The sequence below is a fragment of the Abrus precatorius genome, unplaced genomic scaffold (genome assembly GCF_003935025.1).
Source record: "Abrus precatorius isolate BTA unplaced genomic scaffold, Abrus_2018 Scaffold8, whole genome shotgun sequence".
NCBI classification, from domain to species: Eukaryota; Viridiplantae; Streptophyta; class Magnoliopsida; order Fabales; family Fabaceae; genus Abrus; species Abrus precatorius.
Window position 1 is genome coordinate 38,256,343 of NW_020874428.1, and position 54,366 is coordinate 38,310,708.

Here is a 54,366-nt window from a genome sequence, read left to right on the forward strand (position 1 = left end):
GAAAGGAGAGTGAAAAGATAAGTAAGGTTAGGTGTTATGTTACCTGGCGTAGGAATGAATGTAATTGGAGAAGAGACATGGATAAGAAAAATCCGGGCACCGGGAGAAACAGCATGATCAAGAGCCCATTTCACAACATCAAAGTCATCTTTGCCAACAGCCACATAAAGGTCATCAACTCTTCTATCTTTGTTGCTTGTTATGCTTATGCCATCCTCAACTATTTCCACAATTTCTGTTGTTAATTTAAGTCTAGAAAGGCCATACTCCCTGTATTCTTCACCACTAGCCTCAGAGATATCATGAACTCCATTACCTGTCCTATTTAAACCTTTGTTTTCTCCAAATGTTTCAGAAATTTCAGGAGTCACTATTTCTTGTGAGTTATAGCTGTAGCAATCTCTGCCAGCAGTAAAAATCCCATTAACTCCATTTATGTCACTTCTCTTGAGATCCTCAAATGCCTGTGCAGTTTGTGACCACCATATTGATCCAGAATAATAGTCCTTTGCTTGTGTTGGGGTGCGATCTTTATCTTCCATATCTCTGCCACTTTGTGTCTCCTTCCTCACATTACCAATGAAGGTAGGGATAGAAAGAGAATGAATTGGTTGATTCTATTGGAGTTACATGAAGGCTTCGTTGCCATCGAAGCCTTAAACTAAGTAAAGAAAAAGAGATTCTCTTTTGTCAGTTTACGTGCATATTTTCTGTGGGAACTCTTTTGTCAGTATGAGCAGCTCATTGGATGTGTCACTCTATGCTCACCCCCTCTTTTGCCTTCAATTTTTGGTAGCAAAGAGTGTCGTTTTGGTATTTATCATTTTTGGCTATGGATCTCTCAATTCTAAAAGGGAAGTATTGATTTCCTTGTATTCAGGAAATCAAGCCTAGTTTCTTCAAACCTTTGGGTATCAAAGGAATCAAAGCCTTGCATTCAATATCAGTAAAACAATCTTTTTGATCAATCTTAATTATTATTAAAATTTATTAAAAATCATAAAATTTATGGGTTACAATTTTAATTTAATAATTCACACTCCTAATTTAATGATTCTCTGTACTTTAATAATTTTTAATTAATAATTAAAAATATATTAAAAGAGTACATTAGAAAATTTGTCACTCTAATTTTTTATACTATGATCATGTGGGTGCTTGGTTTAATGCCTGCTTTCCTGAAGTTTGACATTGTTTTTTACGTACCCTTTATGACCAGAATTTTTGCAGAAAAAGACAACATACCAAATTGTCTAGCAGAACTTTCCAGCATGTTATTTGAAAAGAAGAAACTAAATGGGGAATTGTTTATACTGCCAGCAATGTAATAACCTTTCGTTGATGTCAATGCTAAAATCCCTAAGCGCCTTAAGCTGTCTGTTTGACAGTTAGAGGATATATAATAATGACATTGTTTTCTTTTAATTAGGTGTTTTCATTCCAGCAACAACGACTCTTAGCACATCATCTGAAATAACAACCTTTGGATGTATTTGAAAAGACCTGTGGAGATGCAACAAATTTGAAATGTTGTGAATAAATAGGACTAAGTTTAAATTTAGTAGAGTAAAACACAAATGTGGTGCTTAAAATTGGTATTACTGGAAGAACATTTTTCTTCGCACACCACACCAGTTCAACATATCTTGGAACAGTTTCAACCTTTTACAAATTTGCCGATGTTTGCTAAAGTTGATGTTATTCTGTACATTGGTTTCTTTGCATAACAAATTATAACCTCTCCTAATTGAGTACTCACCATTAGTTATGCCATGACACACCAATGTACCAGCTGAAGCAAACACGCAGAGAAAAATATCTAAAATTTTTATAACTTCATTATGTAAAACGAGTAATAATTCCTCATATTTTCATCCATTAAAGTCCAGTCGAAGTAAACTTATCTACGAGTACTTATAAAAGTAATATATATATATATATATATATATATTAAATAAATTAAAATTAGTTTATACTTTTTTTATTTTTTTAAAGTTATTTTTATGTAATTTATCTTAAACTTAAAAAGATAAATTTTTTAACTTATTAAAGAAGTTTTACTCATTTTTATATTTTTTTTTCTTTTATAAAAAAAATATTTATAAACTCGCTCAAACTTACCTAAATCATGAATTAAGTGTATTTTTCACAAAACTTGATAAAATATAACACATTTGGTAAAATTGATAAAAATAAAGTTAATTTTTATTTAGAAATACACAAAAATTATTGATAAAATAAAAATACTAAAGTTAAATGGATAAGTTTCCTCTTTAAAATCGATGCGGCGAAATAGATGAATTACCCTAAATTATCTTATTCAATTACTCCTTGTAGTTCCACTGTTTGCTAAATACATGTTAGTTTCCGAGTTTAGATCAGCCCAAAAGGATTTGAATTCTAATTAAAAAATAGAAATTATGAATAATATTTTTTATTTTTAAAAAAGAGAGAAACATATTAAGTCACTCTGAACATAATATATTTTAATTTAATATATATGAGCAAAATAGCTGAAATTTGATAAAAAGAATAATTTTTAATAAAATGATTTTTTTATTGAGTAAGTTAAAATTATAAGCATATGTAATTTAGAAAAAAATTAAAATATAAACAGTTGAGATAAAAAAAAACAAATAATGTGGCAAAGATTATTTGTATGCTGATTAGGAGGAGCAGTCTGTCGTACGAGAAAAATACGATAATGTGAATAACTTTGTTACTGTGAATAACACGATTTGTATAAGAAGTTTAATGTAAATTATGTAATATAGTCACAATTAGCCCAAAAATGATAAAATTCAAACCTTCGTCATTAAACTAATCGTTAAATTTATAATTATAATTTTTGTAAGTAACTATTCTAAGAATATTGATTAAAAATAACAAATAATTTTTTTTTTAAAATTATATTAAAAAGTCACATAATCTAAATAATTATATAATTCTTAAAATCTAGTAATCATAAATAATTACTAAATAATTTTAACCACCATGATGAAATATAATTATTGTTATTATAACAATTTCAGATATATTAATATAATAATAATTAAGAGTATTAAAAAATACCCATAAAGCAACGTCTTATACAAATACCACACGATGCTGTAATTATTTTGATCTTGGAAGTATTATGCTTCAAGCTAACATGGCTTGGGGGTTTCATTACTTGATGGATGCTGTATTGAATGGGATAGAGGCAAAGCATTCGTGGGAGGGACCAGAATCCCACTATCTGATTCGGATGGAGGGACCTTTCAAAGAAGAAAAATGGATGATTGTAACATAGAGCTGCCACCTCACTTTGTTAAGGTAACACAATTAGGTGAAAAAGTATGATGTAAATAATGGTCTACCACAGTGTCGTCATGTCCTAAATGCTTAATCACACCATACCCCAAAACATCAACCGCTAATTGGGAATTAAATTAATCTGAAAATGATGAAAACATTGAAACAAATTGTGGACATACTCGTTCAACCATCGTTTCAGTTTGCTAAATTACTATAGAAAATGCTTTATAAATGACAGACTGACAAGCACAAAGGAAGTGGCGGGACTAAATTTAACATTCTTACCTCCAAAATGGCAACCAATCTGTACATTAATATTCCTTTATATATGGACTCTATGGCATATCATATCATATCATATGTAGTGAAAAAGAAAAGCCTGTGGCCGTGGAAAACCAAGTGAGGCATGGCAAGCACCACTTTACTTGCTACTCTAAAACTGCTGATTATTGTTATATGCGCAGGTTGGATTTCTCTTTGGCTTCTGAAGCCAACCCAAATATGGACTAGAAAATGGAAGCATGCAGAAGATAGCGCCAATACTACAATTTTTGGATACTATGGTACACACCTGGAATCTCAACTTCAATGGGTCATACCATTAATTATCCATTCTTGTTTCTCTTGAATGAATCTGTTACTGTAAAACAACTCTTCAAATTCAAAGAATTTCAGTCAGATGTTAATTAGAAGTAAAACGATGGGTGATACTGTAGAAGGTTTTTTGCAGGTCTTAGCTTTGCTGTGTATACGTTTCCTATAGTTGCTATTGCAATAATTGGACTTCTTTTCTTGGATTTGAAAGCTAGATATCAAAGAAGCAGGTAATATCAAGTGTTGTTCAATTACTTTAATGGAGGTTTCACTTCAGAATTTGTTTCCTTGATATTACAGAAATGCAAGGAGTTCATCAAATATCTTCTACAATCCACATGTGGTGAACAGTATATTAGGAATCTTATCCAGTATTGAAATACTGGTAACTTCACTTTTTCTCATCTTCTTAGCATGGACCTATTACTCTCGTATTTCTTATGACTTCAAAAAGTTGATCCCAGACAAATCCCTGAAGTTGAACATGTGAGTGTTCTTGATACTCTTAAGTTGGATTAGTAGAAAAAGCTGTTGTTTCACCAAATGAATAACTTGATTTCAGATGGCAACTGAAGTATCTGAGAATAGCAACCCGGTTTGGCTTGCTAGCAGAAGCTTGCCTGGCTTTGCTGCTCCTTCCTATATTAAGAGGACTGGCTGTGTTTCGCATACTTGGCATTCAATTTGAAGCTTCAGTTAGATATCATACATGGGTCGGAACTGCAATGATACTTTTTGCTACAATACATGGCGCAAGCACTTTGTTGGTCTGGGGGGTCAGCCACCATATACAGCATGAGGTTTCAGTTTGTTTTAATTTGGAAGCACTTTCTTTATAAGCCAAATTTTTCAATATTTATTGAATATAAATACTTGTAGTAGTAGTATGTGATTGTTCTCTCCATATTTTTCAAACAGATTTGGAAATGGCAAAATACAGGACGTATATACCTTGCTGGGGAGATTACACTTACTGTCGGGCTAGTTATATGGGTCACTTCACTTCCCCAAATTAGGAGGAGAAAGTTTGAAATCTTCTACTACACACATCATTTGTATACAGTTTTTCTAGTATTTTTCTTGTTTCATGCTGGGGATAGGCACTTCTATACAGTCTTCCCAGGAATATTCCTTTTTAGCCTCGACAAACTGCTCCGAATCATACAATCAAATCCAAAAACTTGCATGGTTTCGGCTAGAATTTTCCCCTGCAAAGCCGTGGAGTTAATTCTTCCCAAAGATCCAAGTATTTAGTTTATTTACAGCAATCTGAAATTGATTCTTAGAATTGAGAAGATAGGGTTGAAATTGCAATTTAAATGGTTTGTTTTTAACCATTTGCAGGGCTGACATATACCCCTACAAGTGTTGTATTTCTGAAGATACCAACCATATCTCATCTTCAATGGCATTCTTTCAGCATAATATCTAGTTCCAGGGCTGATGAGCACATTATGTCTGTGATAATTAAATGTGAAGGGTGGTGGACAAATTCTCTTTATGACCTGATACATGATGAATTGGATAAAGGTGAAGATAAAAGGAAGGGAATACATGTTGCAATCGAAGGACCTTATGGACCTGCTTCATTAGACTTCTTAAGGTGAGCAAAAACTTTGTACCTAATATATTTAATTGAGTTGTTATCATAATTCCTAATTTGTCACCTGTCATTGGTTGGTTTTTCACGGTCTATATAAGATCATCCGGAATAATAAAGAAAAAAAAAATTTCTTGCAGATATGACACTCTACTTCTGGTTGCCGGAGGAAGTGGAATAACCCCATTTCTGAGCATTTTGGTAGAAGTCGATTCAGCTACCAGCAAAAGTAGATTTCCGTCGAGAATACAACTTGTATATGTCGTTAAGAAGACACAAGACTTTTGTCTGTTACATTCAATCTCACATCTATTACTCAAGCAATCAGAAAATTTTAATTTGAATCTAAAGTTATTTGTAACCCAAGAAACACAGGCAGGGGTGGGAATTAGGGAGCTACTAAACGAGTTCTTTGCAGTAAGAACCCTACAAGTGAAAAGTGTGTGTTCAAACTATGCAGCATACGGGCCCGAAAGTTCAACTTGGATGGCCGCCATTGCAGGGTTTTGTTCCATCATTTTCCTTATTTTTCTTATTTGTTTCAACCATATTGTAATTCCGTCTGGAAAGCGCTCCAAACTGTCCAAAGAAAAGACCCCCTCTTGGGTTATGAATCTTCTTCTGATAGCTGCTTTTGTTCTAGCTTTAGGATGCAGCACCTTGATGGCAGCTATGTTGAGATGGAGAAGGCTGAAGAAAGGTATTTCACCAATATCGTATAAAGATATTAAACCCCTTGATCTAAATTCAGCTGAAGCTAGGAATGCTCTTGAAGAACATGAAGTCCATTTTGGGGGAAGGCCTAACTTTAAAGGTAGTGATCTCATCGTTTATTTCCTAATGTTTCTAATACATATTGACTAACCTGTTGACACCTTCGAATTGAACAGATATATTTGGAAAGGTCCGGATTGAAAGCTGTGGATCTAATATTGGAGTTTTGGTTTGTGGACCTGAAAGCATGAAGGAATCTGTGGCGTCCGCATGCCATCAAGAATCCGAGTGTTTCAAGTTTGGTGCAAAGAGAACAGAACCCTCCTTCACTTTCCATACTCTCAACTTCACGCTATAGTAGTCTAAGCATGGTTATGCTTTGTGTGGTCTATCAAGTCAAGGATTTCAGCAAGCTTTCCGAGTGTCCATGGATATATATATCATTTGATATTAGAATGTAATAATCAAAAGGAGAAGACTTGGAACAGTTCTACTTCTATAAAAATACAGTAAGTATAACGGTTCATCAATGAGAAGATAAAACGTGTAATAGTTTGCTACACGTGTATTTTCATTAGAAAACATCACCTGTAGTTTTGATGTTGTCTCTTACAAATGTTCACATGTGAATGTACATAAAGACTGCAATCAAAATACCTTCCACTTTTTAGCTTTGGATGTGGTTTTCAAGTTTACCATCTACAAATAATCTCCTTTTAGGGATCGGAAATTTCCCAGCATGCGTGCAGATCACGACACCAGTGCAATGCGCACATGCGTATCGTCATTTTCATATCTACTTCAAGCTACTTCCACGCATGCAGAACACAGATCCATTCATCTAGACAAAGCCATAAAGGCAATGACCCATAGAGGAAAGCAAGCAAGTCATGCTTTTATACGCAAGTGGCGTGTCTAAGAACATGAAAGTCACTTGTTGACTAAAATTATTAACTAATTTTGCTTTCATCAGTTAGAATACAATGCACCCTAGAGAGTAGAGTTACATGGGACTTTGATTGAAGTGGAATTAATCCAATAATATAAAACGAAACAAAGAAAAAAATACAGGTCAATCTCTTCACAAACAAACCACTATCTAGCAAATTCCAATCACACAAAAAAAAAAGAAAAAAAAAAAAAACAGTCCACTTATGCACAGTGAAACTCAAACCAGAGTGGAGGGTTGCAAAGGCGCCGCCTCATCCAAGTCCCCGCCGCCGGGGGTGTCATCTCCGTCGCGAACCAAATCAGAAAGCACCTTCCGGGGTGCCTCCGGGAGGTCCTCTCCGAGGAGAAGAGCAACAACTTCCTTCATGGTGGGTCTCCTCTGAGGGTCAGGGTGGCAACAAGCCAACCCAAGCTTCAACACCATCTCCATGTCCCCCACATCATACTCACCCATAATCCTAGCATCCGCAGCCTCACACGCACACCCCTTCGCGTACAACTCCCTCACCCAATCAATAAGCACCACCTCCTCCTCCGGCACCGACGTCTCTATGGGCCTCCTCCCGCACGCCACCTCCAACAACACCACCCCAAAACTGTACACGTCACTCGCCGACGTAGGCGCGGCAACCGTAGCCAACTCCGGCGCCAAATACCCCAACGTGCCAACTACGCGCGTGGTGTTGGGAACCTCCCCGTGTTGGTAAAGCTTGGCCAAACCAAAGTCCCCTAGTCTTCCTCGCATGTCGGCGTCCAACAATATGTTACTAGATTTCACATCCCTATGAATAACAACCTGGTCCCAACCGTGATGAAGGTAGTTAAGCCCCTCTGCCACGTCGACAAGGATACGACGCCGTTGCTCCCACCCCAGAAGCTTCTCCGGTTTATCGAACACCCATTTGTTGAGGCTTCCATTAGGCATGTAATCATAAACCAACATAAGCTCGTTACCTTTTCTACACCACCCTCGCATTTGAACCAAGTTCTTGTGCTGCAACCTCCCCATGCTCGATATCTCCGCCATGAACTCTCGCAACCCTTGTTTCGAATCGTGGTTCACGCACTTCACCGCAACTTGCGCGTTCTTCGATAGTGTTCCTCTGTAAACTCTTCCGAACCCTCCAGAACCTAACAACTGCTCCTTCCCAAACTCCCCTGTTGCCACGCTCAGTTCCTCGTATGAAAACCTGTGTGGCCAGTACTCTAGCTCCCAATCTTCGATCTCGTCGTCTTCTTCCTCTTTAGCTTTTTTGTTTCTCCACCATAAGTAAACCCCACATGTACAAATCACCACAAACGCAAAACAACCCACCACAATCCCTGCTATTGCCCCAGCAGAAAGCGAGGAAGAAGATGATTCTGGTTCGAAAACTGGCAAATTCGTGGTGTTAAGGTCCCTTGCTGGCCCTGAATCGCTGAAGCTCCATGCCAGAACTCTCTGTGCCTCGATCCAGTTCGTTTTAGAAGCGGAGAACCCAACGTACATATCAGCAGAAACGTAGTTAGCTATGGTGGGATCTCTATATGAAAGCGTGGGCTTCGTGGGGCGCGGAACGCCGATCGGCGCGACGGTGACGTTAATCTGGAAACTCTCGCTGTTGAAATCGATCCAAGCGTGGATGTTTTGACCAGTGCGCATGCGAAGGGGGACAAAGGCGGCGCTGGAATTGTAGTATCCTGCAGGGGTTGAGAACACGGAAACGATGTTGTTGAGATCGATGCCGATGTGATTGTCGTCGATGTCGTTGAACTCGGGATTCTGTCCGGTGTCGAATTCGACGGCGATGAGAGGGAAAGGGGAGGGAGAGGTTTCGTTGGTGAACAGGCCAAAGTACTGGCTGGCGAGAGCACCGGGAGGGGAAGTGGTGTTGCAGAGGAGAAAGGCGAGACCGAAGCCTGGGCTGGTGGGGATCTGTGGCAAGATGGAGAAGACGAAGGAGGTGGAGAATGAGGAAATGGTTGAGGAATTGGGGAAGGGTTTCATGGGAATCTTTGTCGGGTAGAAGGCTCGGCCATAAGAGTATTGGTTGGAGTCGTTGGTGATGCGTATGACAGAGGCGTCGATGCGTGCGTCTTTGATGAGAGTGAGGTTAGTGATGGCGGTGAATGAGTTGAATATGAAGTCCAGCGAAAGCGTGGGAGGGACTAAGAGAAAGAGACACAGTTGGAGGATAGTGAGAATCTTTATCGTACCCATCATCGCTGAAATAAGGTTTCACCGACGGCGACGGTGGGAAGAGGGTGTGGAAGAAGAAGACATAAATGGTTGGATTTTGTTTCAACGGGTATTGTTCCAATATTCAATTGGATTGTCTGCAGCCAATAATATAAAACTTTTCCGCTGTCAACTTTTCCTCGTCCGTACGTTACTTTTTCTTAAAAAAATATTTACTTGCATTTTAATTAAAAAATTAACTTTTAATCTTTAAAAAATACTTTGGTATTTTAGTGAATTTTAATTGCCTTTAAATGTTCAATAAAATAATTTTGTTTGACTCTTACTTATTTGTTATTTCTTTTACGTTTATTTCCCTTTTAAACCTATTTTTATATAATGGAAAACCATTCTTTTACACTCTATTTTCCTTTTTCTATTATGTAAGATTAGATATTAATTACATGTTTTGCCTAAATAATTTAAGTCTAATTTTTGTCGGGTCATTTGTTTTAAATATGTCATTTTTACCGTGAAAGTATTAGAATATGAATTCTTAATTAATATTATATATATATATATATATATGAAATTTTAAAAAATCTTAAGTAATAATTTTTTAAGAAAGAAAAATTCTCTTCATAGTAAAAAACAAGGATTCGGATCCTCTCATATTGTGGAAGGAACATGACCCTTATGTTCAAATTCGCTTAAGCAAATTTTGAATTGCTTAAGCGAATTAAAAATGGCTTAAGTAAATTATGCAAAAAAAAAAATTATATAGAAACTAACAGCATGTTATCAAAGGATAAAATTTATACAAAATTTATTATCAAATTTAATTTTACTGATCCAGAAACATTTAACTGTAACAGCAAAATATGAATAAAAGCTCTATTTTATTCCATTTCATTAATGGTACACAATTATTCACAATGAAATTTACCAAAAAAAAATTCATTAATACATAGACAAGTCAAAAATAAAATAAGCTGAGACATCTTATTTCATTTCATTCATATCAAATATCATCCGAGAATAAATGAGAGAGGATGAAAATAACGAAAAAGTTGAAACATTTTATTCTATTCCATTCATATCAAATATCATCCGGGAATAAATGGGAGAGGATATCCTCTCTCATTTATTCCCGGATGATATTTTATATGAATGGAATGAAATATAATGCCTCAACTTCTTTTATTTTTTACTTGTCTATGTATTGATGAATTTTTTTTGATAAATTTTATTATGAATAATTGTGTATCATTAATGGAATGGAATAAAATGAAGTTTTTATTCATGTTTTGCTGTTACAATTAAATGTTTCTAGATGAGTAGAATTAACTTTGATAATAAATTTTATAAAATTTTATCCTTTGATACCATGCTATTAGTTTCTACATAATTTATTTTTTTTTGCATAATTCGCTTAAGCCATTTTAAATTCGCTTAAGCTATTTTGAATTCGCTTAAGTCACTCAAAATTCGCTTAAGCAAATTTGAACATGAGATTCATGTTCCCTCCACAACATGAGAGGATCCGAATCCAAAAAATAAATACCACTGACGACTCTTAGAACAGAAAAAAAAATTATGTAGTTAAAATTTACTGTTTGGGTCTTTAGAGTAAAAAATAATAATTTTATATATTCAAAAATTATCACTGGCAACTTTAAAAAAAATTACCATTAAATTTGTAGTGAATTGTATCTTAAAACTTTTTTATTCTTCATTTCTAAAAAATTTTATAGCAAATTATATACATTTTATATTTTTATTTAAATATTTGTATATACATTTTTCATTTACTTATATAAATTAATAATATATTATACTTTTCTTAGTTATTAAATAAAATTTTAGTGTAAATAATTTAATTTAAACATTTATAAAATCTAAAAGACTAAATATAAGTATTTAAAATTAAGAAGACCAAATTTGTAGATATATTAAAGTATAAAAAACAAAAGTATAATTAAACCTACAAAATATTTAAAATAAAAAAATAATTATTTTATCCAAACAAAATATTTTAAATAACAAAAAATTAAATAATGCAATTTAAATTTTTTAAAATTCTTAATTGTCTCGTCCAAAACCATTGCACTGGGGATATTAATCTTGAACGCTTTCTTTTTGTTTTTTGTGAACGCTTGAAACACTTGGGTCGTAATGGCCGTTCTATGGCCCTATTATACCAACCCACACACACAACATTCTTTGTTGATATTGGTGCAACGTGGAACATTCAGTTTTCAAACTATAAGTTCCTACTGCTGTTGGTGTTCTTTATTTTGAAAAAGGGTAAAAGAGCCCAAAAACTACTAGTAGCTGCATAGCTTCAATTAATGACTTTCCTCACATATCAAAATAAATTATAATAAACTTCTCACAGACACCTTACACACCAAAATCGATTATAGTCATATTTTCATATCGCTAGTAATAATGGTAACTAAAATCAAATTAATAAATGGATGACAGTAATATTTTACCAATAAAGTCTAATCTAGTTGTCGAATACTTTGTTCCTTTAAGTATATTGATCATGCTTAACTTCTTTTCATGTGTGTGTGAGATATATTTTGTTAAAATAATCAGTTTATTTAGTTATTTTTCCATTTCCAATGTATTAATTATTAATTGTTAGCTAAGATATACTGAATTCATTCAGAAAAGTAATTAGCACTTTCTTTCCTAAATATACTTGTCTGTATTACTTTAAATTATACATACAAACAATGTTTGAGATATTAATTATTTTGATATAATTGACTATTTTATTAATTGTAATTATTAATATATAAAAAATATTTATTCTTTGCTTGAATAGATATGATCGATGCTTCTATTAAATAGTTAGCATTATCAAATTCATACATGTAACGTAACCTTCAAATTCAAATCTAGGTTTATGAAAAAAGAGAATAAGAAACTTAAATTATATCAGTAATATGCAATGAACATGAATAATCGATAGTTTGTTATTTTTTTTTATTTTTGTGTACCAAATATATTTTTTCATTGACAATCGGATATTATCCTTTCATAAATTAAAAACACATCATAACGAGTCTCTGGTTAGTTATAATTATGAATTATTATAGTGATCAAATCTCAAGCATGGATTATCACAATTAAACAAAATATAATTATGAACAAAATTGTTAATTATATTAAAATTATAAATATATATAATGTTAAAATAATAATAAAAAAATGAGATATTAAGACATTACAAATGATTTTAATAAAAAAAAGTAATGTTTTAGTTTATCTAGTATAATTTTAAACTGCAAATAAGATAAAATACTAAAAAATAGATGTTAATATAAGTAAAATTAATTTAATAAGAAAATTATATATAATTAAGTTTGTGAATAAATTGATTTAAATAATATATTTTAATCAAGTATGTAATTATTAGGTTTATTAATTTAAATACGGGATATAAAGGTTATAATTACCTTAATATGTCATTTGTGGCAATTTTATGGAAGTATGAGTTTTGAAAAATCATTGGTGGTAATTTTTAGAGAGTTTGTAATATTTAATTATGTTATTTGCCATGAGTAATAGAGTTGAAGCTTTCACGAGAATGTGGTCTTCTGAAAAACTGCTAGTGACGAGTTTTGAGATATCTATCATATTTAGCCTTACTATTTGTTATGAACAGTGAAGCAAGAATGTTAAATAGGAACCTTATAGAGTAAAAAATTAATAGTGACGATTTTTGGAGGAATCTCTATTATTGTCAGCTGCAATAGAGTGAGGAAGAAGTTTTTTTAAAGCAAAAAAATAGTCATTGACGATTTTTGGAGCTATATAGTAACCCTTTTAACCATAAACTTATGTGCGGAGAGAACGTAGATGAGAGAAACTAGGGTGGAAGAGAAAAGAGGGAACCTGCTAAGAAGAAGAAGAAAAAGAGTGAAAATAAAAGAAAAAATACTAAAAAAATAGAAAAATCATAAAAATATATTAATTAACAAATTTCTTCAATATGATTCGTGATATAACTATGGATTCACATAAATACATATCAAAATTAGTACGAGCTCAAAATGTAAATAATTTTTATGATTTATGTTATTAAAAATATAATTTTGTAATTATGACTAGCTATTAAATATTAGTATTTAGTGATTAAATATCTAATATGATAAAATAATATTTTAAATTGATGATAATTTAAATAATGTATTTAATGATTAATTATTTTTTTATGTCAGGTAATGAGAGTACTACAATCTTGTCACTTAGACATTTTACATAATACTAGACTTTATCGTTTTGTACAAATATGTCAAATGCATATAAATGGTAGTATTATACATAATACTACCATCTTCCTTGTGGAGAATGAACACCAACATTAGAAGATATTGCTATATTGCTTGGATTGCGAATCAATGATCTACCCGTTAGTGGTTTTACTAATCTCAATACTATAGCATTGTAGGATATGTGTGAACAATTACTAGATAGTTGGCGTGGATCTAACAATGTTGAAGGTTCATAAATAAGATTGAAGTAGATCACACAACATTTTGGTTAGCTTCCTACTAATTTTGACTATTGGATAATACAACATGCTCGTTGATACATACTTTCTTTGTTGAGACATGTTCTAATGTTGAATAAAAGTAATTCAATAGTCCATAGAAAATTCTTACAATTGTTGGTGAATATTGATGTAATTGGAATATATAGGTGGGGTTTAACATGCCTTGCCTTTTTGTATAGAGATCTAGATCATGTTTCACAAAAAAATGCTAAAGAAATTTGTTGATGCCTAATACTGGTGCAGGTATGGGCATGCACTGGCTCCCGTGGTTTACTCCAATACTTAGTGTATAACACATTGAATTTAATTTCAATAAATAAGGAGTTTCGTAAATTTTTAAAGTAATAAAATAATAAATTTCTATTTTCAATCCAAGTTTCATCAAACATTTCAAATAAAGAAAATGGGTTACAAATTACATCCTACAGGACTTATTCAAATACAAAAGTTTTCAAAACATATCGTAAGTCCTATAGCAGTTTCATCCACCCCTTCATTGAGTCCGGTGCTGATCATCTTGATTACCTGAAAAATGAATGTAAGGGTGAGTATTCTACACTACAAAAACACACAACTAAGTATAGAGTCTCACCTCCAAATCAAATTCAATACATTTATGCAGAACCAAACATAGACAACATTACCATTCAATATCGATGCACACATGGCACTAACAACATTTCACATTCAATCAACATAATTAACAATAATCTCATGCATGTGCACACCAGCCACGTTCATTGCAGCACTGTGATCACAGATTTACACCATGAATGGTCGTCGGTTACCCCCGCCTCACGGATACCACGTGGGCAGTCACAGTCGCTCAGCAAAGGTAATGGTCAGAGGTCTAGTCAGGAAGAGTGTGTGTGACCCGTGGTATACCCGTTCTGCAGTCGGTGTCACCACCACTCCCTCTTCCCTGAGATATTTCTACCGTCCTCATCTTCCACACCCTCAGTGTATCGCTGAATCATTCACAACACATTACAACGGTGCTAACACGCTCATTCACACATATTCCATTCATGCACGCAATAATCATGCTTACACACGACACACAACCCATAATTATCATTCATATTACACGGTCCTTGGGCCCACATTTTCACAATATACGACACATAGCCTTCATTTATTCATAACAACATTAATTTACCAATCAAAGGCATTTTATCACACATAATCACCCACACGGGGCCTAACTATTCAAGCACATATCACATTGCATACCAATTTCCATCAAACACACAATTCCTACTCTCTATTTCAGCCACATTGCATTATTCATTAAAATACACAAGAATTACAATACATTGAGATAGGGTAGAGTCCCCCCTTACCTTAGATTGAAGACCTACCTAAATCCACCAAGAAATGCTTCTCTTCACAGATTTTGTCCTAAACACATGGAGAAACTACATGAGAACTCAGGGGAAACACGAAAACAGAGAAAGAGGATGAAAAATTGAAACCCTAACCATTAAAATTCACCTCCAAGCCTCACACGGATTCAACCTTCAATCAAGCTCCCAAACGGTTTTGGAGGCAATTTAATCGGTGAAAAGGGCTTTGGGCATGAGAGGATAGAAGGGAGAGGGAGAAATAACTCTCCCAGAACCCTAACCCCCTTTAAATTCTTTTCTGGTCGCGACAGTCGCTACAGCGAGACTGCACCCAAAAATGCACCTCAAACAGTCGTTTTCTTGCTACAGCGAGAAGGTGACATTTTCAGTCCTTCCTCCCAAGGCCTTCTCGCTATAGCGAGAACAGCCCAGTATCTCACCCTATACTTAGGCACTTTGCCCATTTCAACCCAACCAGTCATGCATACACACATACACACACACACACACACACACACATACATATTCATAACATATATCTAAAAAAATACACACATAAATATACATTTATATTTATATAATTATCAATAATTAATATTACAAAATTTGGGACGTTACATAGTGAACCAATAATATTTTCACTTGTGCTTAGGTATGGGCATGGTATCGGCTCCATGGATTGCTTCAATACCTAGTGAACCAATAATATTTATACTTGTACTTAGATGACAACACATTCAATATCCAATCAACACTCCATATAAAGACCTTGGAAATGTTAGAGTGACATTAGATAAATTAGGACTTCATGAGGTACTAGTTAATTTAGGAACTTGCATAGCATTAAGATCTAAAGCATGCATGAATGATGGAACCCTAGACATATGTCAGCCAATCACTGGATTTGATAAATAAGAGTTCTTATCATCTATATCATTATCCAAATTATCATCATCACTTTCATAATCTCTTTCAAAGTCATCATCATCACTTTTGGCATTGTTTTCTTTTCATTTGACATCTCTGTTAGGAACGACACTTTCATATGCATCAATTGTAATTTGTTTAAAAAAAACATACAACTCAATTGAAGGATTTTGATCATGATACTCGTAATAAATCTAAAATATTTGTTGAATATTATCATCATTACTTATTGCCATCACTTGGTATTGCATGAAACCTCCAAAAATAAAGATTGGACACATGTAGATTATCCTTTCTACTGCTTTTGAAGTCTCTACTTCAATATATTGACAAAGTCAATATTTAAGTGTTTCAAATAATATATTATAAGGAATATATATGTAAGTTGACTTCTCACACATAAATTTCATACCCTCACTAATGTTTGAAATAATCTCACTGTTAAAATTGACTATTGTATTTGCATAATTTTTTTTCAACTATAAAATATCAAAAAAGAATATTTAGAAATGTAGAATAAAAAGCTTTTAAGATACAATTCATTACAAATTCAATAGCAATTTTTTTTTTAAATTTGTCTGTGATAATTTTTGAATGTATAAAAGTATATTTTTACTCTAAAGTTTCAAAAAGTGAGTTTTAACTACATAATTTTTTTTTTCTAAAAATCACTACATAATTGCCACTTGTAATTTTTTAAAATAATATATATATATATATATATATATATCATTATTAAGAATTCATATTCTGGTACTTTTATAGTAAAAATGTTATATTTAAAAAATGACCTTAATTATTTTCATGAAAAACATATTTATTAGAAATAGCAGTATGTAAAATAAAGAAGCTCTTGAATAGTAAATAAAGAGCTTGAATTAGTCGGTACTCAAAAAACTGCTTGCCATGAAAAGGGAAGACGAGTTTTAAACGGCCAATGCTGCTGGCTCTCCGTTCTACATAAATCGGACCCTGCTACAACCAACATCTGGCTATTTGTGGCATGTTTTTGCTCCACGTGTCATATAGACGTCTACTATACTTTTTAATAATAATTTGCCAATATATATATATATATATATATATATATATATATATCAAGGTCATTTTTTTAATTATGGTTATTTTAAAATTAAATTACAAGAATATGGCAAATTTGACAATATTACCTGCATATGGTTTTTTTTATAAAAATCACAACTACCGTTTTTATATGTCAGGAAAATAGGCTTTTATGTTATCAAATTGAAAAATCACAACTTGCGAGATATAAAAAGTAACAGGCTTTGTCAAATTGAAAAATCGCAACTTGCAAGATATAAAAAGTAAAAGTGTAATTACAAAAGTCGCAATGTGCGAGTTTTGAATGAATTAAATTAAAAAAATCGTAAAATCGCAAATGACGATATTTGACCATGAAATTTTACTCTAAACTCGCCCATGGCGACATTTGACAGTAAAAAATTGCAACTTGCGATTTTAAGTGATGAGTCTATAAATATGAAACTTTTGGTAGTCTCCAATCATTGTGGTTGCATACATATCTCTTCCTAATTTCTAAGAATTTTGTGTCTTTGTAGAAGAAAAAAAAATAAGTGTTGCCATTGTTGTTTATTTCAATGGTGAGATTATACCAAATACGAGTGAAGGTGTGATTTTTACATGTAAGAAGCCAACATGTATATATATTCCATAAACCGTATCATTTAAAGATTTAAAGTATTGGCTCTGTCAATATATTGAAGTTCTGTTTCTGAAAATAGTAGAAAGTGTTATGTATTGATGTCCAGTATCGATATTTGGTGATTTTATGCAATATCATACAATTTATATATCAAACGATGATGATGTTCAACAAATGTTTCAGATACATGAGCAACGTCATCCTCCAAGTGGTACCATTGAGTTGTATGTTGTTTTCAAAAATAATGCGGTTGAAGAAGAATATGCAGGGACCATGCTACACACAGAGATAGAATGAGAACAGAACAATAGTGAAAGTGATGACAACGATTTTGAATGTGAACATGGAAGCGAAGAAATTTATGAAGATTCTGATGATGAGGAGGAGGAAGATGAGCCTCATCTAGTTGGTCTTCATCCATACGGAGAGCCACCATTCATGCATGATTTAGATATTGATGCTATGAATGTTTCTGAGTTTCCAGAGTATACAAATTTAGGTATGTGTATTTTATAAATATGTCAGTGAAATTAATTATAGTTTTGTTAATTAGTTTATGTTCGGTATTGGTAGGTAACACTGAGATAGATGGTGAATTATATGTTGGAAGATAATTCAATGGCAAAGAAGTTATTATTCAAACAGTAAAGCATTACAGTATATCCAGAGGAGTGGACTACAAAGTGTTTGAGTCAAAACCAAATACATTTTATTGCAAATGTGTAAGGTATGAATTAGATTGTAGGTGGCTTCTTCGAGCTAGTTTCAAGAAGAACGAGTATTTTTGGGAAATTAAAAAATATAACGATCCACACACTTCTACTGTTAGAATCATTTCTCAAGATCATAGAAAGTTAGATACAAACATAATTGCATAATGTATAAAGCCAATGGTAGAATCTGATCTTTCTTTCAAAATTAAAGTAGTAATTGGAAAAATTCAGTCTCAGTTTGGTTACACAATAAGTTATCAGAAAGCGTGGTTAGCAAAACAAAAAGCAATTGAAAAAGTATTTGGTCAGTGGGAAGCGTCATTTGAAGCTTTGCCCCAATGGTGCGTAGCAATGTGTGATGTTGTTCCAGGTTCGGTTGTGAAATTAGATGCTGCACAAGCTTATCGCAATGAGGAATTGATTCCTAATGTTTAAATATTTCGTCGAGTGTTTTGGAGTTTTGGTCCATGCATCAGAGCATTTCGCTATTGCAAGCCAGTTGTGCAGGTCGATGGGACACATTTATATGGCAAATATAAAGGAGTTTTGCTAGTTGCTGTTGCACAAGATGAAAATCAAAATATATTGCAAATTGCATTTGTTGTTGTTGAGGGTGAGATAGTAGCTGCTTAGAGTTTTTTTCTTGAAAATTTACGAAAATATGTTGTAACTAAAGATGATGTTGGCCTGATTTCTGATCCTTACCACGAGTCAATTATAGTAGCAATAAGAAGAAGTAATGGCCAGTGGAAACTTCTAAAAGCATTCCACATGTATTGTATCAGGCACATAGTTGCAAATTTCTTGCGAAGATTCAAGGTTCCCAACTTGCATAAACTTGTTGTTCATATGGGTAATAAACCTGAGTTTCATATTTAAAATAATGTTTTGGCATATACTCTTACATGACATTGTTTAAGCTGATGCAAGAAATAATTTGTTATTTACAGGTTACTCAAGAACGGAGCATGAATTTAATATTCATTATGAACGAATACAGGAGCGTGGACAAATTTATACAAACTGGCTTAATGAAATACCACGAGAAAAGTGGGTTTTAGCATTTGACGGTGGCCATCGATGGGGTCATATGACGACCAATCTCGCGGAATGCATTAATTCTGTTTTAAAAGGTATCTGTAACTTGCCTATTACAGCACTTATAAGAGCCACTTACCTTAGATTGACACACTTACTTGCACTAAAGGTAGCGAGGCTTATGCACGTAAGAATGTTGGACATTTGTTGTCAAAAAATATAACAAGCCGTCTTCAATCAAACGAGCATGGCTCAAGAAACCTTCGTGTGACTCAGTTTGATAGATGCAATGAGGCTTTTGATGTGCAAGATTTATCAAACACTGAGGAATATCGAGTTCATCTGAGACAAAATTATTGTGATTGTGGAAACTTGCAAACTGATAGATATCCATGTCGCCACGTGATTGCTGCCTGTTGTAGTCAAAATATTGATTGGCGTGCTTATGTGAATGAAGTCTATACGATCAATGAAGTATGCAATGTATACAAGAAAGAATTTGGGATTGTTGGAAATGAATCTAGGTGGTGCAAATATCGAGGTCCCAAGCTGTGTCCTAACCCTGCTTTAAAGTGTACTTTGATAGGTCGTCTGAAATCAACTTGTTTTTTGAATGCAATGGATATGCGACCAATGAGGTGCCCACCACGTTGTAGTCTTTATCGAGGAGAAAACCATAGTCGTAATCGTTGTCCTAATGCTGCTGGCCCTAGTTCATAGTGTGGAGTTGTTATGCTTTATTTTTTGTGGCTGTTGTTGTTTGTTAATATCATTGTTGTTGTGTTTTTTTATTAATATGTAGTACTTTCTGTATTAATTTGTTGTACTTTATATTAATATATAGTAGTTTATGTATTAATTACTTATAAATAATTATAAACAAATAATTGGTGAAACAAATAATAAAAAAAAACTAAATAACAGAAATACATAAAATCATTAGTAACATGCGACACGATCTAAATGACAAAAATACAAAAATTACTATTACAGAAATGATAAATACATAAATTAATATCCTCATTTTCCCTTTTTCTTCTTTATTAATGAAGGACTATATCTGTCAGGAGCATGTGTAAAGGGATGTCTTTCTGGTTGAGTTGCATTCTATCCTAACTGTTGACTGACATCCTCCTTTTCCTCATTTGTTGCATTCCTATCTGTTATAGGGTTAGGCTGTGATACATTTTCTGATGGCTGGATATCTGTGTAATCTTGAGGCGTGAAATCCCACGACCCGATCGGCATAGACCATTGCATAGGTAGAGCATCAAACACCGATTCTGGTCTATAGACATCCTCGTCATGTACAAAAACATCTTCCATGGTAGCTTCTTCATTTAAGTCAAAGTTTGAAGTTGCATTTCTCTGCGAAGGTGAGGGTGCATCCACCACAAAATTATATGTTGGAATAAATCCAGAAGAAGTTCCACCGTTACTATCACAATCAACAGATCTTCAACCTCGTTCCTGCCTAGTTGATCTACCACCATGAACATTTGTCCTACCAACAGACATACCTTTTTGTTGTGGTTGTGATTGTGGTGATTGTGGTTGTGGTCATTGGTCATCCCATTGAAAATGTTGCCACACATTCATTTCAGGTGAAAAATAAAACTCTTGATTTGGTTGTATAGAACTTGATGGAATGTCTTGTGGCTGGTTAGGTGGTGTATCCATAGGAATCTCCTCATGCTCAGACAATGACAGCTACAGAGGCAATTGTGGGGATAACCATAGCCAATCCAGTGCAGACAATGTGTACCATGTCCAATATTCATTAGAAGGATGGAAATTTTGAGCTTGGACTCCTTTTAAAATATGTTGATGTCGATGCTCCCATATTGTCACCCAATCATGATGAATGATTGTCCATCCTTTGGTTCTCTTACTCCACGTAGGTCTCTGTTATGGACTCCTTCAAGTTGTTGGGGTTGTAGAAGAATAGGCTGAGCATATCCAAATTGACGCATGACACAGTCAGTTGCATGCCACTCTATAACTTCAAAACATATAAGAGGAGAGACAGTAGACCACACTTGCTGTTCATCCCGTGCTTCGTTTGGAGTGACTGCATCAATTTTATCATTTACGTACGGTGTCCACAAAAACTGCAAAAAATAATATTAATTTCTGTTAACACACATTATAGAAAGGTTTAACACTCATATCATCATGTAACATATTAATAACAATTAGTAAATCTGTTTACCTTATTAACACCCATTTGATCCAATGCTAATATAATATTTTGAAGATTCTTAAACGGTGTATTATTTGGATAGCGCATACGTCTCCATCTAAAAGCAAGCGAAAATACTGTTGGTGAACCCGAGATTGGAGCTAGCCATGGGAAGCGATGTCATGCCCACACCTGCAGTAGTATCAAGCACCCACATATTTCTTTGGCATCATATCTAGAAGCACAATCCAACCCTTATACAGAGAGGCCAAGCATGTCGATCCCCAACTGTAGCTACCAATTTGATTCACATCGGTCAACAATGGCAAGAATCTTGAATGCACCACTGCATTACTTTTATTCGGCATCAAAATATGTCAAAGCAAGCAAAGAATATACCCACAAGCATGTTGTTGTAACCTAACATCCGAATTACAAGGAAGCCAACCAAGGTGTTGTGATAACCACGATAATCTAATTTCTGATCCTTCAATGTCGTTTGAATCTGGTCGGCCCCCTATTAAATTATCACATATTTCCTGTGCTACAACAGTAAAAGGATTTGTAGAACCAATCACTGCTATACCATTGATCTTAATTCCAAGTAACATATAAACATCTTGCAATGTAATTATGCATTCTCCACAAATTAAGTAAAATGTGTGTATTTCAGGCCTCCACCGTTTCACAAGTACATTAATGAGTGAACGGTTTATTTGCATTTGACAAAGTTGATAAATCCGATCAAAACCGGCATGCCATAAAATTTCCATAATTTCTATCTTTTGAGGTATTATTGATAAATGATGAGACCATAACAATCTCATTACCTGTTACAAATAATACAAAAAACTCTGGTTAACAATAAAGCTACATAATTACTATTCAATATGTTAATTATATAAAATGTAATAAATAATTTCTTGAGAACTTAATTTTATTAATTATTCAAGTTGCAATTTTGACAAAACTCTATTGAGTAATTATAAAAAATAATATTATTTTCAATCAAAAAAATTCAACAATGTTGTTATAATTTATTTTAAATTAATTCTCTCTTTTTTTTTAATAAATTTTGCATTCAAGTTAGTAATTACTAAATAATTCATTTACAAATTACAATTGATATACAATTATATTCAATTACTGATTTATAATAGTTTTTACAAATATTACAAAATATACATTCAAAATATCAAAAAAATAATAAATAAAATAAAAATTACAGAATTTCTACAAAATATACATGTTAAATAAATAAAATAATAAAAACTTACATTTTGATTTCAAATTTGTTTTAAAATATGCTTCCTTGAATCAATAGTTGAGTCCCTAACTTTTTTTTTTCTTCAAATTTTAACTTAGTCTCTCACTCTACTTCTTTTCGAGAATGCTTTTTCTTCACTTTAAAAATACTCTCTCGTGTATGCAATAAGAATTGAACCTGATATATATAGGCAAAATTGCATAGGAATTTTGGAGTCTTCCTCGCAATAATTATTCTGCAAGCTTAAACAGTATTCAAAACTTGCAAATTTCAGATCTGCTCCTACCACTTTCTGCATGAGTAACGACATGTTAAGAGGTCTAAACTCGTAAGTCGCGAGTTTGCCTTAATTCAAAACTCCAAATGACGCAACGTCACTGCAGTGGCCAGACAATGTTAAAAATCACCATATGCGATTTTGTAGCCAATTTTGACCCAATTTTATTGCTACAGTGTTAAAAAATCGCAAATGACGTTTTTATAACAGTACATGTCACTTTTTTTACCACTGCCATTTTACTATTTACATTAAATCGTTACTTGCGTTTTTTAAAAAACCATATTATTGTAAATATATTAAATAAGCCATATTTTTATATTTTATTTTACTAAATTCCATTTTAAAATAACTTTCCCTATATATCAACTACATTTAATAAATTATAATTTTTATTAAATATTATAATATTTAATATTATTAACATGTTGAAATTTGTAATTTTAATATATATATATATATATATATATATATATATTTAATGTACATATATGTATTAAAAATATTATTTTATTTCAAAACAATTTATTAATTTTTAATATAATAAAATATTTAATATATTTTTAAAATATTTGAATAATTTTAATAGAATTTTTATTTTTTTAAATATTAAATTACACTAATATAAAGTATACTTACTATACTCTATTAAACATGTAAATTAATTAATAAAAAATCTTTAAATTTAATTTATAGTATTAAATTCGAGTCCTACTTATAACCATTTATATTACCTCTACTCAATTCAAACAGAATTATTTTTAATTAAAAATATATAATGTAAATTATTTTCATAATATATAATTATAATTCAATAATTAAATCAAATATATATTTTTTAATTTATTAATAATATAAAATAATTATAATTTATATTAAATTAATTTGATTTCTTTCTTTTTTATAGCTAATTATTAATTAAGGAATTTTAATTTTTTAAATATAATATAAAGGCATCTCTTAACAATATTGAGTAGGATTTAAATTTTAATTATTTATAAAAAAATTTAAAAGGTATATTCACATTAAAATAAACAGTATTTAGTTATAGATTAAAAGATATATCGAATATAAAAATGTTTGTAGTACAGTATCACATCATGCACACTACTACTTTAGGGTATGGGTCCCTTTGTTGAGTAAGAAGCATGTGAGGTGTTTATATTAATTGACTAAAAAACACGCGTCGCAAATATAGGAAAACACGACAAAACAAAAAGCTTTTATGGTCATCGGTCGAATCCATTCAATGTTTGGGGAGTCAGGCCAACTGGGCCAAGGGAATGTCCTAACATTGTTTGATTTGGTAACTAATTATTTACTAAATAAAAATTTATAAACCAATAATTTAATTAATCAATCTTATATTTTATAAAAAAATTATTAAAACATTTATACATCTATGCTTATATTTAATGTCAATAAATTTTGACTTATTATAAAATTTTTAACGCATGACCTAATATAAATAGTCAGAATCAAGTGATACTCGATCATTTTTAGTAACTTCACCATCTTTACTAATCTCTCATCGCTAGTGTACTTGTATCAACACTTGGTTAAGGTGTTGCAAATAATATCCTATATGATTCCTTAAACATGATTTCAGAAAATTAGTATAACTTCAAATTAGCGTGCTTTGATGATGCTTGTGTACACCCATTGTATGAATATGATATGATTGCGCTTTCAATTTGCATGCACCGTACAAGTTTAAGATAGGATCCACGTAAGATTCTGTTTATTAACTCAAATTACTTTTTTTAATAAATTGATTCAAATTCAATGCTTACTCTTAAAAGGTCTGTATCATATGTAAAGAATTTTACGCAAAATTGTGCATATATTTTGATATCTAGGGCTAAATTTAAATACATTTTTTCAAAAATGCTTGTATTTAAGTAGTTTATGATAGTTTTAGATTAGTACACATTATCATTTTTTGTAATGGACAAAAATAGATATATTTGTTTATCAAATGCCTTTATACTCACTAATTTATTATATATTTTTTAATTAACTCAAGATACGAAAATTATTTATACGTTTAATTATGTGTGTTTTTTTCGTTCCATTATTACGATTACTACGCCTATCATCTTGTTGCATATATAATATTTTGCTACTGTTCATTATACATTTTTTAAATTAGGGCTCTTCGCAGTATATTTTAGATTAATTTTCAAGTGAGAGATCATTCAATCGGATAATTAAAAGGATGCGTTCTAATTTAGATCAATTTGACTAAGATTTATTATCTAATCTGATTTAACTAAAACCAGTTTGGGTTGGATTAATGATTCAATTTTTATTTTATTTTTAATTTAGTCATAAGACGATAAATAAAGTTTATTTTATGATTTCTTTTACAATTTAGTCGCAATAAAACATATCTCGGAGAATAAATATATGAAGATTAATCAAGTGTTGTAATTTTTACTTATATATACATCTCTAAAATAAAATTTATAAATCCAAATCAAATTTATAACGCAATCTGTTCTTAAAAGATAACGCATGTCATTTTCAAATTATTTTTTAATTATAAATTAATTTTTTTGGTTTGTTATATCTATTTAGAAATACTCAAACACAAGTACTATGGAAGGCGAGAATAAAAAATAAAACATGTAAACGGAACCAATAGCTGGCAAAAAATTGTCATGATCTCATGATTTACAAGAGTTTTGGGCGAACGATAAATAATTACGAAATGGGAGAAAAAAAGGGATAATTGGATTCTTTGCAACAAAAGAAAAAGAAGAAGAAAAGACGGCATCAGATTGGATTATTCACCATCTCAAGACGTAAACCGCACCAACGACAAAGACTGCCGCTGAATATAGTTATTACAATCTTAAGAAGAAAATTTTTATTCAAGAGAGGTCATATTATATAATAATAAGAAAGTAATAAAAAAATATTATTTCCTTTCAAAAGTACATTCTTTAAGTTTAGTATATAGGAGTTGAATGATAAATTACAATACTACATGTTTGAATATAAATAAATTATTTTTTATATAAACTTTACTCTAATAAATTTGAACTCTTATTCTAAAATGATAAGTTAAAAAAAAAGCAATTTTAAAGTTATGTAACTTTTATTAATGATAATTTAATTTTATCTTTTATTTTTATTTAAATTGTAAATATTTTTGCACTGTATTGAGTTAAAGATTTCTATTTTTAATTGAATTTCTGCACATTATAGTGAACTGACGTAGTTTATGAACATCCTTAAAACATGCCACTGAATTGCATATCTACTTTCTACTCTTTTTACTTTTCATTATAGCATATTAAAGCATCTGGCTCTTTTACATTCAATTACAAGTAATAATTACAAGTAATAACCATTGATTAGAAAGTCGATTAAACTATTTTTAATAATGTTATAATTTATTTTATATGTATATTTTGTTATAATCTAAACCATTTATTAAGAAACTACTGAGTACCTTTACTTTATCTCAAAGGGTACATAACTAAATAAAAAAGTAGGAAAATTAATTTAAATATAAAAAATTAGAAAAATATAAAATTTATAAACAATTTTCAAACAATACAAGCTAATTTTAAAAATTATCATCAACGATGAAAATTTCAATAAAATAATTTATTTTAAAAATTATTAATAATGATTTTTGAATTCATATATTTCTTTAATTTTTCCCAAAATCTTATATTTTGATATATATTGTATTAAAATATCATATTAAAAAACTCTAAAAATGTAATGACTATATAACCATGGTCATTATTGCAAAATCAAATGTTACTAATGTCTGAAAAATTAATACGAATATTTCATAAAAATTTATTAAATCTTTGTTTATGAAAGTTCAACAAACAAAATCTTAACAATAATATTCAATATTACCACCATCTTTTTTTCTTTTCTGATTTTATCTTTTCCCCCACTTTCCTCGGAGCAAAAGCAAACGAACGCGTGGGTCTTTCCCTAACTTGACCTGCCTATAAATACTCAGAAAAGAGGCAACACAAGTTTTCAAACCCCAACACTCCCCAGACCCACTCAGTAGACGAACCTCTTCGCTCTTCGTTCCTTCACTCATCACCGAACCTTTTAACCAAACCCCGAGATCTTGTCATGGCATCCAAACCCATTGATAACAACAACAATACTCTTAAGTTTCTGTATAGCTACGGCGGCATGATCCGTCCTCGCTCCCCCGACGGCAAGCTTCGCTACACCGGTGGCCACACCAGAGTCCTCGCCCTTCATCCTCCCACTCCTTTCTCAGGTTTGTTCCCAATTCGCTTCTTCGATTTCACAATCGTTTTCGTTTGGTTGGTTTGTTATCCCAGGCGCGTGTGCTTACGCTAAGGGTTTTACAGAGTTGAAGGCAAAGCTTTGCGAGTTGGGTGGTTCGTCGTCGATAACCATCAAGTGTCCATTGCCGGACGGAGAGTTAGACACTTTGGTTTCCATCACCAACGACGAAGATTTGGCAAACATAATCGAAGAATACGATCGTGCTTCTTCGTCGTTGCAGAAACAGTTGAAAATCAAAGTCATTCTTTTTCCACCGAGGAAATCATCGCCTCTTCCGTCTTCGTCCTCCACCGCCACTCTCTCTGCGTCCGGTTCGCCTAACTCCTCTGCCGAATCGCTGCCATATTCGGCGGAGAATCGGTTCGTCCGGCGGTATTGCTCGCCGGTGCCGGTTGGTTATAAGCATGGCGTCCGTAACGGTTGTTGGCACACAAGGACCAGGCATGCCGATGAAGGCCCAAGATTCCTTTGTCGTGGGCCTCACTGCTATAATTACTGCCACTGATGCAAGTTATCAGTGGAGATAAACTTCAAATTTACTTAAATTTCAAATAGGATTTGATAGATGAGATTACGATGACGATGAAAAACTGAAAAAACAACCGATAGGAAGTAAATATTTTCAGATACAATTCTCCTTATTCCTTAAATAATAGAAATTTATTCTTTTAATTTTTTTATAAAATTATTAAGTATAAATATTCAATTATACTAAGATGACATTGTAAACAATTTAAATTTTAAATTGATGTTAAATTTAGAAATTAACATATAGAAAATAAAAAATTATTCTCAAAATTGTTCTTATTTAATATTTAAAAATTAATAAATTTTGATAGACTGTGAAATTCATTAATTTAGTATTATTTTAATTTTTTAGAATAAATTAAATTTACATTAAATATTTATAATTTTAAATGATATATATGATTATAAAAATAATATAAAGTGATTTAATCATTTAATTTTATATTTTATTAAAATTTTTAAAAAATATAAATATATAATTTAACGTGAAAATTTATTGTACTTTTAAAAGTATTTTTGTTTAGTTATGATATATATATATATATATATATATAATTTAATAATAATTGATAAGAGTGTTTTATTAATTTACTAAATAAATGTGTTAAAACAAAAAATAAAGTAGGCAGCTGACTTGGACCAATGAGAACATAAAGAATCTAACCAATGAAAACATAAATAATCTAACTTTAAAAAAGGCTTTGAAGAGAGAGAGAGCGCCTTGTAAAAAATAATAGAAGACAAACTAAATTTTAAATCCATCTTAGTTAATCAGTAAGCATATTGGTTTGACTGTCTAAGAATATGGTTAAACTTTATAAACTTCACACCTTTTATCAAGGTCTTAATTTTGCTAATTATCTAATAAAAAGGATGATTATTATTCTAGATATTAACTATTAAGTTAATGATATTCTTGGAATCACATTTTTTTAAAATAATCTGAATATTTTTCTTAATGATTAGATGGAAGTTTTAATAGATTTTTCAAAGTTCAGCAATTGTTGGGTGGTAAAAATTTAAAACCCTAAAAAAATTAGCTATAAAATTTCCAACAGAGTCACAAATCAAGCTGCCACAGCTAGCATGACCCAAAGAAAAAGAAACTAAACCATTAGTGTTGATCTTGAACTATTTGTCCACAGGAAGCAGCCACTTTATTAGGAATTTTGGTCCCTCAACTACTAGTGTGATTCTTTTGGTTAGACCTACAACTGAGAAGGAGGTAGTCAATATCAAAGAAAATTTTGATCAGTAATTCCTTATTATTAAGGGGACTTTTCTGAAACATAAAATTATTTTTGTTTTTTTACATGTTCCAAAAAACTATCCAAATACTTTATTCCATAAAAAATACAGAGGAAAGTTTTGTGTGGTCAGATTAAACTCCAACAAATTGAAAAGGTCAAAGTTGAAAAAAAAATACCCATTTGTCAGGAGGAAAAATCTAACTCCAAATATTATTGATATTTCAATAGTCATTAAGAATATGAAAAACTGTTTCATGGGCCTCCATGCATCTAGAGCATAAAGAAAAAACAGTCATTTTTTCGATAGAACTTTTCTTCATTGGTTAAAAGCTTTCTATAAGCAACTTTTCATAAAAAAAAAAAATAGTAATTCTATGCCACTCTCTCAATCTTAAGCAAGTTTAAAAATTTTATTTTAATAAGTAAAAGAATGCTTATTATTAAAAATTAAATTATATACTAACTTAATTGAGAAGATATCATTATTTATTTATTTCCAATAAAACAAATCAATTAAAATAAATTGATAGCATATCTGATTTTACAAAAAAATATTAAAATAAAAGTAAATTCACATTTATTTTAATGCTATTAATTATATATTCTGTGTTAGATTTATATTTATTCTGAACACACATAATTGGATTGAGTCAGATTTAATTAATTTTGAATTTATAACTTGAACTGAATCAACTTGTTCAAGATCGAGTTTATGAAAGTGAGTAATCGAGTCCTAAAAAAAATATACACTGAAAATCATTTATTTGGAAAAAAATTGACAAATTTTAAATTGTTAAATTGACAAATTTATGTGTTAATAATAATCAGCAAGCTGAATTAGTTAAATTTAATGCTTTTCAAACCAATTTCATTTTTCAATTTATTTTCCCTTAAATTAGGTTGAATTTTTCGTACCCACAAACACGCCTGTTTGCCTGTTTTGTTTACGTTTCCATCTCAAGTGTGCTGCTTTATGCGGTTCCGACTCCACAGTTCCAGGGAAGAAGATAAATGATTCCGCAACATTCCTCTTAATATTTTATGTTTTTATGTCACTAATAACGACGTTTAGGTCCACTCACTTCTGTTTTCTCAAATTATTCTTATCCTCATTACTTTTTTATTTCTTCTATTCCTCTTTTTTTATTTATTCTTCCATTTAGTGACGTGAGAGCGAAGAGAACGGAACCTTTGAAACATTTTACACCGTAGGCCAATTTGCATCCAATTTTATTATTTGAGTTTTTCAAGTTACATGCATTTAAAACTTATTTCTAAAATTTACTTTATTTGATACAAAATTATTTTACGGTGAGTTGAAATTATCTTATCAGTCTTAATTTCGACTAAATAAAGTTATGCATTAATTATAATGTTCTTTACTTAAATGTTTATTAAAGAAGAAAAATATATCAATTTGATACAAAAATTAAAAAAAAATTCACATGTTAAAAAATAAAGAAGACACGGACTTAAGAACTAGAGAGAGATTACATATTAAAGATCTCATACTGAAAATTTTAAGACTTAAATTTATAATAAATATCTAAATTTACATATAAAATCAAATTCAATAGTAGTAATAATAAAATTGTGACCAAAACGGATGACCAAAGTCATATAATACAGTGTACTAAAGTAATTCTTACATTTCACAAAGAGCTGCAGATAAAAGTAATACGGTGCTTGATTTAACTTTTCTATCATTTAAATTTATAGGTTTACTCTTTATTGACAGACGTTTGTTGTATTTTTCTAATAAATTTGCAAGTACTTTATAAAGGGAACATTAAATAAGAAAAACATATTGATATTTTTTAATGTTAAAAAATATAAAAAGTATTTAATATTTTTTAATTTAGAAGATAGGAGAATCTGTAGTATAACACTACTGGACAGCTGGTATTATTTTCCTTCAACTTGCAAAATTACTTAAATTGTTTAGTTTATTTCAACGGCGCTTGATGCTGCGGAAGAGGAAGAGGCAAGAAAAACCCAGATAGTTGGAAATTAGAATCGGGACGATTGCTACGTTAATCACTTTCCTCCAAAGAAAAGTCAAGAACAGATGGCATTAATATTTCTGTTAAAAAATTATTTTTCGTTTAAGTATTTAATATGATTATATTTATTAATATAATAATTTAAAATTATAGATTAAATTAAAATAATTTCAGCAAATTCATTCATGTGTTTGGTAGTCTATTTTAACGTTATGTTAATTACTTATGCACAAAGAAATAACACGTGTTTCTATTTATTTGTCGAAAAAATCTTATTTTTATTAATTTATAAATATAAAAGTTTGAGGCTGCACTCAAAATATATTCTTATATGTGAGAGAACATGGTTCAACTGGAAAGTTGTTCATCATATACTGTTGGATATATTATTAAAAGAAATTAGGGGATAAGATTTAATATCGAAAAATAGGCTTAAGATAGTTAGTATCTATATAATTAAAATGGTTAAGATGCTCATATACTTACAAAATATTGAAAATCAACGGTAAAAGAGGTACATATTATGTATTATTTGATAAGATGATTAGTATATAACGAGTGATATTTTATTATTATTTATTGTCTTAAAGTTTTAGAGTGATGTGATGAGTTGTTAATGATTTAGTGAACACTTTCTTTTATGACCTTTAGTATATCTGACTGAGTAGTGAGAAACATAATATATAAGAATTGTAAATATATATTATGTTATTTTAAAATATATATTAAAATATTTTATCAAGAAATTAATAATAGTAATTTTTTAGTCTCATATTTTTATAATTCATTTCAAAAAAATTTATATTTCGTGTACAATATTTTTAGATTTAAATTAATAGTGCACCATTCAACTCCACGTGTTAAAGCTTATCCTCAAATTAAGTTTCTCACGTACTGTCAGAAGGAGGAAATAACAATTATTTTTTGTTTAACTGCTTCATAACAATATTTAAAAAACTTATTAGAGTATTAGAGATCAAGGTCTAATTTGAATAAGTTTAACGTTTGCACTTCATCTTAAAAAAAATAGTTAAAAAAAATTAAAATATAAAAGATCACAAATTAATTTAAATTAACTTTTAGTTTTTAAAGTATTTATTAAAAAAAGTCCATAACTAAGCTCAATTCACCCTTTTTCCACGTTAAAACGCACCTTCTTAGAGAAACCAAGGAAAAGGAGGTATTGATGCATAGCTTCCTTGTAACTTGGTTGGTGGTTTTCATTGTCGAAGTCTCTGATTGGTGCCACATAACATGAATGAGTTGGAGGCAAGGAATATTAAATAAGAAAGATGTTATAATTTGAAGACTATTCTCGTCGGAACATTTTCAAATTTGTACACACTTACATGTACATAAATATGCTGTCCATTCGTTATCCATATTATTTTTCACTTTAGACTCATTTTATCTAAATTGCATGGGCAGCATGGCCGACGCATTTTATTAATATCTATACATTATTAACAAAATCCCACTTTACTATTGCAGCTCAATAACATTTCATTACTGAATAAAATTCATTTTTATAATTCGATTGTTTTAGGGCATATAACATTGTACAAAATAAAAATATTCATGTTCACTTTAGAGTTAATTTAAATAACTGCTAATAATAAAATTGTATTAAAAGTACTTATTATAGTTTAATGTAATAAATATATAATTTTAATTCTTAAATATTTAAACTGAACTTTTATCGTTAAAATTAATAAAAAAATCACTAACAATATTTTTTTATTAAAAATTTATAAAATATTTAATAACATTAATAGATTAAATTATATAATTTTGAATGAAATGTTCTATATAATTTTTTTTAGTGTATATGCATGTTTCCAAATCGATTATAATTTTGTCCCATGCGTGAACGAAGAAACTAACTAACTAACTAACTAACTAACTAACTCAATAACCGGTATTCTAAATCTCAATTCTTAACATCCATAACCATAACACACATTTTTGTTCCTAAGACTTGCTTCCATTACCCTTTCAGTTTCCTCTGGATTCATACTCTGACACCGCCATGGATCCCAACCCAGGAACCTTCCCCATTCTCTCCTACGTCATGTCCCGTATCCCTTCCTTCGGTCCCAGAACTCCCACCGCCACCGCCACCGCATCCCATTCTCAATTCGACATCGAACAACCGCAACCCTCGGACCCTTCTTCTTCAATCGTAGGCCAAATGCCGCATCTGGCGGACCCTAAAATGTTGGCGTCCATGACCCGGGCCATCTCCGATGTCGCCCAGGCCCGATCCGTTCTCAAGCTGATCGGAACCCGGCCCACCCACGAGGACGTGGACGATGCGAAGGCCAAGCTGGTGGACCTAGAAGCCCATCTGTCCCGTCAACTGGAGGAGATCGTGGGCCTCCCCAGGCCCCCCGAGATCGACATCCCCCAGTGGCGGGCCCACCTAGCAGACAGAGAGAAGCAGTGCAGGGATGCCTCGGAGAAAGAGAAACGCCTTCTCAAGTCGCTGATTCAGCTGGACGAGATGCACGACTCTTACGAGAAACTCCTCAAAGACGCGGAGAAGCGCTTGGTGAAGATTTACGAGGACGAGGGTGAAAACGACAACGACAATGTTGGTAACGAAGTGAACGAACAAGTGGAAGGAATACTGGAAGCAGCCACTGGGAATGGGGTGGAGCGAGTGAATCTTTCAGGGAAACGCCTGAAGATTCTGCCTGAGGCATTTGGCCGCATTCCTGCATTGGTCGTGCTCGATGTCTCCACCAATCAACTCTCGGTATTTACGCAATCTTTTCATCATCACTTCTCCATTGTCTGCGTTCCATAACATGCTTCTTTGCTGCATAACAGGTCATTCCCGACTCTATATCTGGATTGCAAAATCTTGAAGACCTTAATATCTCTTCCAATCAATTGGAGTCACTTCCAGATTCAATTGGCTTGTTGCAGAAGTTGAAATTCCTCAATGTCTCTGGAAACAAGCTCACTGCCCTTCCCGATTCCATCAGTCAGTGCAGGTACGCGCCACAACGATACATACATTTTATATGTTTAAAAACTTTAAAATTGTTCACGTATTTTAGAAAATATCTACTCACAATGTAATGTGCATTCAAACTAGGAATGTCTTAACTACAATTGATCGAACCATTTTTGTATTAAATGAGCAGGTCATTGGTGGAGCTAAATGCAAGCTTTAACGGTCTCTCATATTTGCCAACAAACATTGGATTTGAATTGGGGAATTTACAGAAGCTCATGATTCAGTTGAACAAGATTCGATCTCTTCCCTCATCTATTTGTGAGATGAAATCTTTGCGCTATCTGGATGCTCACTTTAATGAGCTGCATGGGCTTCCTATTGCAATTGGGAAATTGACTAGTCTTGAAGTTATCAACTTGAGCAGTAACTTCAGTGACCTTCAAGAACTTCCGGAGACGTTTGGTGATCTGATTAGCCTAAGGGAATTGGATCTCAGCAACAACCAAATTCATGCGCTTCCTGATACATTTGGTCGCCTTCATAATTTGACCAAGCTAAACTTGGAGCAAAATCCTCTTGAGGTGCCACCTGTGGAGATTGTAAATCAAGGGGTCCAAGCCATAAAGAGTTTCATGGCCCAGAGGTGGATTGATATATTGGCAGAGGAAGAAAGGAAAAGCACTCATGAATTGCAAGAACAAGGAGAAAATGGGTGGTTAACTAGAAGCACCTCTTGGTTGAAGAACGTTTCTGGAAATGTTACTGAGTATATTGGAACGACCATGATGTCCCCCAGAAGTCCCAAAGATGCCTATCTCGATCAGCAGCTATGAAGATGAAGATTATAATATTGATATTATTTGCTGCCAATCAGCTATTCCCTGTTCACCCTTTTTTCGTTGCTGCTCGCTACTGCATAGTACCTAACGGAGGGTGGATTCTAAGGTTATTTCCCTTTTGCTATTAAGAACAGCAGTTTTGTTTAGAGGCAATAGGTAAATGAGACAGAATTTACTATTTTATATTATTTATTTTGCTCCAATCCTATGTTATTTTATACAATTTGATCCAAATAAACCCAAACTTTTAGTTTGAACATTTTTTCACGGATCATTTGCAATTTTTTTTAGCAATGATTGTACATACAAATAACTACTGAACATCCTTGCTGTATGCTCGCTCTGGGCCTGCCCCTAGATTCTTTTGGTATATCAAATTATAACAGGAAAAACTACTGCTCTATTGACTTGAATTTCACCACATCCAATGGGAATGAAGAATCACGAGCCAAAGACAACATACAGAAATTCTAAATATTATAAGGAACTCAAGTCGATGGAACCATTTTAAATTTAGGGTTTTAAGTAGGGGCGAAGGCAAAGAGGAAATTAATATGAGATTGGATACGTATGGACTATTGCATGGTGTATAAGTGCATCATGTCAATTCAATCTCATACCAGACATTAATTAGTATTTTCTTCTCTTTCCTGTGTCCCGAATCAGATACCATTTTAAGAAAGAAAAAATCTCCAAATTTAAATAACACTTGTAAATAAGCGACGAATGGAAGTTTGAACCCAACTACTCTTGCATGTATCTTGTGTGGCTTACTCCTATTACCCTTTTGAGTCTCAGGTTCTTCTGTAATGTAGGATTGCAAAATGTTCAATGCAAACAGCGAAAAAATTGATCGTGACACAGTCTCCTACTGTCCTTGATACTTCGATTTTAGAAAAAGAGTTTATATGCGTACACTCTGGTCTACCAATCTTTACAATAAGGTAAAAAACATTTACTTTCTACTTCCATTCATTTCCTCTGAATCTATTTAAAATTAGTATGTTGTCTTCCAACTTAAGGATCAAATTCAATTTTATTCTCTAACTTTATTTTAATCTTCTAATTTTTTAAAATGTTTCCAGTTAGTCTTTTTCTATTAACAATGTTAATTTCAGTAATATTTTTTTTGTCTTCTATCACTGGTTTATCTAAAAAATATTAATAAAAAAAAATGGTACAAGGATTTAAAATTACTTAGAAAACTTCCTCTTACCTATATATATGGTAATCGTAGCATATAAAGCAAAATTGATAGAGTTGATAAGGTCTTGTAATGTTAACATTTTTATTTTTCAAATTTAGATACCACTTTTCTCGTATTCTAAGTAGGATTTCTTTCTATAATTATTTCCTATATCATTTTTATTCTTGGTGATATTAAAAAAATATAACATTTTATTTGGTTGAAATTTATTCATTACCTAAATCAAATTCTTTAACTTTAAATTAAATAATCCTTTAATAAAGATTGAAACACTTGTAATATCTTCTAATAATTCTTTAACTTGTAATTTTATTTTTTGAAATGTAAAATACATATATAGTAAAAAATGTTATATATTATTTGTTGAAAATATTTTATACTGTGTTTAGATTAAATATTGTAATAAAAAAAATTTCAATAAAATATTTTATTTTTTTGATAACTGATAAATTTTGTTTACTATATATGCTTATTAAATTTATGCCTCTAAATTTAATCAACAGCTATTCACTAAATAATCAAACAATAAATATGCTAATAAGGTTGAGTACTGTGACGTTATTTATCAAAACAAACTGCTCGCAATATATTTGAGTCATTATATGATAAATTAGATATTGGTTAAATATATGTATTGTGCCCAATATTTTATTGAATTTGAAAGGAGTAATATCAATTTGTATAATTGTGTTAATCTAGTACATAATCTATGAAGTAACAGAGAAAAAAAACTAGATCTATTGTATTAAATTGAACAAATTAGAAAAAAATATCGGTAGTCAATAAATCACATAATCAAATTAACAATGTTTATTATTGCAATATGGCATTACCCTTTTTTCTTCGTGTGCGCTACTTGGTATCTACAACATCATTAAGGAAACAAAAACAATAAAACAATATCTCATGCGAGCAGGTAAAATAATGGAACATATCTCTCATAATGGTAAAATTATGTAATAGCATCACAATTAATTGAGACAATATACCTACATGATTCCTATATTTAAGAACGTATGCAATAATATCCCATGTAATAAGCAACACTATTATAACTAGATTTTTTCTCTCTCACTGTTCTTTAATGCTACATATACTAGATAGCAATAAAATAACGTTAACCAGATATGGCTCAGAACTAATAATTGTAAGATTATAGTTCATTATAGTGCTCGTTTTCTCCCTTAATATATCAATTCCAGATTTTTTTGTCCTTCTATGGGAGTTTTTGAATCCAGTAACGCGGTTTAATCCTAATATTGGGCTGGAAGGATCTGAAACTCTGACAGAGAAATATTCGATAGGGATTGAAATTTGAAAGCCACTTTAGGTGTACAAAACCTTTTTCTCATTCCCTCAATATAACACCATTCGTGTGCCATATTCATTAAATTACTAAAAAAAACCACAGCTACCATAGCTAACCACCTCCCCATGTGCTGCACATGCCAACCATAATATTTAACATAGTTCATCAATCATAGACAAACTCACAAATAACACCATTATTAATTGCTATTTGGTGTTATTATTTATTACCCTCTTCTTCGGATTCTGCGTGTGAGAGCCTTCAAAAGTATGACCAAGATTACCATCATTAATGTAACGTTGTTGGTTTTCTTAACGGCGTGTTGTTCTGTCTATGTGTTATGCGATCCGAAAGTTGAAGGATTGGGTATGGCAGTGGCGGTAGCCCTTGTTGGAGTGGGTGTCGCTGTCATTGTTGCAGTAGCGATGATAGCGGCTTTCCGAGCGACGGTGTTGACGTGGATCACGGTGTTGGTGCTGTTGAACATTGCAGGGAACCGTCGCAGGGTTTTGGTTCAACGAGGAAGGCGAATTACGCTTGATGTGGCATGGTGTTTGGTCAGCGTTATATTCAGATCACAGAAGGGTCTCTGCGCTCTGGCTTGTGCTGCCTTTGTGAGCTTGTTGGCCTCTTATCGATGAATGGAGTGAGTGACTTTGTTGATAAGTTCAGATTAGTTTCTTCAAGGTGATTGAGTCCACAGTCTTTATGGGTTTCGGCATCAATTGATTATGATTGGGGAAAAAGACCTTGCTGTAGAGTAATATATTTGGAGTAATTTAGGAAAGGAAAAATGATATGTTTAGTTCTGACTTTTAGTTGTAAGAAACATCTTTTGCTCGCGATTTAAAGAAAATAGTATGTAATTGACACCATGTTTGGATTTTGAAAGGGAAAATCCGAAATGTTTTGCGTTTTTTTCTTCTTATTGTTGGTTCTGCACCTTGTTCGGGGACCGGAGCCCGGGTTTATGCTTTATATAGAAGCCTTTCGGGTACTGAAATTGTGGGGAATCGTTATATCGTTTGGAAGGTAAGCATGAATGATTAATACAGTTGTATTATTTAGAGCCGATTTGTTGTTCTCTTCATACTGAGTTTACATAATTTCTGAGATTGAAAATCATATTGTAACTATTCTCACTAAATTTCGTTTTTGAAATTATACAAAGATCCTCTTAAATATTAAAATTTTATACAAATAATATTACATGCAAAACATTTTCCTTATTAATACTTTCTATTTGTAGGTTTTGCAATAAGTAGACTCCCTGTAAGAGTCTATATCCATTAAAAAAGTTAATAATTAAGACTATTATTGTTAGGGGTGGACAAGCAACTGACACTTGAAGTTTAATCAAGAAATTCAAAAAGTCGAAGAAAAAGAGTGGCCAATTTCGGTCAGAGATGAGGTGAGATTGAGGTAAAAAAACTAGTTAATGGTGGTTTGATTCAGACGGACATGGGTGAACGAAAAGAACTCGTCGGTATCTGAAAGAGTAACTTTGAGTTTCTCATTTCACTTTTCCTTTTCACCTTTATTGTTCATCTAGCTCCGTGGACGACAAGTGTAGAGGTTTAACGACTTGCTATGGTTGTTGCATGTCATGGTGGCCATTGCAAGTAGTGGTTCGCCGGCAATAGCTTATCTGAGTTCTGGAGAAGTTTCATCTTCGGTGACAATGCTCTATCTTGATCTTTCATACCTGCCTTAATCTTATTCACTTATCAAACGGAAGCGACTCATATTGGAAGGGGATCAAATTGCTTTGGTTTCAAACTTTTGAAGCCGAACTCACATAAACTCGACCAGACCCAATCCCTTATTAAAATTAATAATTTAGACGGTTGTAGTCATTTGAATATTTATTTGTTTATTTTCTATTTAATGGTTATAACTTACTTTACTCTCTAACCTTCAATTAAGTATTTTTACCGAGTTCCATTAAAATGGAATAAATAGGATATGAATATGGTATCATAATATATGTTTATATTTATATTTTAAAAAATTATTAGTACTCATACTCGTTTTTATTTTTGTATGAGTAACAATTTTAATCTCTCTTTTTTATACATTTGTATATCTATATTTTTTTATACTCGTCCTGTTACGTAGAAGTTTTTAAAATACATAAAACTTTTTCTTACCACTCCAAAATATTTTCATTTTTCAAAGAAAATATCTAAATGTTTTATTATACTCTAAGAATAGAGTGTAATTGTAAGTGGTGATTTTGTAACTTTATTTATAAGATTTTATTTTATTTTATCATTAGAATTGTTATTACACCATATAAATTGATTGAATTTATTTTGATTTTATTGTAAAAAACAGTGATAATAGTTAAAATGGTACAAATCATGGAAAAAAAAGTTGCAAAAATGAGGAAAAAAATGGTGAAATTGGTAAAATATTCGGAGTACATTTAATACAAATTTCAACATGTCATATGCTCTTTATGTAACACTCTTTGTTAAAAGTGTGCTCAATCTCAACATGTCTCTACTTAGAGTATTCTCTATAAATGTGTGCTAAATTAAGAAGAACCTGTGTTTAACAAAGACTAATCCTTTACTAAACTAAACATAACCTATATTTATGCACTGTCTTATCTTTTGCATATTTTACTTTATACGAATTATTTCTCTCTTTTTAGAACCTCTCTACATACAAAAATTCTAAGTCTTTCATTTTAAACTCCTCCACTATTCACATGTACCTCATCTTCTTCTCTCATTCCAATCGTTGCTTTCATAGGATCTTTAAGAAGTGACGTTCCTGTCATAGAGTTGTGCTTCGTCAGAGTAGATAACCATGAAATATCAATCAATATCCATATACTATTATTGATCCACTAGCAATATATAACTTATCATTATTTATGACAATATAGTAATGTCATGAAAATATACTTATCATCTATGTCATAAAGAGAGATATTACTAGCATTTGTTTTAGAAATTATTTTTAATGTTATTCCACTTAAACAATTTAATATCTCATGTAATTAAAAACACGTCAACACATCTTTGACTTGTATTTGCTATAACTTAAAACTAATTTTTTCTTCACATTTTTCTATATCAAATTTCACAATACTTGAAAAACTTAACTTTCTAGTGAAGTAGAAACAATTGTAAATGGTGCACTAAGTAAGTTCCTAAGAAAAAGAAGTAGGTTATAATGGACACACTTAAATATCTAGTCTTTATTTGTTAAAATCTTTAAAGAAATAACACTTTCATAATATCATTTTTTTTTCATGTGAAAAATTAGATATATTATAAACGTATAGGACATTAATAATGCAATATTTCACCAAACTATGAACTCTTAACATGACTCTTATGAAAATCAATAGATTCTCTTTTCAAATAGAGAATTAAAAAAAATACAAGAATTAATATACAAATTTTAAGAATAAAAATAAAAATAAAAAATAACAATAATTTTCTAAAGACGACCACAAAAAAAAAAACTATATAAAAAATTTTAACACAAACTTTTCTCTTAATTATTTCACAAACCTCAGTGTGCACATACTCCTTAAGCAAATATCTTATATCTTACAATACTTTAAAATAAAATATAAATAAAAAAATAAAATACAAACTTATTCAACTAATGCAATTTTAAAGAAAACCACATCAATATATAATTTTATATTCTCTTTATCTAAACAAACTTAGGTGGTGTGTAAAATGTGTGTATTTTCAAGTTGATATGGAGATCGAGAGGGCCACAAAAGAACTCACTAATTCTTATGAAAAATAAATTGTGATATTTAGACTCTTAAATCATTCTTTTAGTTGTAACTACTTAAAACAATTTTTTCTATTAGTTTTTTTTTTTTTTGGTTGTACGTTCGGTTGCTCTACTCTATAGAGCTTATAAATATGTAGAGAAAGAAATAGAATGTGTGAGATTCTCTCTCAAGTAAAAATAAGCAAGTTTCTTTCAGTTCTTATTTTTTTACGTTTTTTCTGAGTTATTATTAAATGTCGAACCTAACAATTGGTGCCATCTATAGGAAAGAACGAAAGAAAGACTTGTAAGTTTTACTGATGATCACCAGGTTTGACATTGAGAAGTTTTTCGACAATAATGACTTCGGTTTATGGAAGATCAAGATGGAGGTTATCTTGATATAGCAAGGGTGTGCTGAAGCTTTGAAGGGTGAGTCGAACATGCCTGCATCTCTGTTTCAGAATGAGAAGATGGACATGATCAACAAAGCCAGGAGCGCCATAATCCTGTGTCTTGGAGATAAGGCACTTAGGGAAGTCGCTAAGGAGAAGACCGCTGCATCGACGTGGTTGAAATTAGAGTCATTATATATGACAAAATCTCCGGCACATAGACTATGTCTGAAACAACAACTGTACTTGTTCAAGATGAGTGAATCAAGAACGATGGTGGAGCAGCTAGCAAATTTCAACAAGATTATGCATGATCTGGAGAATATCGAGGTAAAGCTTGAGGATGAAGACAAGGCTTTACTTCTTCTCAACGCCTTGCCCAAGACGTTTGAGCATTTCAAGGACACTTTGCTGTTTAGGAAGGAACAAACCATTACCCTAGAGGAGGTTCAAACCTCAATACGGACTAAGGAGTTGTGAAAATTTCAAGAGTCGAAGGGAGAAGATAGTGGGTTGAGTCTTAATGTATCAAAGTCGAGCGATAACAAGAAAAAGAAAAATAAGGGGAAGAAGTTGAAGTAACCATCTGACGATAAAGCAAACAACAAATGCTTTAATTGTCACAAGAAGGGTCACTTAATTGCCGATTATCCAGAGCCGAAGAAAGAATGGGGTGAGCGATCCTGTGGTAAGAAGGAAACTGCTGATGTTGCTATAGCGTCTGACAATTATGAGTCTGCTGAAGTGTTGGTGGCATCTGAGTCTGATACACAAAGGAGTTGGGTCATGGACTCAGGGTGCACCTATCATATGTGCCCAGTAAAGGAGTTCTTCGAGACCTTGGAGCTGAAGGGAGGAGGAATAGTTCTCCTTGAGAACAATAAAGCCTGTAAGGTGCAAGGCATGGGGACGATCAGACTAAAAATGTTTGATAACCGGGAGATGTTGTTACAAGAAGTGAGGTATGTTCCAGAGCTCAAAAGAAATCTTTTGTCTATGGGTATGTTTGATCTCAAAAGGAGTGATGAAGATTTAGAAGGGAGCGTCTACAGTTGCCAAGGGGGTAAAGAAGAATGACCTGTACCTATTGGAGGGATCTACAGTAATCGCACATGCGTCTGTTGCTAGCCAGACGATGCAAGACAAGACGAAACTGTGGCATTTGAGGTTGGGACATATAAGCGAGAGAGGTTTTGTGGAGTTGAACAAGCAGAAGCTGCTTGAAGATGATAGAATGGAAGAGCTGGAGTTCTGTGATCATTGCATACTAGGTAAGTCTTATAGATTGAAGTTTGAGACTGGTAAACATGTATACGCGCATGCGTCTGTTGCTAGCCAGACGATGCAAGACAAGACGAAACTGTGGCATTTGAGGCTGAGACATATAAGCGAGAGAGGTTTGGTGGAGTTGAACAAGCAGAAGCCGCTTGGAGATGATAGAATGGAAAAGCTGGAGTTTTGTGGTCATTGCATAATGGGTAAGTCTTATAGATTGAAGTTTGAGACCAGCATGTATCCAGTAGACCATTTGAGTATGCTCACGCGGACTTGTGGGGTCTAATGAGAACAAAGACTTATGGATGAGTGTCATACTTCCTCTTTATCATAGATGATTACTCACAGTGAGTGTGGATTTATGATCTGAAAAGCAAGGATGAAACTTTTCAGAGATTTAAGGAGTGACACACCATGGTAGGTAATCAATTGGAAACCAAATTGAAGGTGCTGAGGACGGATAATGGGCTAGAGTTCATCTCTGAGCAGTTCAATAAGTTTTGTAGAACAGAAGGAATAAGGAGGCATAAGACAATTTCAGGTACACCACAACAGAATAGTCTGACTGAGAGGATGAACATAACCATTTTGGAAAGAGTGAGGCTGCACTTCGTCAGAGATGTTGTTGAGTCTGGGGAGGTCAGGATCGAAAAGATAGCTTCTGAGGATAATCCTGCAGATGTGTTTACAAAGTCCTTGCTAAAGTCAAAGTTCAAACATTGTTTGGAACTCATCAATTTTTTCATTTGAGGAAGAAGAACTTCCATGATTTAGAGTCTAGGTAGAGAATTGTGATGTTTAGACTCTTAAATCATTCTTTTAGTTGTAACTACTTAAAACATTTTTTTCTGTTAGTTTTTGTGTGTGGTTGTACGTTCGATTGCTCTATTTTATAGAGCTTATAAATATGTAGAGAAAGAAATATAATGTGTGAGATTCTCTCTCAAGTAAATACAAGCAAGTTTCTTTCAGTTCTTGTTCTTTTATGTTTTTTCTGAGTTACTGTTAAACGTCGAACCTAACATAAACCATGAGGCTTCGCTTACCAATGAGGTGTGCTTATGCGAAGGAACTTGACAAATGAACCACCTTGCCCTCTATGCCTTGAAGCCAACGAGTCCGTATGGCATTGTTTTAAAGGATTCCATTCACACATTTGCAGTTTGAAAAGAGATTAGTTCCTAGTCAATTTCATCATTTGTTCTGGAGCTTGGACAGGCAGAGGTGGGTGGATCATAATATTTCATTGCCTATGGATCGCTATAATGTGCAAGAGTGGAGCTCGATATTTGGCATGGCTTGTCATTGTCTTTCGTTTGGGAGGAATAAATTTATTTTTGAAGGCGCTGCTTTTTTCTTGGTTGCCACGTTAAACCAAATTTGGAATAATGTGAAGGAGATCTCAATGGTTTTTCATATGGCGAAATATTCAAATATCTTAGTAGTAGTAGCTCAATCATCATTAATAGTTGCCCAAATGTTCGATGGTCTTCTTCTCTTGAGAATTGGGTCAAGCTCAATTGTGATAATTCAATTTGGCATGATGGTGCAGCGTGCAGGGGAGTTCTTCGTGACCATAGGAGGCCTTTTATTTGGGTGTAAAAAACCGATTCTTCTACTGCAGTGAGGCTTGTAAATAATGGTTGTAACTATCATCATCTTTCCCATGCGCTTGTTCAAGCTATAGCTTAGGACATTCTCTGTTTGGACCTTCATCATGTTTTTCATGAGGCTAATAGTGTTGCAGATGCTTTAACAAATTACTGGCATAAACTAGATGTTAAAATTAAGATATATGATGATGTTCTGAACATTTTATAGCTTGTTATTTTCTTTGATTTGTCCTTCTCTTTGTACATGAGAAGTAGGTAATTTTTTAGCCTCTCTCATAAAAAAAAAAAAAAAAAAAAAAACCTCATTACTTAGTAAAATTTTTACAATAAGAATCTATTTTTAATAGTTTCAAAATATTAGAGACTAAATTTCAATAAAATATTTTATAAGAATTAAGTGCAACTTTTCTAAAAAAATAAAAACACAGTTAATCTTGATTATTAATATTTAATTAAAAAATTGACACTATATCATAATAATATTATTTTAAAATAATTTAATTAAATTGAATTTTTATCATTTTAATGTAATTTTTTTTGGTAGTTATATAGTTAAATAATTTTTTTAAAATTATTAATTTAAAATAATTTTATTATATTTATATAGTTATTTAAAATTATAAAATTTATTCTTTAATTATCAAATTATATATTTTTAAAAATAAAATATCTATATTAAATAGCAAAGCATATTTATAAATGACAAGAGGGGATATTAATATTTTCATCATATATTATAGTTATGATTATTATCATCATTACTATTACGGTTTCATGAAGGGATAAGATCCGTGGACGGGTCCCACGGTTAACTTTGCGAAGAAGTATATGAATTTGGAAAAAAAAAAGTCAGAAAGAAAATTTCTTGTTGGCAAAGTCACCAGAGTATATATGTTACTCTCCGCCTCACGTAGCGCTTAAAGCGGCTAACGGGTACGCTAACGCTAGCGAGACTCAAATTTCAATTTCAAAGAAAAAGCCTCGTTTCCGATTAGGGTTAGGGTTCAGTGCTTCCCTTTGTCCGAGAGCTATGGATTCTGCTTTAGTGATCAAGGTTCTGCTAATAAGTTCCCTTCTTTACACTTAATTTTGTTTGAATTTTCGGCTTCAAAGTAATTTTTTTATTATTATTACTTCTGTTGTGTTATGTATACTGCGTTTAGTTCTATTGATATTGCTCGGAGGAAATCAAAATAATTTGGTTTTGGTTCGTGAGATTTTGCAAGCTGATTTAGAGTTTGAAGTCTTATAGTCATTATTTTGATTTCATTTCGCTGTCGATTTTGTTAGAATCGCGTTAAGCGATGATCGCCGTGTATCCCTTTCAAATATCGCCCATAATTTTGTTGTTTTGATGATCGGAGCACAGAATTATAGTTATATACCTATCATTTGTAGTGAGTTTTGAAAAGACGAACGGGACTGAAATCCCCACCGATGCTTGTTCGGTTTCGGTATGAATGGTTTGTTTTTGCCCAGAAAACAATTTTAGCGTGGGTTTCATGAAAATCAATTCATTCCTAGCAGTTGTTTGACGTGTCATGGTTGATTTATTTTTGCTTGCTATGAGTACCGTAACTCATTAAAATTATTCATTTTTATGAATTTCTACTTGTAGTAAAATTTTTGTTCCTACTAGAAGATTTTATAGATAGCAATTAATTCAGTTTACTGGGGTTTTAATGGTATTAACGGTATATGTTAGATTATTGTATCATGGATCTTGTTGGTCAAATATATGATCATACATTTTAATGTTGCTGGTAATCTTTTAAGGGGTTTGCTAAACAAGTGCCTTGGGAAACTAGTTTAGAAATTCATAAATAGTAAGTTTTTATTGGAAATTAGATTGGTGATACATTAGAAATCACTAGGAGTGTGTGTTGTTACACTTTCATGTAAATTTGTTCTCTTTTGATTCCTTCAGCATTTGCCATCTTTTAATATAACACGTCATTTGTGGAGACCTATAGCCTTTTCATGGAATTTCATTAAAAATTATAATACAAGACTTTGCTGATAAATAATTTCTTGTGCTTTTTAACATCTCATAGCTGTGCTTCATTTTTGTTAGCCTAAATAAGCAGTTCTATAATCATAAATTTTTGCTTTCTGCATCATTTCCTTTTGTACAGGTGAAATATGGAGATACCCTCAGGCGCTTCAGTGCTCATGTGGACGAGAATAATCAACTGGATCTTGACATGATTGGGTTGAGGGCCAAGATATGTTCTATCTTCAATTTCACTGCTGATGCAAATCTAATTCTGAGATATGTTGATGAAGATGGCGACTTAGTGACTCTGGTGGATAATGAAGATTTACGTGATGTTATGAGGCAGCAATTGAAGTACTTGAAAATTGATGTGCATGTGAGCAATGACATTGGTGGTCAATCAAATACTGGGTCTAGTGGAAGTGCCACGCCCTCAAAATCTCCTCCTGTCTTAAACTCATTTCTGGTTAGAGATTCTTTAGTACCATATCCTCTGCCAGAGCCAGTACGTGAGGCTCTTTCTAAATTATCACTTCCAAAAGCTGCATCATCAAGTCCTGTGGTTGCAAATCTTGCCGAGGCAATTCCAAAAATGGGACAAGCTGTTCTAAATTCTCTTTTCCAGCCTCACAATGCAGCTGGTACAAGGCCAAAAACTGGTGTTCCTGAAGAATCTATCTCTTCTGAAGCAAGAGGTTCTCAGTCTCCTCATGTGGACTCAGCTTCCAATGCCAGTGTCCACACTGATAGTTCCACACCCTTAAGATCGCCTGTTCCAGATCCATTTCTGAGTGGAAATGCTGTTAAAGTTGACGAATCAGATGGTGTGAGAAAACCACTACGCCAGTTTGTTTCCAATGTATCACGTTCAAATGCAGAACTTTCAGGTCAAACATCTAGTATTTATGCTAATTTTATTTCCAAAATGGGACAACCTGTTTCAAATTCTCATTTCCAGCCTCATGTTGCAGCCAATCCTAGCTCAAGAAATGGCATCTCTGAAGAATCCATCACTTCTGAAGCAAGTCTGCAACCTCCATATGTGAACCCAGCTTCCAATGCCAGTGTCCAGAGTGATCGTGCCACCCTCTTGAGATCTGCTGCTCCAGATCCTTTTCTGAGCAGAAATGCTGTTAAAGTTGAACACTCTGTGCCTGAGCCAGTACAGGAGTTTTGGTCCAAATTATTATCACATTCAAGAGATACATCTGCTATTCAGCCTGGTGTTAATCTTGCTGATTTTATTTCCCTAGTGGGAGAAACTGTTCTAAATTCTTATTGGCAGCCTAATGTTGCAGCTGGCCCTAGCTCAAAAAATGGTGTTCCTGAAGAACCTGTCACTTCTGAAGCAAGAGGTCCACAGTCTCCATCTGTAGACTTGGCTTCCAATGCCAATCAACAAGTGGAGGCTGGAAATGTAATTAGAGGTGTAACAACAGGTGCAAGAGTTGCCTCTGTTGATCTCAATATCCTTCCATGTGATCCCTCTTCATCTCAGAACACACATGCAAGTAGAGATCCACTTTCATCTGCAGTCCCTGGTGATGGCAACATGGGTAAAATGTCTACTGATGATAGTTTTCTTGGAAAGGGTGACAGTAGTGGGGCGTCCTCAAGTTCTGCAGGTCCTATTAACAGCTCAACCCAAACTCGTGCATTGAGTCCTGGTGCTTTCATTGAGTGTCCATTTTCTGGGACATATCCTATTAATTCTGGGAGACCAACTCTTGGAAACCTTCGACTTCCCTCATTTAAAAGAAGCCATAGTCACACTGAGGCAACGACTGGTATGTTCCATAAGGGGGTCCGCTGTGATGGCTGTGGAGTCTATCCAATAACTGGACCCCGTTTCAAATCCAAAGTGTAAGTACTGTGTATTGTTTGGGTATTTTCAAATGGCTTTCAGAGATGTTTCCATAATTTTTTTGGTCCTTCATGCAGAAAGCAAAATTATGACCTCTGCAACATTTGCTTCAATGAAATGGGTAATGAGACTGATTATATCAGAATGGACCGCCCTGCATCTGTTCGTGTCCCTCGATGTGTATATGAATATCCATTAAACCTTGTAATCTCCTTTCAACAATATTTTCTTTTCTTTTCACCGGGTGTCACTCCCTGCAAATATTTACCCCTTTTTCTTTTATGGTGCAGCCAACATTACCGCCACATATTTTTAAAAAAGGTGCAATTTCAAAGCATGCAAGGCAAAAGCTAGATAGTCGGTTCATTTTGGATGTTAATGTTATAGATGGTACAATGATGGCTCCATCTACTGCATTTACAAAGATCTGGCGGATGCGCAATAATGGCACTATAGTGTGGCCCAAGGGAACTCAGCTTGTCTGGATTGGAGGGCACAAGTTTAGTGACTCTCATTCAGTTGACTTGGAGGTTTGTTAACTATTCATTTTGTAGTTTTAATATTTTCTGCAAGGATTATTAGCTTTTCTATAGGTTTGTTTTACTTGCTATAAAAATCTGTGGTATGCTAGTCGTTTGAATGCTCTATCTGATTAAACATCCTAGGTTCCCGAGGATGGTGTGCCTGTGGAGAAGGAACTTGACATTGCAGTTGACTTTACTGCACCTCAGTTACCGGGTCGATACGTATCGTACTGGAGGATGGCATCTCCATCTGGACATAAATTTGGCCAACGTGTTTGGGTCCTTATACAGGTAAAAACGAGAGAGCTGCATATTTCTTTTCCATTCATATGGACACTAGATGTTATTTTTAATGTTTAATAATATCTCACTCTCTTGTACTATCATGCACACAGGTTGATGCCTCTCTCAAGGACTCATTTTATGATAGCTCTCAAGGTCTGAACTTGAATATCCCCCTTGACGTAAATGACTCTAAAGGGCCTCAGGTTATAGATATCAATGTCCAACCTGCTGAGGATGATATTTTTCTTCAAACCCACAATCCTAATGCTCCCATTGAACCTGGGAATCAAGTGGTTGACAAGGAACCAAGGCTGGAGCTGGAAAAAGAATTCCCTATAAATGAAGCTACATTTGTTGGCCCTGCTGCGTCATCCCCTGCAACCTCTGTGGCACCTTCATCTTTTTCGTATCCTATTATTGATTTGTCTGAAACAGCCCCGACTGTTCCCTCTAACCAGCAATCCTCAACTGTGGATGTGCCTTCGTCGTCTATGGGGGTTGGTGGCATTAATTCTGTGGAGGAAACTCTACTTAAAGAGCTTGAGGAGATGGGTTTTAAGCAGGTTGATTTGAACAAAGAGATCTTGAGGATGAATGAGTATGATTTGGAGCAATCAGTAGATGATCTCTGTGGTGTTTCTGAGTGGGACCCTATGCTTGAAGAGTTACGTGAGATGGTAAGTTGTTTTCCGCAATGTTTTTTTATTTGATTTGGTTCTATCCTTTACGATCATGCCTTTGCTTCAACTGTGGTTTGACATCCTAATTTTCCCTTCTAATATTCCCTCCCTCCCAAACTTATCGAATCAAATAATAAAAATCCCCCACCCTCCCTTTTCATTCCCCTCCTCCGATCAAACAATATGTTTTTGTTCAACTGGATGCTGTTTTGGTTAGTGATGAGGAGGTATGTATGCAGGGTTTCCGTGACAATGAGATGAATAAGAGGCTGCTGAAGAAAAACAATGGAAGCATCAAGCGTGTTGTTATGGATTTAATCAACGGAGAGTAGGTTTAGTTGAAATGTCAGCTAATAGTAAATGTAAAGGTGGCAAAACTTGTGCTCCTAGGATGACAATCGCCAGGCATTCTGCATAATTATCTAATTTCTTAACTCGATCTTGTATTGTGGTGATATTGTCATCGCAATTGAACTATTTGATCGATCTTATGTTGGATTTAAGTATGTATGAACTGATGACTATGCTAAATCGTTTTGGTTATTTATTATATATATATATATATATATATATATATATATCATTATATTGCTAAATCGTTTTGGTTATTTATAGTTCAAATCCTCGTCATTTTGATTTGAAATAGTGTTTTTTTCTTCTACTGTTTCTTGCGTTGAATGTGTTTATATTTTCACATTCTCTCCTGTTGTGGGGTAGTAGTTGGTGGTGACCCCTGAAAAGGATAGAGACGGTAGATGGTTACTTATTTATTAATTTTTAGCAAGCCTTGTACACTTTCTGCTGTTCACAACAATTTATACATTATGTGTACTTTTTAACAGATGATTGGTGTAATTTCGTTCCCTGATTGTTCGGCTTCAGAAAATATTGTTTTCATTCTATCTTCTGTTTTTAAAGATTTCCACAAAAAACACAACATAATATTTTTATATTTTTAATGTTTCTTGTATAAGTTTCAAAAAATAAAAAAAAATGAATATAAGGTGATAAATTTGTATTTAAATGTGAAAAATGAAAACAGAAAATTTTTCTAGAAATCAAACTGGTCCTAAAACTATCAAGTTGGATATTTATTTATTTCCATCACAATAGCTTCACACCAGTGTCACCGTCTTCTCACAATTCATTTTGTCGTCTTTGAAGATGTGGGAATTTTAGTCTTTATGGTTAACAGTAGTAGTGTGGAATAAATGCAAATATAAAAGCAGAATACCAGGACAGAGTCTCCTTCCATTTCTTATCCATATTTTTTGTTACCGTGTTGGTTTATTTAACCATGGCTTTTAGCTTGCTGCTATCTTAAGATTGGACTAAATATTTAGTTTTTTTAATAATTTTTTAAGTCTTTAAAATTATTATTTTTAATCTAATATAATTCACAATAAAACACTTTAATTCATTTAAGTTTAAAAAAAAAATTATTATTGTTGTTTTCCGTTGTTCTCTCGGAAATCGTAACCAAATGTTGTGTTAGAAAATTCAAGAGGAAAAATATTGAGTAATTCCAAAGTTGAACACGAGAGTTCTATATCGTTGTTTGATGCTAATAGTTAAGCAAATCTTAATAGCGTGTGTTCGAAGCCATCTTAATATTTGTGCCCTTGATACAATCAGTATTAACGACAAACATTACGTGAAATTGTGTTATATGACATGGAGACTTCTATACGTCATAGAGAATACTCGAAATGGAAGAAGCATACATGCTGATATCTCAGAACTGTATCACAATATGAAAAGATTAAATAAAATCCTTATGATAAATGATGTACCGTTCTTGGGTGAGTTGTGTTGTGTCCGCTGTCTAACTAAACATTCGTCCCTATTACTATATACAATCTTGTAGCTAGATTTCTATGCTCTTAGTTGGATGGAATCATGATAGTGTTAACAAGAATAGGCCAGAAGAATTTTAAAGGAATTGGTGAGCTGACATCCAAATTATAAAGTTGTAGAAAAAGAATTTCTCCACTGAGACAACTTTCTACTTGTTTGGTCCAAAATATTTGTCTCTCTACTGTGCAGCCACTTTCTATTATTCACATGTCAATTCTGGCCGTATATCAGAACTATATCTATTCTCTTTTTCATTACAGTATTAGAGATTATTTACCCCATTTTTAGGTACATCGTTAACTCCAATTTTCTAGTCTACCTTCTCCCCCTTGCATTGCCATGGAATTAGATTCCTTTGAGGAATGGAATCTAAATTACAGGTTGAATTCGACAAATATCCAAGGAACTAGATTCCAGATAATCACTTTAAGAATAAAATAAAGCCCGCTACACTTGCCATTTTGCCTATAAATTGTAGCATGTGCCAATAGGTTAGTCGTGTGATTGTGCTTATACCTGTTCTTGTGAGCAAAACCAACATAGAGCAATGCTGCCTTCTCGGGACTACCATGCCCACATATCAAAAGTTCAAAGGGCACAGAGTTTTCTCCCTGATGTCCCTCGGTACCCCAATTTTCACCAAGCCTTAAACAACCAACACAACCCACAGAATAATGACAGGATTGAAGAGGAAGAGTATGAGCAAACCACCAATAGTGGGGTTGGTGAAATCTTCTACAAAAAAACAGTGGATGCTGAAAGGGATCAATACTACAACCCCAGGAAGAACAGGGGTCGCTTTGAATTGCAAAAGTGGAAGACCTATAGGCCATGATGTTACAAAGAGTAACCTAATACCTCAAAGTCAGCATTATGCTTGTGTTAAATAAATGTCTGCATAACCAGCCGTGTTATGTTTGTTGCTTAACCGGAGAGTGCTTTTTATATATGTAGTACATTAATACCTATAAATTTCCCATGTATGAACTATTAATGAAGCATATACATCAATATATCTGCAACTATTTTGTAGAACTTGGACAACATTACACACAACAAAAAGTTAATAAATAATAAATTTTCATTGTAAATTATAATTTAATATTATTAAATTATATAATTTTAAGCAAAATTTTATTATTTATGAATCTTTTTTTTTTTTTTTGTTATATGCAATGTTGTAGAGATTAGAAAAATCATTTAATAAAAACATGCCATGTTTTATTATTCTTTATTTCTACTTCTTGTGCCTTGTGAGTGTCAATAGTCAATATCCTTATACATCCTTCACATGGAACAAAATCAAACCGAATGCTTATTAGACAAAAACAAAAATCTGTCATTAAGTAAATTCAGGATGCATGTTGAAAAAATTAAGAGTAAATGAAAGTGGTGAAGGTGGGTGTTTTAATAAAAGAAAATGAAAGTCATGTATTATTTTCGTGTGGAATTTTGGGGGCATTAAATCGCCTAGAAGACATAAAATTGAACAGATTCCTGAGGCTATTCTTACTCTCAGGCTTACGCCTTAGTTGGATAGAAGTGGAACCATAAAAGTCATCAAAAGGGTTATCTAAAGCCAACAAGCCAGTCTCTAATCTTCTGGACACAGTGACAAGCTCATAGGAGTCCCAGAGTGACTGCTTAAAATCCCAATGAGTGTCCCAAGAAGATGATGGAGGCTTTCTCAGTGCTTCAAGCATAAACCTTGAAGGTTTGCCTTTGAAATTTCTTCGATGTACGTCAAATTCAGACATGGGCTTGGAAGAGCCTGAGTGGCTGTACCAGGCCTGTGCAACGGCTTTCAAAACTTCGAAGTCTTGGTGATGTTGATGGAGTTCTACCCTATTCATCTTCATGGCACTGAGAAAGTGTTGTCTTCATGAGGCCATGGTCGTGTTACTTTCGACTTTCAAGGAAAATCATGGCCTCACAGTTGACATATGGAAAGGGATAAGCCGAGACAGACAACATTTTTTTTTTCTGGTTAATAATGGGAATGGCATTTAGAATTTGTCTTTGTTGTCCTAATTTTTGTGACTATGAGTTTAACTGCCCATTTGGCAATCGCCAACGTGGAATATCTTCAGCCCATTTGGTAAAATATGTACAAATAAAAATGTTTTACGTTAGAATGCATCTAAATTTACATTTATTTCAGTGTTACTAATTATAGTTTTTATTTAAAATTTATTTTATATATTTTTAACATATTTCTAACATAATTATTTATTTAAACACATTTTCAATTAAGACATGATAAACAAAATTCAAGATAAAATGTATTTTTTTAACTTAATTGATAATATTTTTTTATTAAAGAACACATTTTAAGTACAATTTCTGAAGTATTTTTTATATAATTGTTTAATTAAAATTAAAATTTCACCTAACATATGCAAACTTCAAATG

At 32.6% G+C, this 54,366-nt stretch overlaps 9 protein-coding genes across 11 annotated transcripts in view; 6 read left to right on the top strand and 3 right to left on the bottom strand.

The window, feature by feature from the left end:
* The window catches only part of LOC113874848, a 2,624-nt gene extending 2,082 nt beyond the window's left edge, over positions 1-542 (bottom strand). The window contains exon 1 of the mRNA XM_027513062.1: positions 44-542. Coding sequence (XP_027368863.1) covers positions 44-542 — 499 coding nt within the window. The remainder of the gene's footprint in view (positions 1-43) is intronic.
* Positions 543-3,557: 3,015 nt separating this feature from the next.
* Positions 3,558-6,877, top strand: LOC113847067 (ferric reduction oxidase 8, mitochondrial). The gene is made up of 8 exons (XM_027475920.1): positions 3,558-3,860; positions 4,028-4,121; positions 4,192-4,377; positions 4,454-4,691; positions 4,810-5,137; positions 5,236-5,494; positions 5,632-6,305; positions 6,382-6,877. The coding sequence occupies exons 1-8, from the start codon at positions 3,704-3,706 to the stop codon at positions 6,561-6,563; spliced, it is 2,118 nt and encodes a 705-aa protein (XP_027331721.1). The 5' UTR covers positions 3,558-3,703; the 3' UTR covers positions 6,564-6,877.
* Positions 5,690-9,498, bottom strand: LOC113847068 (L-type lectin-domain containing receptor kinase S.1). The gene has a single exon (XM_027475921.1). It carries the CDS (start codon positions 9,357-9,359, stop codon positions 7,374-7,376), a length of 1,986 nt encoding a protein of 661 aa, XP_027331722.1. The 5' UTR covers positions 9,360-9,498; the 3' UTR covers positions 5,690-7,373.
* An 8,099-nt stretch (positions 9,499-17,597) lies between these two features.
* LOC113874849 lies at positions 17,598-20,312 on the top strand. Its single transcript, XM_027513063.1, has 8 exons — positions 17,598-17,669; positions 18,025-18,065; positions 18,192-18,340; positions 18,925-18,983; positions 19,062-19,167; positions 19,231-19,407; positions 19,505-19,687; positions 19,762-20,312. The coding sequence occupies exons 1-8, from the start codon at positions 17,598-17,600 to the stop codon at positions 20,310-20,312; spliced, it is 1,338 nt and encodes a 445-aa protein (XP_027368864.1).
* A 7,119-nt stretch (positions 20,313-27,431) lies between these two features.
* Positions 27,432-28,122, top strand: LOC113874850. The gene is made up of 2 exons (XM_027513064.1): positions 27,432-27,585; positions 27,680-28,122. The coding sequence occupies exons 1-2, from the start codon at positions 27,432-27,434 to the stop codon at positions 28,120-28,122; spliced, it is 597 nt and encodes a 198-aa protein (XP_027368865.1).
* A 5,305-nt stretch (positions 28,123-33,427) lies between these two features.
* On the top strand, positions 33,428-35,196 carry LOC113848436 (plant intracellular Ras-group-related LRR protein 9-like). The gene is made up of 3 exons (XM_027477944.1): positions 33,428-34,156; positions 34,231-34,397; positions 34,551-35,196. Exons 1-3 carry the CDS (start codon positions 33,428-33,430, stop codon positions 35,194-35,196), a joined length of 1,542 nt encoding a protein of 513 aa, XP_027333745.1.
* A 7,799-nt stretch (positions 35,197-42,995) lies between these two features.
* On the top strand, positions 42,996-43,421 carry LOC113874851 (uncharacterized mitochondrial protein AtMg00300-like). The gene has a single exon (XM_027513065.1). The coding sequence runs from the start codon at positions 42,996-42,998 to the stop codon at positions 43,419-43,421; it is 426 nt and encodes a 141-aa protein (XP_027368866.1).
* A 2,184-nt stretch (positions 43,422-45,605) lies between these two features.
* Positions 45,606-50,650, top strand: LOC113846619 (protein NBR1 homolog). Of its 3 annotated transcripts, none has more exons than XM_027475093.1 (8): positions 45,606-45,802; positions 46,884-47,631; positions 47,716-48,607; positions 48,686-48,812; positions 48,899-49,138; positions 49,274-49,423; positions 49,528-50,094; positions 50,337-50,650. In XM_027475093.1, the coding sequence occupies exons 1-8, from the start codon at positions 45,779-45,781 to the stop codon at positions 50,427-50,429; spliced, it is 2,841 nt and encodes a 946-aa protein (XP_027330894.1). In that variant the 5' UTR covers positions 45,606-45,778; the 3' UTR covers positions 50,430-50,650. The 3 variants fall into 3 exon arrangements, with proteins under 3 accessions (XP_027330894.1, XP_027330893.1, XP_027330895.1); XM_027475094.1 differs by having other exon boundaries at positions 45,701-45,802; positions 49,528-50,081; positions 50,337-50,623; XM_027475092.1 differs by having other exon boundaries at positions 46,884-48,607; positions 50,337-50,646.
* Positions 50,651-53,175: 2,525 nt separating this feature from the next.
* Positions 53,176-53,998, bottom strand: LOC113847952. Its single transcript, XM_027477287.1, has one exon. It carries the CDS (start codon positions 53,811-53,813, stop codon positions 53,382-53,384), a length of 432 nt encoding a protein of 143 aa, XP_027333088.1. The 5' UTR covers positions 53,814-53,998; the 3' UTR covers positions 53,176-53,381.
* Between the last annotated feature and the right edge of the window lie 368 nt (positions 53,999-54,366).

Bases quoted from the DNA above. Each gene is read 5' to 3' on its own strand.
- LOC113874850 (XM_027513064.1), top strand. From the start codon at position 27,432: ATGGCATCCAAACCCATTGATAACAACAACAATACTCTTAAGTTTCTG. The intron at 27,586-27,679 runs GTTTGTTCCCAA...AGGGTTTTACAG, and splicing joins TCCTCCCACTCCTTTCTCAG to AGTTGAAGGCAAAGCTTTGC.
- LOC113847952 (XM_027477287.1), bottom strand. From the start codon at position 53,813: ATGAAGATGAATAGGGTAGAACTCCATCAACATCACCAAGACTTCGAA.
- LOC113848436 (XM_027477944.1), top strand. From the start codon at position 33,428: ATGGATCCCAACCCAGGAACCTTCCCCATTCTCTCCTACGTCATGTCC. The intron at 34,157-34,230 runs GTATTTACGCAA...GCTGCATAACAG, and splicing joins TCTCCACCAATCAACTCTCG to GTCATTCCCGACTCTATATC. The intron at 34,398-34,550 runs GTACGCGCCACA...TTAAATGAGCAG, and splicing joins GATTCCATCAGTCAGTGCAG to GTCATTGGTGGAGCTAAATG.
- LOC113847067 (XM_027475920.1), top strand. From the start codon at position 3,704: ATGGCAAGCACCACTTTACTTGCTACTCTAAAACTGCTGATTATTGTT. The intron at 4,122-4,191 runs GTAATATCAAGT...TTGATATTACAG, and splicing joins GCTAGATATCAAAGAAGCAG to AAATGCAAGGAGTTCATCAA. The intron at 5,495-5,631 runs GTGAGCAAAAAC...AATTTCTTGCAG, and splicing joins GCTTCATTAGACTTCTTAAG to ATATGACACTCTACTTCTGG.
- LOC113846619 (XM_027475092.1), top strand. From the start codon at position 45,779: ATGGATTCTGCTTTAGTGATCAAG. The intron at 48,608-48,685 runs GTAAGTACTGTG...TCCTTCATGCAG, and splicing joins CCCCGTTTCAAATCCAAAGT to AAAGCAAAATTATGACCTCT. The intron at 50,095-50,336 runs GTAAGTTGTTTT...GTATGTATGCAG, and splicing joins TTGAAGAGTTACGTGAGATG to GGTTTCCGTGACAATGAGAT.
- LOC113874849 (XM_027513063.1), top strand. From the start codon at position 17,598: ATGGCGACATTTGACAGTAAAAAATTGCAACTTGCGATTTTAAGTGAT. The intron at 19,408-19,504 runs GTAATAAACCTG...TGTTATTTACAG, and splicing joins TAAACTTGTTGTTCATATGG to GTTACTCAAGAACGGAGCAT. The intron at 19,688-19,761 runs GTATCTGTAACT...CTTGCACTAAAG, and splicing joins CATTAATTCTGTTTTAAAAG to GTAGCGAGGCTTATGCACGT.
- LOC113874851 (XM_027513065.1), top strand. From the start codon at position 42,996: ATGCAAGACAAGACGAAACTGTGGCATTTGAGGTTGGGACATATAAGC.
- LOC113847068 (XM_027475921.1), bottom strand. From the start codon at position 9,359: ATGATGGGTACGATAAAGATTCTCACTATCCTCCAACTGTGTCTCTTT.